Source organism: Oryza sativa, chromosome 2 (genome assembly GCF_034140825.1).
Source record: "Oryza sativa Japonica Group chromosome 2, ASM3414082v1".
Classification (NCBI taxonomy): Eukaryota; Viridiplantae; Streptophyta; class Magnoliopsida; order Poales; family Poaceae; genus Oryza; species Oryza sativa.
Genome location: NC_089036.1, coordinates 21304867 through 21374398, shown reverse-complemented (window position 1 = coordinate 21374398; position 69532 = coordinate 21304867). Strand labels below are relative to the sequence as shown.

General features: G+C 42.8%; 7 protein-coding genes and 3 long non-coding RNA genes across 14 annotated transcripts; 6 read left to right on the top strand and 4 right to left on the bottom strand.

Moving 5' to 3' along the window:
- Positions 1-9228: 9228 nt before the first annotated feature.
- LOC4329646 (RNA polymerase II transcriptional coactivator KIWI) lies at positions 9229-11362 on the bottom strand. The gene is made up of 4 exons (XM_015768217.3): positions 11193-11362; positions 10978-11083; positions 9998-10020; positions 9229-9551 (listed from the first exon to the last, which is right to left on the bottom strand). Exons 1-4 carry the CDS (start codon positions 11307-11309, stop codon positions 9492-9494), a joined length of 306 nt encoding a protein of 101 aa, XP_015623703.1. The 5' UTR covers positions 11310-11362; the 3' UTR covers positions 9229-9491.
- Positions 11363-12908: 1546 nt separating this feature from the next.
- Positions 12909-17598, bottom strand: LOC4329645 (uncharacterized). 3 transcript variants are annotated; one of them, XM_015768223.3, is made up of 7 exons: positions 17197-17376; positions 16288-16439; positions 14978-15188; positions 14190-14328; positions 13721-13752; positions 13505-13591; positions 12909-13342 (listed from the first exon to the last, which is right to left on the bottom strand). In XM_015768223.3, exons 2-7 carry the CDS (start codon positions 16428-16430, stop codon positions 13118-13120), a joined length of 837 nt encoding a protein of 278 aa, XP_015623709.1. In that variant the 5' UTR covers positions 16431-16439; positions 17197-17376; the 3' UTR covers positions 12909-13117. The 3 variants fall into 3 exon arrangements, with proteins under 3 accessions (XP_015623709.1, XP_015623710.1, XP_015623708.1); XM_015768224.3 differs by having other exon boundaries at positions 16288-16384; XM_015768222.3 differs by lacking the exon at positions 16288-16439 and having other exon boundaries at positions 17197-17598.
- Positions 17483-18618, top strand: LOC112937805 (uncharacterized). Its single transcript, XR_003240385.2, has 2 exons — positions 17483-17835; positions 18381-18618. It is a non-coding gene; the product is annotated as an uncharacterized lncRNA (long non-coding RNA).
- Positions 18619-23590: 4972 nt separating this feature from the next.
- Positions 23591-27405, top strand: LOC4329643 (probable L-ascorbate peroxidase 8, chloroplastic). Of its 2 annotated transcripts, none has more exons than NM_001401875.1 (12): positions 23591-23791; positions 23896-24054; positions 24149-24269; positions 24379-24479; positions 24579-24666; positions 24779-24846; positions 24939-25025; positions 25680-25754; positions 25837-25914; positions 25989-26093; positions 26593-26820; positions 26900-27405. In NM_001401875.1, the coding sequence occupies exons 1-12, from the start codon at positions 23621-23623 to the stop codon at positions 27050-27052; spliced, it is 1434 nt and encodes a 477-aa protein (NP_001388804.1). In that variant the 5' UTR covers positions 23591-23620; the 3' UTR covers positions 27053-27405. The 2 variants fall into 2 exon arrangements, with proteins under 2 accessions (NP_001388804.1, NP_001388803.1); NM_001401874.1 differs by having other exon boundaries at positions 23893-24054.
- Positions 27406-28992: 1587 nt separating this feature from the next.
- Positions 28993-30174, top strand: LOC136355405 (uncharacterized). Its single transcript, XR_010739657.1, has 3 exons — positions 28993-29132; positions 29346-29486; positions 29986-30174. It is a non-coding gene; the product is annotated as an uncharacterized lncRNA (long non-coding RNA).
- Positions 30175-30265: 91 nt separating this feature from the next.
- LOC4329642 (MDIS1-interacting receptor like kinase 2) lies at positions 30266-38624 on the top strand. Its single transcript, XM_066307963.1, has 4 exons — positions 30266-30687; positions 30763-30963; positions 35766-37682; positions 37920-38624. Exons 1-4 carry the CDS (start codon positions 30330-30332, stop codon positions 38267-38269), a joined length of 2826 nt encoding a protein of 941 aa, XP_066164060.1. The 5' UTR covers positions 30266-30329; the 3' UTR covers positions 38270-38624.
- A 5927-nt stretch (positions 38625-44551) lies between these two features.
- On the top strand, positions 44552-54919 carry LOC4329639 (MDIS1-interacting receptor like kinase 2). The gene is made up of 10 exons (XM_015771766.3): positions 44552-44926; positions 45191-45553; positions 46333-46422; positions 46711-47109; positions 49326-50699; positions 50920-51802; positions 52264-52474; positions 53039-53301; positions 54450-54572; positions 54659-54919. Exons 1-8 carry the CDS (start codon positions 44599-44601, stop codon positions 53267-53269), a joined length of 3879 nt encoding a protein of 1292 aa, XP_015627252.2. The 5' UTR covers positions 44552-44598; the 3' UTR covers positions 53270-53301; positions 54450-54572; positions 54659-54919.
- Positions 47188-49255, bottom strand: LOC4329640 (uncharacterized). The gene has a single exon (XM_015771765.3). The coding sequence runs from the start codon at positions 48773-48775 to the stop codon at positions 47861-47863; it is 915 nt and encodes a 304-aa protein (XP_015627251.1). The 5' UTR covers positions 48776-49255; the 3' UTR covers positions 47188-47860.
- A 2331-nt stretch (positions 54920-57250) lies between the features above and the next one.
- Positions 57251-59561, bottom strand: LOC107277736 (uncharacterized). Its single transcript, XR_010739025.1, has 3 exons — positions 59207-59561; positions 58570-58601; positions 57251-58447 (listed from the first exon to the last, which is right to left on the bottom strand). It is a non-coding gene; the product is annotated as an uncharacterized lncRNA (long non-coding RNA).
- Positions 59562-60231: 670 nt separating this feature from the next.
- On the top strand, positions 60232-62860 carry LOC107277178 (uncharacterized). 2 transcript variants are annotated; one of them, XM_015767858.3, is made up of 3 exons: positions 60232-60435; positions 60530-60671; positions 62525-62860. In XM_015767858.3, exons 1-3 carry the CDS (start codon positions 60318-60320, stop codon positions 62550-62552), a joined length of 288 nt encoding a protein of 95 aa, XP_015623344.1. In that variant the 5' UTR covers positions 60232-60317; the 3' UTR covers positions 62553-62860. The 2 variants fall into 2 exon arrangements, with proteins under 2 accessions (XP_015623344.1, XP_066163942.1); XM_066307845.1 differs by lacking the exon at positions 62525-62860 and adding an exon at positions 60787-60992.
- The last annotated feature ends 6672 nt before the right edge of the window (positions 62861-69532 follow it).

Genomic DNA, 69532 nt, shown 5'->3' with positions numbered 1-69532 from the left:
GATAACTTACAACATAGGCAATATCAAAGTGTCCAAAAAATATTAGAGGCGATAGCTTTATATGCATGAAATAGTTTCCTTCATAGAAGTACCGTCAACATGCACAACCCTACATAGACACGTGTGTGTATCATTTAAACATAATATGAGAAATTATATAGTCTTAAGCTCTTGTAAGGAAACACACAATTTCACCAAAACGTGTGCATACGTTTATTACTGAGATGGTGTGATTTAGTATAAATTAACCCTAGAGCAACGGTTTATTCCTCACTGTGAGATCTAATTGGTGTGAAATTTAAGTAATGCTTATGGAACACGGCAATGTGTTTTCTTATCGGATCATTTTGAACATAGGGAATATTTAAGAGTCTAAAAATTGTAACCACCGATACAGCTCCATAAGCATAAATTAGAAACAAGAGGCTGGTACATGACGCAACACATATGCTTACCTTAAAAAAAATTACACCTATAGCTACGTAAAATAGACAATTGTAGCATGCATTTAACCATGAATGGTTATGCAAGATAGCATTTTATTTCCTCATATGTTAAACTATAATATAGAAGTTTTCAAAATCGTTATCGAGGCTACAACTCCATAAACACGATTTTGTTTCTTAATAAAAGACCACCAACGTGCACAAATGCACGATTCTGATTTAAACGAATCCCGAGATACACTCATGCTCTTATAAGAAAACACACAAAGTTAATAAATGTATGTATCCATTGGAACCCATAGTATAATGCTATGATTTATCAACCCTAGAAAAAATGGAACTCCTTTGATATGAAATATAGTTGGTGTGAAAAAGAAGTTGGAAAGGAGTGCACACCCGTGGCAGTTGGTGGCTGGTGCCAAAGACTTTCACCGCCCTGTGAGGTTTTGACTTCAACCCATGACTGTAGGAGTGAACTCAGCTCCATGGCAGAATCTTTTTCACAGGGGCCTAAATGCTTAACGTGGCGCCAGAAGGAAAAATATCCAGGATCAACAGGAAAAAGGGGCTGAAAAGGCCAACTAACTAATCATAGGGACGCCACTATACTCGCATCACATCGGTCGACGTGCACAAAAAAAAATAATTGAGCAGGAGATGATTATATAATTCCACTCCAACCACAGTACTAGTGTACTACTACTACTCCTAACTTTAACTTGGGGAGGCCATATCGCAAATATGTGGATAACCGGAGGGGCCAAACCGCAAAAGAGCCAGCCAAGCCGCGCAGGCATCCTGATCCGCTCGCTCTGCTACGCGCACAAGTCACGCAGCGCGCGATCCCGATGACACGTGGGGCCCACATGTCGAGTGGGGTCGGGGAGTCAGGCACGGCCAAGCTGCGGGGGGGGGAAGGGAAACGCTGGGATGGCGTAAGCCTCGTGGGGCGGTCCACCCGGTGGTGGGGGCCCACCTGACAGCCTGCGTGAGGGGCGGCCCGTGCGGGCCCCACCTCGGTGCGTGCGTGGCTGCGTACCCCCGCTTCTTGTGATCTTTTGTCCGTCGCGTGGCGTGGCGTGGGCGTGCCGTGGCTGCGTGTGTTTCGGTGCGTCTCGCCGTTTTTTTTTGTTTTTTTGACGTGGGATTTTGTGTTTTTTTTTTCTCTTTTCGTTTCATAGACGAGGAGCGGTGGGGGGTAAACCGGTAAATGAACCCCAACCCAAGCTGCGGAGCTGGGACGCTGGTTCTGAAATCATTGAATTTTGTAGCCTTGTAGTAGTAGACAACGTCGCAACGATCCAACGACGGTGAGAGCTGAGGAGCCCAGATCAGTTATCAGATGTATAGCCAATTATTGGTTCTAAATCATCTGTAATCAATTCATATAATAGTTATTTATAATCATATACTTTCTCTGTCCCATAAAAAATAAATCTAGAATCAGATGTGACATATTCTCGTACAATAAATCTGGACGGATGTATATCCAGATTCGTAGTACTAGGATATATGTGTCACATCCAGTACTAGGTTAGTTTTTTATGGGACGGAGGGATTACTACACAATTAATACACAGTCCCATCTATCATATACACATGCATCTTGTAGTCCATGCTACAGCTGGCTATAAATCTGTAGTCCGTTACTCTTCTCTCTCATCTTTTATCTCCTTGAAATGTTGCAGTGACCTGAGTAGCACTCGAAGGTCCTGAGTTCAAATCTCCATTGGAGCAAATTTTAGATTGGGTTATTTGAGAGCTAAGTTCCCTGTTCGATAGGCTAAGTTCCTAATTTTAAAAAAGCTGCATATATCCACTTGGATGCAAAGGCCGGGTAAAAAAATACCCTTCTCTAAAAAAACTTCTTGAAATGTGTTTATAGCTGATTTATAGTCTGCTATTGTACCTGCTCTTAGTGACCAAAACAACGATGGTTTATTCGAAGGTTTGGGCTTATATTTTGTCTCGAAATTTGATTGTATTATTAGAGACGGTCACCGAGTCATGAGTACAATGAGATGTGGTACTTTTTTTTGAAAAAAAAAAACAGAGCTATGGTGGCTAGTAACAAGGATTGCGACGGAACTCTCTAAGGGCAAGTATAATAGACTACAAGACAGTTATTAGCTTGGGTACGTCATGCAGGGGATAGTAATTAGGAGAGAGAATGGAGCCAATTCGACCACATAGTCAACGGTCATGCACGGGGCACCGAAGCTCATGCATCCTGCACTTTGGATCATCATTGGACCCATCGAAAATATAGCGAATCGAATATAAAAGTTGAACTCAGATTGATAGATAAAATAATAGTATTTTAGAGTATAAATGATTATTATAAATGTTGCCTGCAGTGCTTGCTATAGTTGAGTTGCTAATGTTTAGAGCCCGCAACGGGCTGTGTTATTGCCCTTGCTCTAAGGGTTCGAGGTTGGTGTATCATGATCCTCTCTAATTTTGCATTTTTATTCTCACCCGTCTAAACTTTCTTGCGTTTTGCATGATGACACGTTTTCCTTCAAATGAACTAACGTTTCTTCTCTTTTAAGAAAATGGATTATAACCCCAATACAGTCTCTATATCTAAACCTACATTGTCAATAACTAACATTTCTTGAGATAGATAATGGGCAATCATCCCACTTTTTTTTTCATACAATAATTAACCCAAAAAAAGAACAAAATCAACCATGAACTCTGCCAACATACACAGTAGATACAAAAATAAAATTGGTGCACCGGAGTATATTGTGCTATATATATTATGCATTTACATTATAACCCTAATATTTTGCTTGGCGGTTTGTTAACCCACAAACCATATAACCATATTTAAAATCTAAGGCATTGTTTAGCATGTTTCCAGATACTCAATCCACGTTAGTTTTGGACTTTTATCCAATTAAATTGGTTGCAAATATTTCTTTTAAAATAGAAAAAAATACACTCATATGTTATCAATATGATCATATATTAACCTAGAATTAATCATCATTTATTTTTAGTCTTAGCTTCTAAACCACAAAATTAAAGTAGGAATATAAACCTATAATTTAAATTGCTTCGATCATGTGTCGCTGCTTATAAGCCCTACTGCTCTGTCCCTCCCCTCCCCCCCCCCAAAAAAAAAAAACTGGATTTGAATGTGGATACATATATGTCCAGATTCATACTCGGTAAAAAAAAATTAAACCTCGGGTTTGAATCTGAACACATTGTGTGTCCAGGTTCAACCCAAGGTTTTTTTTTTACGGAAGGGGGTAGAAAATAAAACTCAGCAAAATAGGTTCTAATTTTTCAGCTCAATAAAATCCAGAGACATGGGCTGTGCTCTTTGGACAACTTTCCTAACATCATTCTCGTTTTTCGCACACAAGCTTTTCAAACTATTAAACAATGCTTTTTTTTAAAAAAAATTCCATAGAAAAATTGTTTTAAAAATCATATCAATCCATTTTTATGTTTTTTTGCTAATACGCAATTAATCCTATGCTAATAAGGTATCTTGTTTTCCGTGTGAAAGGAATTACTCCATCCATTCTAAAATATAGGACACAACTACTTTTTAAAGGTGTTTCATAATATAATGTGTGCATGCATGCATGGTAATTAATTAGCATATCTTCTCTTCTAAATTATTATTTTTTAAATCATACACTCACATGATGTTTAATTCTATTGGGTGCATGTATTGTATTAATTGGATTGATTCAAACAAAGAGATGATAATAATTGTTTCTTGGTTATTAGATTATAGGTGGTTATGCCTTATATTTTGGAATGGAGGGAGTAGTTCCCAATACAAGGAAACGAACACAGCCTAAGTGGAGTAGGCAAGCAAGTTTTTTTTTTATGTCCGCTTATCATCATTCCTGTTAACTTTTTTTTATAATTTTGTAGTAATATTTACTAATCAGATTTATTATCCACTTACATGAGTATTCATACGGCCAAAAAAGAGCAACTGAAAACTAAGTCCTTGTTTAGTTCCCAAATAATTTTGCCCAAAAAGGTTACATCGAATCTTTGGACACATGTATGGAGTATTAAATATAGATAAAAAAAACTAATTGCACAGTTTGCATGGAAATCGCGAGACGAATATTTTGAGCCTAATTAGTTTATGATTAGTCATAAGTACTACAGTAACCCACATGCGCTAATAATAGATTAATTATGCTCAAAAGATTCATCTCGCGGTTCACAGGCGAGTTATGAAATTAGTTTTTTCGTTCGTGTCCGAAAACCTCTTCCGATATCTGGTTAAACATCCGATGTAACACCTAAAAATTTTCATTTCGTGAACTAAACAGGCCCTTAGTGCGATGCGCTTATCTGAGACAGAGGGAATATTACAATTTTACGTACTCCCTCCGTCCCATAATATAGCAACCTAGTACCAGACGAGACACTTCATACTACAATAAATCCGGACATACTTCCTGTCCAGATTCATTGTAATATAAAATGTTCCATCCAGTTCTAGGTTACTATAATATGAGACACAGAGGGAGTACTTGCTTACAGTAACATATCAAGAGCCATACTACTCCACAGTTTACACTCGCTGTCATGCGATGAAGGGGGTTCCACCTAAGCCTGCCAATGGGTCTAAATCCAATCCAAAACCAATCCAACCCAACACCTGCCGAGGCAGCCCACCAAACCAATCCACACCATTTTCCCATTTATAAGATCCAACCCAAACCAACCCCCAAGCACTTCCAGGCCAAACTAACCCAAACCATTCCAGCCTAATGGGTTCAACCCATTTTATATCCATGGGTTCAGTCCACGTACAGTCCAATCTTCATCAATCGTCACCACTCACCATCGGGAGGAAAGGTCCAGGACGCCGCCGCGTTCGTAAAGATCGAGCAGCTCGTTCCCCTTTCCCTCCCTCTCCCTTCGCTTTCTCTCTTCCTTCCTAGGGCTTCCCCTCCTCGGCGGCGCTTCAATCGAGGAGGAGTTGGTCGTCCACGACGTGGTGGTCGGTGTCGGGCTGAGCGGCAGCAGCAGCGGCGGCGGTGACGGGACGGCGGCGGGGAGGCGGCGGAGGCGCGGCTTGGCCTCGTCGTCGTCGTCAACAACGGCGACGGCGGCGTGGTGGTGTAGCGGCATTGGGCAGTTCTAGAAGGTTTTAGAAGGGGGAGGGCGCTGCTACGACTACGAGCTCTGATATGAATCTGCGTCTCTTAAGTGTGCTTTCTAGCTTGTGTGTGTGTGTCTAAGCTTGCTTTGGGCTTAAGCTTTGGTTAAGCCTCACACACACTTCGCTGGTTGCTGCTGCTGGGTTTGGCTTTGTACTGATCACTATATTCAGAGGCCATTAGTGCAATCCACTCGTATCCATGGGTTGAATCCATGGTTACAATCCATTTTGGACCCGAAAGAATTTTAACCACATCCAAACCAACCCACACCGTTTTTCAATGAATCCAAACCGCTCCAGTCCATTCTGAGTATTGCCCCATTTGAATCCAACCAAAGCCAGTCCATTTAGAAATCCAACCCATTCCACCCATTTACATCCAGTCCATTAGCAGGCTTAGTTCCACCCCCAGTCAAAACCAGGTGGGCCAGCCCAGTCAAAACCAGGTGGGCCAGCCAGCGAAGTCACCCTCATTGTAGATCGTTGACCCAAGTGTCAGTCAGTCAATTCACCCGACGGGTGAAAGAACACTTCCTCTTTTCCCCCCCGGGATGTGACGTGCACTCCTCCTCCTACTAGTAGTAGAAGTGGTACTAGCAGTAGGTTCTGAAATGGTCAAAGCGAAGGACCGAGTAATAAAAGAGAAAAGCGAACAGGAATCATCCCCCGGTTGACCACGCCACCCACGGCGCCACGCACGGCCAGCATGAAAGCCCCAGTCAGGGGTCAAGTCCCCACCAACCTCACCTCATTTTCCATTTTCCATTTTCCTTTGTGTTTGGACGGTTTTTTGTTTATTAAGGGAAAACTACTCCTAACATGGGCATTTGTGATTCTAATATTTTCTGCTAAACTAGTACGGAGTAGTACGCATATGCATTTCAATGGACCTTTGATTCATGGGTTCATGGGCTTATACGACTGGGAATGGGCTTCAAGTTTGACAGTGGGGAATTATATTTTGGAATAAGTTCACTGGAGGTCCCTCAACTTAACAACGAGATTTTTTGTGGTCCCTTAACCACAAAACCAAGAATGTGTACCCATAAACTATACAAAACCGTTTAAAAGAGGTCCCAAGGCAGTATAACAGCATGGTTTCGCTGACGTGGCATCCTAGTCAGCAAAAATAACTAAAATAAATATGTGGGGCCCACATGTAAGCGATAAAATGACGTGGGTCCCGCTTTTTGTCTCTTCTTCTCTCGCGCGGGAGGAGGCAGGCGGAGCGGCGGTGTCGGTGAGTGAGCGAGGCTGTGGCGGCAAGCGGTAGGCGAGCGACAGCTCCAGGCGTGGGCGAAGCAGGGGACGCGGAGGGGCGAGCGGCGGTGGGCGAGCATATGGGGGAGAGAAGGCCGGTGGCGGGAGAGGGGGAGAGAGGCCACCGACGCGACGGTGGCGACGGGAGAGGAGGCGGTTGGCACTATGGCGAGCTCCGCCGGCGCGACGGGGCGAGTGGCGACGGGGGAGGGGGAGAGAGGCCACCGACGCGACGGTGGTGACGGGAGAGGAGGCGGTCGGCCGGCACGACGGAGGCGACGAGAGAGGAGGAGCGGATGCAGTCGGCGCGACGGCGAGCTCGCAACAGAGAGAAGCAGCTCATGGGGGAAAGGAACGGCGCGGCGCGGCGGCGAAGGAAAGGAGTGGCGACAGCAGCCACTGCCGGCCACATCCCTCGCTTGTCTGTGCCCGTCGCCGAGCCCGTTGCCGCCCCCGCTGCCACACCGCGGGCTGCTCCTCTCCCCCGCCGGTGCGCCACAACGCGGCTCCTCTTCGCCGCCGAGCTCGCCGTCACGCCGCTCCTCTCCCCCGCCGGTGCGCCATGTGCGGTTCCTTTCCACCACCGAGGTCGCCGTCGGGCCGGCCGCCTCCTCTCCCACCGCCCCGTCGCGCCAGCCGCCTCTTTCCCCCTATGTCGCTCGAGAGAAGAGAGGAGAGGAGAAAAAGAAAAGAAAGGAGATATGTGGGGCACACATCATTTTCTCTCACTTACATGTGGGCCCCACATATTTATTTTAACTAGTTTTGCTGACTAGGATGCCACATCAGTGAAATCAGGCCTCTATACTGCCTTGGGACCTCTTTTGAACGGTTTTGTATAGTTTAAGGGTACACATTTCTGATTTTGTGGTTAAGGGACCTTAAAAAATCTCGCTGTTAAGTTGAGGGACCTCCGGTGAACTTATTCCTTATATTTTAGGCTCTATCTGATTCGCATGATAGAATAAAACATATAAAAAAAATACTTGAAACGATAATATGAGCTCTTCTGATGGTGTTATAGGAAAAATAAAGGTAAGTTTACAGGTCATATCTTTTGGTAATTTTCCTATATATTATTTTGTATAAATCAAAGGAAAATTTAGGGGAAAAAGTCTATAGGATTTAAATCCTATTAATCAAAGGGGCTCTTACTCATTATGTTTTTCTATTTTCCAGAGGTTTTCGAGGTTAGACAGTGAGAAAACACGTTACCTAGGTTTTGTTTAGAAGAATTTTTAGCAGTGGTAACTTCTCATAGAATCAGAAACTCCCCCAAATAAACTAGCTTTTTTTTTATCTAGGTTATAAGTTGTAGTTACAGAATCCAAAAATGAATTCGAAGTCAAAAGTTGAGTGATTACCATCCAGCTGCTTATTAGATAAGCTATATCTTAGTTATTTTTCTATAGGTGTTTACAGGAAGGATGGTCCCAATCTAGTACTTGGATGTGATATAATCCTGTCCAGATTTATTGTACTATATTATATCTCATTTAAGCAATCCATTTGTTTCACAATGTAAGACTTTCTAGCATTGTCCACATATATATAGATATTAATGAATTTAAACACACACACACACATATATATATATATATATATATATATATATATATATATATATATATATATATATATATATATATATATATATATATATATATATATATATATATATATATATATATATATATATATATATATATTAATGAATTTAAACACATATATATATCTAGATTCATTAATATCTACTAGAAAGTCTTACATTGTAAAACGAATGACAACGAATGAAGTATTAGATATGTCTAGATTTATTATACTAAATTATGTCCCATCTAAATACTGAGTTTTTTTTTTGGCAGAGAGAGTAGGGTGTATGGAGCGTGCTCCGTGCAACGAGGGTGGGGAAGCGAGTGGACAAATGCCTATGCTATTATAAATAAAGATGCATTAATAGATTCCCCTCTCCTTCTCCCGTAGCTCAACACGTCCCTATACTCTGGGTAAATAACAGTCAAATCCAATATTTTATCCTCGGTTACTCTTGTAGGCCATCTCTAATAATATAGATATATGTTCCGTAATAATGTACGAGTATATTAATAGTATAACAAATAATTTAGTCATTTGTATCCTCTTCACAAATGGAAAGGAAGCCACTGGAAAAAAAAGGTTGGTTAGGGCTTTGAGCGTGTCCACACACTAGGCTAGGCTATGCAGTCTGAATATCACCTTACGCATTACCTTCTTCAAGGCCCGTTCGAACCTGACGCATTCCACTAAAAATAGTGAAATTCCCACCGACATGGCAAAATTTCACAAGCAAATACAAAGCGGCATTAGAGATTTAAAGTAAAACATAAGTACACGCAGAAACCAACCAACCATTAACAGATGGACCTCCTTACCCAACGTACAAAATGAGGAGAGCACATTAGGCACATAGCTGCTTCTTTGGCACAATACCAGACAAGGCCACATTTTCCGCGCATGACCAAACTAAAACATTACTTGATATTACTAGACAGGGTAATGAAGATTACCATACCAAAAGTGCAATATTCCTCGGAGTCATAAAAGACAGACGTAGGCTTAGTCTACTTGCATCACAAGAGAATGGGCTCCGATCACGCATTCTCCTTGATGGCCTCATCTATAGCTTTGATATTGTCCCTCAGTATCTTCCACTGCACATGTTAAAAAGAAGGTGAGTGTTTATTGGGAGGAACTGATAACTTGCTAGTACAGTAACCAAGATCACAATGGTTACCACAGTAGTTATGAACTAGATTGCGATGTAAAAAGTTATGGCTAGCAATAAGAATTGTTACAGGTATAAGTTATTTGTGTTTCAGTGCAGCTAGAGGCCAGAATTTAACAGTATGCATATCATATCTGGCATATAATATACTTGAGATCATTCTCGTAAATTAGATAGGTAGTTCTCACCAATCTTGCATAGCACTATCTCCTGATGAGTTCAGGATATCTAAGCATGTGAAGCTTGTTAGGAAATTTTTCATAAGCGGTACTTGCTATCCACAATGCAGCATTCAAACAGATAATGATATAGGAGTATCTTTTAAGGGAATCAAGTTTCGTGAGCGTGTATAGGACAAATAAAAACACTGACCTGATCCATCGGGAGCTGTATACCTGAAAAGAAGGGAAAAGGCACAATATTAGTAATCAGGGAAACTATTGCTTATCTTGAGCACATTACCGCTGGTGCTGGAGATATGGAATTAAATTACACAACCACTGTTTTTTACTATGCATCCACACTTTTATGTTATACCATGCCATCTGTGTTATCTACCATATGGAATCAATTTTAGAATTGGAACCCATGTTCTGGGCTTAGAAAAAGCATATGAAAGCCCCGGAATATTTGTTTGCAAACTTATCATTACACTCTTTGGAATCTAATACCAGACTAAAACTCATTCATAGCTATCAACTTGGGTGACTGTGAATAGGAGTATTATCGATAACCCCCCAAAGTAGATGGTCTCAAATTACAGGTGATGAGATGAGAGAAACCCATATTGTTGAGGGCATATGCAATTGAACAGGGTAAATTCTCCCTCAACAATTTTCTACCTAAAATTGTGAATCAGTGATGGGTTCTTCAGACTTTCACGTTCATTTATACTTGCAAATGACCACCAGCTCAAGCTTCGAACTTCGAACACAATACATTAAGGAATCATTATGTCGACAAACACAAAAATGGAAAGCAACCATTTCGCCGATAATCATACACGGTCCTAAAGGCCAGCGGGCATGGGGTATCTAAGCTAACGAAGCCGCTCGTCTCACCAGCGTCCCGCATTTAGTTCAAGAAACGAACCTCACCCTTTTTTTCTTGCAGCCTAGATTATCTCCCATGTAAATCATTCGTTCAAACAGGACACCAACAATTCAACATCATCATTCACAAGACATGAACACATGGTGTGGTACTATCTAGTATCTACTCAAAAAGCTAGAGGTGGCATGCCTCTAGCAACATTTAACGAATCTTGGCCAATCCAATCCCGTGCTATTCACATCCATAGGGGACCAACCAACGGGAAGACAGAGAAGAGGAAGATTTCACTGTGATATTACCTTTGCGGCCGGGGAGGGTCTTGCCGTCCTTCTCGTAGAACTCGCGGATGTCGACGACGACCTTGCCGTTCCAGGTCCGCACCGCCACCCTCCTGTTCTTCGATATCTCTGGCCAAACCAACCCCCCCCCCCCCCCCCAAAAAAAAAAATGAAAATGAAGATCCCCGCCGCGCTAGGGTTTTAGTGAGGTTTGAGTGCGGGGATTAGGGAAGCACCTGGGCGACGACGATATCGTCGTCGGCGCTCTCGGAGGGCCCGTCGTCCCCGGCGGCACGGCGCTTGGCCGCCGGCTCGCCGCCGCCGCCGAACCGCTTGTTCCCCTTCCGCCACATTCTTCTCACACTTTCTCCCTCTGGACTTGTGGAGTCTTGGAGGAGGAATGTTCGAATGGAATCGACCTAAATTGGAGGTTTTAATTCCCAAATCAGAATAGTAGTAGTAGTAGTACTGAATTAGTGATGGTTCAGTTGGGCCTTCCAGGCCATTTTAGTGTGTGGAAAAGATGTCCAAGGCCATTTTAGGCCCAGTATCAGTAATCCTCCTCAGCATAACGGGAAGGAATTAAGGGTGAAAACGGTACGGAAATTTTCCGGTCATTACCGATACTGTTTTCATAAAATTAATATAATAGTAATTTGCAGATAACTGCAAATGTAGTCACTAAATTATTTATTTGCTACAACATTAGCGACCTAACAGTTTGATGTAATGATAACGGAGAAAATTATCACAAAACCATAACTTTGAAGGCATCCCAATGTTACTGACATTTGGGGCCCACATGTCATAGAGGTGGTACCCAGCATAGGCGAGGGACGGAGGGACATGTCAGCATGATACGTCGGCTTGTGCATTGCAGCGACACCGCTGTGTCGGCAGACTGCTAAGTCCGCCACTTTGATTTGGACGCCTTGTAATGATCTAATCCGATTGAAATGCCACTCGTACTTAATCAGTGCACCAAGTCAAAACCCGTCAAGCTTCAAAAGAGTAGAGTGTAAGACAAAAGTACCATTGCCGTAACCTAGAATGGGTTTTGACCCGATTACGTCGACCTAGCGGATTCCTCTGCCGACATGGCATGATGCTACAACGTACTGCTCCGTCCCATAAAAAACTAACTCCTAACTACAAATCTGGACACATGTATGTCTAGATTCATAGCTAAGATTAAACTCTTTTTGGAACGGAGGGGGTATGTGCTAATGTGCTATGCTAACAAGTCGTCTGGGCTCTATGTGTCACTAGCTTATGGTGCTCTTGGACTTGGAGCAAACTATAAAATATATTAGTAATGTTGTAGCAAGCTGATATTTTAGTCATTAAATTTACGGTTATCTAAAATTTATTCTTAATATAATAATAATAATATCTCTACCGCCTGTTACCGTTTCTAAAATTTAGTTTTTCTATTTTTTATCATCGTTGCATTAAAGTTGACAATAAATACCTAAGTTCAAAATTTTACTACCATTTCTGTAATAATAAAAGATAATAATAATAAAATGACCGAACATTTCCATCCCTACCAGTAATAGAAAGCGGCAAACAGACCCCCACTCCCTAGTAAAATCAGTAATTCTAGCCGTCCATCTTTACTTTACCCTCTCCCCTGTTATTTTCTACTTATGGATGAATGCGCACAATTTCCAAACTTCTAAACCATTCGATTTGTGCAGAACTTTGAATTTCTTAAAAACTGCTTTTAATCCATTTTTCAACTTTATAATGGTTAGTTCATTCATTTGTACTCTCAAATAATTATCACAAATTAGTACTACCTCCGTCTCAAAATATAATAACTTTTAGCTATAAATCTGATTAAGCACCTTTTCATATTCATAACTAGAAATGATAAATTTTGAGACAGGAGTAACATATAGCTATTTAGTCATTAGCACAATAAAACGCAAACATCGAGTCTCCATCCATATCTCAATGCATATGACATTTTTATCCCAAAACCCAAAGAACTGGATTAAACTGGAGGATCAGCACATTTTCATTGTTTCTGTCCGTCTACATATATATACATCTAGACCTGTCTTAATGTAGGAATTTAAAGTTTTCCTACGAAATTTCTACTTCAGACAATGCCTCGATCTAACAAATTAGGCCGAGAGCCCCGATCTGACTTAAATCACTTCTCTACATTCTCCAGTTGTGAATCATCTCTCTCCTTTTCTTCATCCTCTTTACACTTCTCTACATCCTCCATCTGTGAATCGTCTTTCTCCTTTTCGCTATCCTCTCCAACTGTGAATCGTCTTTTGTTGGCACTCAGACCTGATGAATGTAGCTGCCCTCGTTTCTTAACAAGACGTGCTGCAGTTTCACGATCAGACTTTGCTTCATTGTTGTCAGGCTGTGGAAACAAATAGGAAAAGTAAGATACTTATATAATTTTTTTTGAGGGGAATAAGATACTTATATATGATAGCTTGTTGTTTTAGAAATATATATCGCAGCTAACGGATGCATGGATGGTAATCAGAACAGGCAGTTGGTTGCAAAGCAAAATGGATACCTCGATTGCTAACGCCTTGTCAAAAGATAATATAGCTGAATCTGGCTCCCCAAAATTTAACTGTGCTCTGCCAAGTGTAACCCAACCCTGCAAGTCAATATATATGAACATATCTCATTCATGCCGCTGATAAATATAAGGGCTGAGAACTGATAGGATTCACGCATTAAGTAATACTCCAGGAGTAGTGTTTCTGCCCTGGGGATGCCTACTAACCTCAGGCCATAATGGATCCAATTCTGTTGCCCCTGCATACCCGACATAGAGTAATTAATATACCAGAAGTGGAGAAATGGAAATGACACAAATATGCTGCTGGGATCATATACTAATATAGACTTCACATGTGACCAAAATAGGCAACTGCGCAGTAATTCATTCACAAATTAAAATTATTCTTCATTTTTATGTATGGAATGCAGTAATTCTTCTTTGTTCTTGATTGAGGCCCTACTATTTATAGATGTTTTATGCATTTTGCAATGACCTGTTAAAAGTACCACCAAAACACACTTTTGACGGGAAAAAAGAACATGGATTGAGTAAATCCTAGATACCGCAAATCGGTGCTAAAATGATAATCCAATTAGGAAGGATGGTACTGTTCCCAACTCATGGCATCCTAGTAGGTCGTTATCATTAGAATCCTTAAAAGGGCAAGTAAACTGAACAAGAGCATACATACTGGTTGCTGCTGTCAGTGCACGCCATGCATCTCCCAGCTCAAGTAGAATCTGAGCTTTCTGTTCATGAAGTATTGCATTATTGGGCATCAAGGTAAGTGCAGCCTCCCACTTACCAAGTGCTTCATGGTACTTCCCTTCCTAAAACAATAACAATAAGATAACCATTATCTGCCTTTTAAATTATCGTTTAGCGTGTGCTGAATGTTAGGTAACCCTGCAGGTGCAGGCCCCAACTGCAAATAAAATCTAGTACATACTGTCAAAAGGAATTTGATGTAAAAAATGAAATACAGCCAGCTGTCCCTTTCAAGTGTAAATTGTGCATCCAAGATAACTGATTGCATATTCTATAAGAATAGAAGTATGGACTACGGAGATCCATTATTCTTCATATTTCTCTACAAAGAAAAGGAGTATTTCTTCATAGAATCCTAGTAACCAAAGTATATGGATTGAAAAAGGTATGAGGCTTCAAGGACTATCTTGTGTATACCTGGGACGGCCCAGTTCATTTTTTTGCTTTACTATGTGTTTCTAAAATGAAAGGGCATCAATAACTGCCAATATAATATCCATGAACTATGAGTCTATGACATATTGACTAATGACCTAGAGAGCTTGGTTTGGTTGTAGGGACAGTGAAAACAATGAATACTTGAGTCCTTCAATATTAAGTAAATAAATAAGTTTGTCCATGTAACATAGATAAGGAGAGTAGAGGATACCTTGGCTGATTATTAAAAGAAAAGAAAAGAAAATAAAAGAAAATAAAAGAAAAGAAAGATACCTCAGCTAGCCTGTTCCCCTGGTGCTTGAGGGACTCAGCATTATCAGATGGCTTTGTTCCAGGACAGTCCGTGGTAACCACTCTTGTTTCCTCCTTTTCTGTCTCATCATTGTCACTGTCCACCCCAAAAGGTAGGCCTGGCTTAGATGGTGCCACTGAGGGCTGCCTATTCGTCTTAGCATTCTTACCCCAAGTTATTTTCATCTTGGAACTGTTACATGAGATGGGCTGACAGGAGTCAGTTTCTTTAACTAGAAAAGCAACATTCCTTTCACGTACTCAACCATTGAAGGAAAAAAAACACCCATATTTCTACAAAAACATAGCAAATTAAGTAGGGAAACATAAAAACACCAGAAAAAACAGTCCTACAGATTCCATGTAGTGCTCATACTAAAGTGACACACTACCATACTGATCTATAAATAATATACACATCAATACTTTCAACATCTCCGACCAGTGGGCATCTGTTGAAGCATTGGACTTAGGTTCTTGATATTAGTAGAAAACAAGTTTGAATAGAACACCTGTCTTATCTGTAGGCTGCAGCACAACCAAAAAAGGACTGCTAAAGACCTGAGACAAGCTCAAGCAGTCAAGCTGATTATAAAATTCGTCCCATTTGCGTATGGATATCGCATAGGCCTCCATTCATGAAGACAACTTCAAACTACTAACTTCTAAAGTCAGAAGATGAACCAGTGTTAGCCTCTTAGAGCATCTCCAACAGGTACCCAAACCAAATTCCCTATAGTCAATTTTTTGGGAATTCATTTAGATTGGCAAGTGATCAATTCTTTCAGATTGCTATATATTTGTTCTCATACGTCGTGAAAAAGAAATATATGCATGTGATCTTTGTGGAAAAACATTGGCAGCAATGGTTAATCTTTGTAGAAAAACACATGAAGCACAGAAGGAAAATGTGATTTTTGCCGTTAGCTGATAGGTGTGAAAAAGAATATGCCTGCAATCTGTTAGCTCTGGGATACAGTCATACGTAATTTGATTTTCGCACGAGCTGTTAGCTTTTGTTTAGAGAATGTAATTTTTCCTTTTAAAAAGGGGATAAGTTTAAGAACCTGCAATTTTCTGTGAAATGTGTTCAAGAGGAGTGATTGGAAGTTGCTATGTTGTGTGCCATTGTGAAGGCTTGTGGAACCAGTGATTTTTGGTACTATGTTATAAGGTATCTATATACATGTATGCAGAGAACAAGTCATTTTAAACTTGCCAATAGAAGAAGAATGAACCAATGGAAACGAGCAACAACAAATGCGAATAAAACAAATGTCCTGAACACAAACCTGCGTACAGAACCACCACGGCGCCGTGGTGCATTGTCAATGTCATATTGATGTTGTGCTATGAGTGCTGCTGCCAGAATGAGTTCATCATCATCATCTGATGATGACGAATCCAAGAGTTGATGCATAAGAAAGCCTCTCATTGTGATGTGCTAGAGGAAGAAAACCATCATGAAGAGCAAATATGTAGAGATAAGAAAAATAGCCACTCGGAATAAATAATTTGAAGAGTAGATTGCAGAGAACCCCATTTTTTGTGGTTAAAGTTCCGGAAAACCGCACATACTTGCACACAACCACGGATTTTTTTAATGGTACAAAGGTTTCATGAAAAACCCAAATTTATTCAAATCACAATTACTACTCCATTAGCATATCTGAAACAATTATATTGAAAGGAGTGAAGAATTAAACCAAACACACATAGGCCCCGTTCGAACCAAGATGAACTTAAGGGCACACAAAACAAGAAAACCATTAGTGTATAATTAATTAAGTTTTAATTATTACAAACTTGAGAAATATATATATTTAATATTTTAGAGCAACTTGAAACTGCATCTTAATTAGAAAAAGAACGGGTTATAGAGGCAAGCACGACCAATGAGGACATAGGGAATGGTTCTCTTTTTGGGAATCTGTTGATTGGAGATGCTCTTGTGCATGCAAGCATATCATCAAACAAGTTGTGCGCGGTGCGGCCACCGACTCACTCAAGCCTACAGAGGCGAGCAGCACTGCACTGACCAAAGATCGCTAGGCAAAACAGCGGGACAAGCCGCGCGCGCGCCTGGAACAACAAGAATCCGCTCGCCGGCCGAGAGACAGACCGGCCTCGCGGCGGCTGCAACATCATATCACAACATGGGGTTGAGGGAGGGTGCCGCGGGTGGCTGGCGGAGGACTCACCGATCAAGCCTGGAAGCGCTGCTCGCTGCTGCTGCAGGAGGAGGAGGGCTGGAGCTTCCGGCGAGGAGGAGGAGGAGGCAAGCGGCGAGCAGAGAGACGACGACGGCGGCGGGGTTGTTTCCGCTGCTCCGGGAGAAGTGGAGGAGATTCCGGCGGAGTGGCTGGGCTGACGTCTCCAATGGGCCTTTTGGAAGAAGTATTCGGGCCCAGATATTGGGCCATCCGGGCATCACTGCGGCCCATCCAAGATAAGCATAAGAGGGTTTACCTTTTTTCGATTTTTTTTGCTATGCATATCCATTGACAAATTTCTCAAAAAATACTCTCTACTACTTAATCCGTAGGTGAGGAATGCGCGATCCCATCGCGCTCCTCCTCCGGATCGCGACCCGCAGTTAGCGAGAAAATAACGGCGCCCCCCAATCCCCGGTTGTTGCGTCCCCTTCCTCCGCATCCAACCTCGCGCCGCCCCCACATCGCCGCGCCCCATCCTCCTCGCCGCACCATGCCTCCACTGCCGGCGCCCCCTTCCTCCGCATTCAACCTCGCGCGCTCCCCATCTCGTGCGCACTCCCAGAGATTAAAGGAGTGTAGGAGGATCTGATAAAAAGTGGAGCTATTTTCATTGCGACGAAGTTGGTCAGCTCCAATTATTTATCTTTCTATATCTCTCTATTTTTTTTACAAAGTTAGGAAGGAGAAGGATGCACTGCAGTATCAGTTATCGTATGATGTAACTCTCTGTTTGTACTGCTATGCTTATTTAGTACTTCCTCCGTTTCACGATGCAAGGCTTTCTAGCATTGCTTATATTCATTTAGATGATAATGAATCTAAACATATAAATGTGTTATATTAACATCTGGGCAATGTTAGAAAGTCTTATATTATGAAACGGAGGGAGTAGTAACATTTATCAGATATCGTCTCTATTTAGTTCTGCCTTCTCAATCTAAAATAATAAGATACGCTATTAATATCTAGGCTGAATTTGATCATCGTGTGTTACGAATGGAATGTGGTAGACCTGTTTGCGAAGTTACAGTGTCAACAGCCAGTTTACTTGCATATTAGATTGTCCTAAATACATACATTTCTTTACTAAATGTAGTTCTTGTCACAACTAAAATATGTGATGTTTGCAATCATATGTAAGTTGTCTGATGAATTTCAAGAAGATGCAGGTAAAAGGAAGCCTGGCAAGATCAAATCAAATGGGAAAGGACGAAGGGCGAAGGCTGTCGCAATTTCCCCCAAGCTCGCAAACTTGAGCTGGTCAGAAACCAGTACTGAGAATTCAGCTTTTCATTTATCACTATTTACATATGCTAGTAAGGTGCCCATGCGTTGAAATGGGAAATGCTATATATCAATTTCAAATTATGTTAAGTGAATAGATATCAAATATTCATTGAGTGAAAATTTGTTGAACACATATGCAGATTAATTTCAAAACAGAAATATGTTTTCATTACATAAGCATAATGAAAGCTTTCTGCGGCATGAAACAATCTCATGGTGTTTATTAAATTATAAAAAGACAACATAGATAGAAGACTGCTATGAAAATTTAAGAGAGAATCCCTTATATGCCACTGAAAATTTGTCTGATCCCTTGGATGCCACTGAAAATAAGCTCTTCACTTATATGCCATTGGTTCAAATTTTCGCTCCCTCTCATGCCACTGCCATCCGTTGACTGGTAGTTGACTGTTAACTGTAGAGTGAAATGACGTATTTGCCCTTCTTGAGTTGATAGGCATGCAGTAGGTGTTAGTATGTCAGTTATATACTACATTTTAGCTAGGCATCACATATATTTGGAATAAATGAATATATGAATGTATAGCATTAATCTATATATTGAATATATGAATATTTTTCAGTCACATAATTTTGAGGCACATATTTCTCTGTTTTTCATAGTAGAACAAAGCAATCTGTTATGGCATTAATGTATTTTTCACATACATTAACCATGTACTTCTCGAACAAAAGCTTCAACAATATTTACTAGGGAGCACAACATTTCTCTGTTTTTCACAGTATCGACAAAACATTCAAGTAATATAATAGATTGCTTCTGACAGACATTTAAGATAATGTGTAATTGCACATTGTTTGTAATGCACGGCTAAACAGCTAAAATAACAAACAGATTGTTTGCTAGAGGAAGGAGATATACACAGTAGCACAGAATATGCAACAAATATTATAGGGAGCTGTTTAAATGACCAGAGAGTACCAAAATGCATACTGACACAGTACCAAAATACATGTTCAGGCTTACTGACATGGTGCATCAGAGGGATGTTGGGCTTGGCCCACTTGGACAATTGGGCCATATTCTCATGTTTGGGCCAAAGGGTATTTTTGTCATTTCAGTAAAAAAACTGACAAGTGATTACATCCTATCAACAGTCAACTACCAGTCAACGGACGGCAATGGCATGAGAGGGAGCGAAAATTTGAACCAATGGCATATAAGGGAAGAGCCAATTTTCAGTGGCATTCAAGGGATCAGACAAATTTTCAGTGGCATATAAGGGATTTTCCCAAAATTTAATGATGTCATACAAATTAAAGCACAAACAAAAAATCTAGAACAACAAGTATTTCCAGATATTGTATTTTTCATTGATAACAATTATGATTTGTAGTTTCTTTGGATTGCCAGAATTGTTTTCCCTGTGTTCAACAAATTTTCATTCACTTAGTATAATTTGAAATTGATATATAGCATTTCCCATTGCAACACACGGGCACCTTACTAGTCAAATGTAAAATACTATATAATTATAGTGTAACCTAAATTTAACTACTATATCCGTTCCCAAATACAAACCATAGTTATTAGAATAGGACCATCACGTGAAGTTGGAGAAAAAATACGGAAAAAGCTGCAGAACTTGGATACGAACCCAAAACCTCCATGCTTCCACGGAAAGCCTCAACCACTAAGCTATACGGCTTATTGTGAAACCAATATAACAAACATCTAATTGAACCTGTTTAAACCGGCGGTTTGACTCCGACCAATAAACCAATGACCCGAGTGCCTTACCGGTTTGATCACCGGTCCGGTCTTAATAACTATGGCTGCAGCTTCCACAGCTTCTGAGAATCTGTAGTTACATATCCTGAAAAATGAACTAAGAAGCCAGAAGCTGGAGAAGCTGGGTTTCAGAGCTTTTCCAGATTCTCAGAAGCTGGCTACCAAACAACTGCTTCTCAGAATCTAAAGCTCCCCAAATAGGCCCATAATATAACTTGTATGTAAATTTTACATAATTTTAGACCATCAATTTACTCTAAGATTTGTGCAAATGGGGAAGGAGAAAATTACAACATGCACATAGGTAAGGGATTCGATCCCATAACCTCTCGTGAATAGTTTTTAAAAGTTGCATACAACCGTATATTATAGCCACGTGCAAATTACAATGTAATTATACTACAATTATATCCTATTTATATTTGGAAAAAATCTGGGAGAAAAGTTATCGACAAATATGTTGCAATGTAGATGTTTTCTACTTTTTACCTACAGTCTTATTCAATTTGGAGATGATTAAAGGTGATTAGAGGGATTGAGAATGAATAATTCCATACCGCAGTGGTTGTGAAATAAATTATCTCTAATCCCTCTCTCATGAGGATTAACCGAATATGGCCTAATAGAAGAAATCATTCCAAATCACTATTTATACAGATGACCGGACTAAAACTTCTATATAGGCAGGAATATCTTTGCTCCTTTTGTCTGTTGTGATGGTTTTCTCATCTTGGTTTTACTATCCTAGAGACATTGTTAGCAAAGTGGTGGACATGGCATAGTATAGCACGGTGGCGATCATTTAGACATCACATTTCTTTTCTATGCATAGGGAAAAGGACATAGATGTAACTAACTGACTATAATTCATATCAAATTTGGTAAAGTGCATTGCTAGTTACATAGAACAGACAACTCTCGCATTGCCCTCCTCTAGGGGCGGCTTGGGAGGCGACGACCCGGTTGCCCCCTCTCCCCCACCTTCCTCCTCCGCCTCGCTGCCACCTGAGTGGCCGTCGGCAAAGCTGCGCGGCCACAAGGACGGCGGTGGCGGGGCTTCTCGCTTCTCGCGCTCGGGCGGCCAAGGGAGCCGCCTAGGGTAGTGGCGGTGGTGACCGCCAGATCCGCGTCGCTATGGCTGGATTTGGTGGGGTGGTGGCTGGCGGCGGGGACAGCGATGATGGTGGGTATGGCGAAGGCGACAGGAGGGGCGAGCTGCGCTAGGCATCGGTGGCTAACGGCGGCCGGGATGGCAATGACGGGGCGGATCCGGTCGCGCTGGAGGTGGATCTAGCGCCCTCAGAGGAGGATCTGGCCCCCCGGCGATCAGATCGGGCGAGGGCGAGCACGCAGCGGGAGAGCCCGTCGGGGCGGTGACTACGCGACCTTTTAGTGCGGCTCGGCCAAGCCTCGCAGTGGCGCGGTCGGGCACGACATCGACGGTGATGGGGCGGCACGGTGCACGTGCGGAGGGGCGGCTGATGGCGGAGGAGACTGGTGAGGCGCTAGGAGGCGCAACCGGTATGGAGGCTGGCGAGGCGTGTCTGGCTCGTGGCCGCGACGCTAGGAGGCGCAGGGAGGCTCGGGTGCCAGTGGCGGAGGCCGGCATGTCGCATGGAGATGTGGCCGGCACAGCAGGAGGCGAGGCTGGCAGAGGTGGAGGCCGGCGAGGTGCATGCTAGTGCGACACGATGAGGCACGGCCGGTGGCGGCATCGGGAGGCTGGCCGGCGGGGGCGCCGGTGTAGTGGTGCCCACACGCCAACGGAGGTTTAGATGGTGGTGGAGCAATGGTGTGTCAGCTGTGGATATGCAGGCGACGGACAACGTGTGAAAACCCAGCCCGGCCTTGGTCGGGTTGGCGTTTCGAGCATCACTCCCCTCTTGAGGGCGTTGTTGTGCCGTCTCAACCCCTCTAGCGGCACGGCCAGGTGAAAGCCTAGTCTCAGTTCTCTTTGAGACCTTGACGGATGTCGGCGGCGGCGGAGCTTCCGTCGCTTCTCTCCTTGGAGACATTGTCTTTGGCATCCCCTTGCCGAAACCTTCGAAATAGCCGGCGCAAGCTCGCTCTAGATTAACGTCTTCTTATGTCGGCGCTTTAGCTTCTGCAAGTTGTCCACATCGGAGGGTCTAGGGGGAGAGCGGTTCCATTCTCTCTCTCACCCTATCTCCCTCAACCCCAAAGATGTGGATAGAGCGGGATTTTGTGTCGGTTATAAGGGCTGGGTTTTGGGCAATCTCGGTTGTAGTTCCTTTGTTGGTCTAGCGGCGGCCGGTACAGTGCTAGCCTTCTCTAGGGTTTATGTGTTGGAGTTGTCGGTGGGTGGGTGGTGGTATTTTTTTTTGTTTTTCTGGTTATGACCTCCCAGTGTTGTAATCTTGTATTTTTTTTGTTCTATCAATATGAACTTCATTAAAAAATAATAAAATGTAAGTTTATTCGATGTCGATCTACAGGAGTTGCAAAGAAAAAAAATAGCAATTCCTACGAGAAAAGCCGTATGAACCCAAATTTCTAACATGAGTTGTTGTGTTACTTTTGCCTTTAATTAATTCATAGCTTTTATGTGCATGGCTAATCTTGTGTAACAGTTACATACACTTATTTTCGACATTGTATTCTATAATTATAGCATTCATTTAATGATAAAATAGTAGCATTCTATGTGAAAACTTAATTTATGTCGTACTTTCTTGGGTTTCTATTTTTAAATTTTAGAACTTAATTTTAATTTTGAGAATCAATTTAGAAGTTTTTATTTCTTAGCTTTTGATCTACTATAAATCCCTCTATTCCAAAATATAACACCTAATTAGATGAGCCATATCTCTAACCAAATTCGTCGTACTAGTCTCATCTAATTCTAAGTTGCTATATTTTAGGACATAGTCCATTATCGTAAAATCATTTTTTTTCATCACCACGTGTCTTCCGCGTATTAAGATGTAACCCCACGAAATATATATCCAAGCACGACATTTTTGAAACAAGGACACTTTGGACACTAGAACCATTCTACCGCTACAACCATGAAAAATACGAGGGAGAGAAAACCCAAAATACAGTAAATTGTTTCTATCCAAACTTGAATCGAGCCGATATTCAAGCGACATCTCGAAGGTAGAGAAAAAGAAAGACAATCATCTCGAACTCACCCTCCCACGCGTCCACCCACTATTGGCCCCCGCAGATTAGACTCCGCTCCCGCCGCGCCACACACGCCTCTCCCCACCAACGGCAACCCATCGCGTCGCATCGCATCGCACCCCTCGCCGCCGACTCGGCCGTGCCAAATCAAATTCCAAAAAAGTAGGCAAAAAAAAAAAAAAGAAAAGAAGAAAAAACTCACTCGACTCGAGCGCGCGCGCCATGGCGGAGCGCATCGCCGCCTCCCTCCTCCCGGCTGCCTCGCCCTCGCCTGCTCCGTCCCCTCCCCCCCCGCGCCCCCGCGTCTCCGCCGCGGCCGCCGCCTCCTTCCCATGCTGCTCCACCAGCGCCGGCGGCCTCCGCCTCCGCTCCCGCCCGTCTCGCTTCCCGCAGGTTCGCAATAGTTTTAGCTCGGCTCGTGTTTTTTTTTTTTTGGGGGTGGGGGGGGGGTTGAATCGAGGTGTTCTGAGTTGACTGATGCGTGGCACCTGCAGAAGGCTGCGACGACGAGGAGCGGGCGCGCCGGCGCGGGGGCGCGGGCGGTGGTCCGGTGCATGGCGGCGGCGGCGGTGGCGGCGTCCGACGCGGCGCAGCTCAAGAGCGCCCGGGAGGACATCAGGGAGATCCTCAAGACCACCTACTGCCACCCCATCATGGTACGGAACGCCCGCGCCATCTCAGCTCTCGCATCCATATGAACAGAGAAGAGTCAGAGATGATGAAATCCTGCGATCCTGCTACCATGTACAGGTCCGTCTTGGGTGGCACGATTCTGGCACGTACGACAAGAACATCGAGGAGTGGCCGCAGAGGGGCGGAGCCGACGGGAGCTTGAGATTTGACGCCGAATTGAGCCACGGAGCCAATGCTGGTACTTAATTTCTCGTGTCTCGGCAGTGCAATTTCGAATTCAGGAAATTCGTGGAGTAATCGTGCTGATTTCCTTCATAATCGTATGGTTTTGGTTGGAATTTTGATAGGTCTGATTAATGCTTTGAAGCTTATCCAACCAATCAAGGACAAATACCCGGGTATAACTTATGCTGATTTGTTCCAGTTGGCAAGTGCTACAGCAATTGAGGTCTCAGACTTCTTCTCTCTGCTCTAGTGACTTTGCTAGATATTTTTTGGATGATCGGTAGTCTATGTGCTTGAATCTTTTGAGAAAAATTTCTTGCAGGAAGCTGGTGGGCCGAAAATTCCAATGAAATATGGACGAGTTGATGTCACAGCAGCTGAGCAGTGCCCACCAGAGGGGAGGCTTCCTGGTCAGTGTTTCCATTAAGTTCTTCATTCTGTTTCTGATCAACGTTTGCATTTATGAATTGTGAGAGGAACTTATCAAAGAGTGACCTTCTGGTGTTGATAAATGCCCCCCAGATGCCGGTCCACGTGTGCCCGCTGATCATCTTAGGGAGGTATTCTACAGGATGGGCCTTGATGACAAGGTGTGGATGATGCAAAAAAGAAATTAGTTGCCTATCTGCTATTTGTTCTTCATGTATGTTGTATAACCATTTCTTTTGGACTATTTATGCAGGAAATTGTTGCATTATCTGGAGCACACACACTTGGAAGATCAAGACCTGACAGGAGTGGCTGGGGAAAGCCAGAAACAAAATATACTGTATGTTTTCTTGTCCACTTTGGAAACTCAACAGGAAAAATAAGTTATTTTCAGCAGTAGGAAGTTCTAGGCATGGCCAGACCTTCAATGTTCTACACTCTGGGTATAGAATATTACATTTTTGGGGCATTTGCAAATTTGCCACCGGTTTTTTCAATATTGCAAGGATGCTACTCGAATGACAGTTCTAGTGATATTTTTGCAATTTTCTAGTGGCAGTTTTGCAATAACGATTCAAAGTAGTGGTAAATTTGCAATTGCCCCTACATTTTTTGAGACATTCAGGCAGAGGTGAAAACAATGCATGTACTTTTTTGTGTTATCTTGTAAGTAAGCACCATATTATGCTTTTAAAATCCGTGAATACTTTGTCCTTATGCTGTAAATAAATAATGTTTTAATTCAGGATTTTACAAAATGGGTTATCCTTACGTTTCTTTTGTATGCATATAATGGTAAAATAGAATTAGGATGCTAAGAACTTCATAGCTAACAACTTTGTCATTCTCTAAGCCCTGATACTTCTCTGTGGGGAAATGAAGATTAACTTTTCGATGCAATCTTACCTTAATCACACCAGCACAATAGCAAATCAGATTAGTTTCAGTTTTCAGACTGACATTTAAAGGTGGCTTCTATTATTGTGGTCTACAGAAGGATGGGCCTGGTGAACCTGGAGGGCAATCATGGACAGTTGAATGGTTGAAGTTTGATAACAGTTACTTCAAGGTGTGTTAGCATTTTGTCATGGTTTACAAAATTATTTTTTTCATTTGAATATGTGATGATTCAGCTGATGATAATGTTTCAGGACATAAAAGAGCAAAGGGACCAGGATCTTCTAGTGCTACCCACAGATGCTGCATTATTTGAGGATCCGTCCTTCAAGGTTATTTGGTTGTGCTCAATTTGTGGCTTGAATAGCTCATAGGTCACTGTCTGAAATATCTGCAACATATGCAGGTATATGCCGAAAAATATGCAGAGGATCAGGAGGCATTCTTTAAAGACTACGCTGAAGCTCATGCTAAACTGAGCGACCTTGGTGCAAAGTTCGATCCACCTGAGGTGAGGACTACCATCTTTTTTTTTCATTTTGATCTCCTGGCAACCAATTGTGCCTAAACAATCATAAACAATACGAAAGACACTTAAGCTCTTAAGTTCTTTTATTAGAACATGCCAGATTTTCTTCCTCTTGTTTGCAAGTTCAAAACATGACTCCCTGATTCCTCGTCCACATCGAGTAGATATCTTTTGTAATGTATTTTTTTTCTAGAGAATTCAGTAATGTACTTATGTGACAGTAAGATGGAGTACTGGACCTTCAGGACAGAAATATAGTTCAGATAGTTTTTCTTTTTACCGAATGTAATCCAAACACTGGGAGTTTGAGGTAGTCCATCATATCAATCTTTCTTCTGCAATGCAACGAAATGGGGTTTACTATGGCAGCTTTTCTTAGCTGTTCTTCATGTAAAAACCAGTGCAATTGTAGGTTGGATATTTACAGAGTCCAACTTTACCAGCCTTCGATCAGGAAGTGATGGATGTGATTTTCCTGCAGGGATTTTCACTGGACGATGAACCAGCCGTCGAAGAGAAGGATCCTGAACCAGCACCAGCGCCAGCAGCAGCACCACCACCTCCACCAGTCGAGGAGAAGAAGGAAGCTGAACCAACTCCAGTACCAGTAACGGTAGGAGCAGCAGTGGCATCATCGCCAGCGGATGACAACAACGGTGCAGCACCGCAACCAGAGCCCTTCGTCGCTGCGAAATACTCCTACGGAAAGGTATGCACTCTCCACGAAGCCTAGCTTCTAGCCCTAGATTTGATGGACAATGCATGGTATCTTGCAATGGCTTTTGCAGAAGGAGCTGTCGGACTCGATGAAGCAGAAGATCAGGGCGGAGTACGAGGGATTCGGAGGCAGCCCGGACAAGCCTCTGCAGTCCAACTACTTCCTCAACATCATGCTCTTGATCGGAGGGCTGGCCTTCTTGACGTCTCTGCTCGGGAGCTGAGAGCGATGGTCTGATGACCTCCTCTGACGAGTGTTTTGAGTTGTTCTGCCTGTGCTAAGATTTGCGTGTTTCTCTTTCCATGTTTTGAGTCGTTATTCCGTAAATAAATTGAGGTAAAAGGATGGGCATGTGAATGGATTCCAGTACTTTCTGAACTTCTTGAGTAATTCCTCTAGAGAAATATTTGTCGGAGAGAAATGTCACATTATCTAGTTGTCATGGCTCATGACTACATTCTCTATACTGAGGGAAATTATGACATTCTCTAAACTAAGGAGGGAAATAATGAGGACACCCCATATATCACTCTTTCTTATGGCATGTTCAGTATAAAAGGAAAGTGCATTTTCCTCTCCAAGAACATTGTATATATATTTACTTCTTAAAAATAGGGAGATGGATTTTTATCCCTGGAGGGGATATTCTCTTGTATTTTTTATGCCATCTAAATAGTTAGAAAAAAATGATTTTTTAAGACATAGATCATCATGAGATATATCACTCTATAAGTTCAAATTCGAATTCTACAGTTCTCCGACTGTGGTGGCAGTCCTCTCCTCTCCTCTTTCCTAGAGGATTTGGTGGCAGCTGATCGGGGTGGCAACAAGCAGATGGGTCAGCGCCAGTCAGCGATAGCATGCAACGCAAGATCAAGGCCGGGACAAGCTCCTCCCTCTTTGGCCGCCACCGCCATCTCTCCCTTCTTAGGCTGACGCCATCAAGGCTCGTGGCGAGGAGGTACGTCTAAGAAGGTAGCATATTGCTAGGCGGCGCAAATCTAGTTGATGAGGCCACATGAGGTTCATGGTGGCACAAATCGAGGTTGGACCAACGAGCTCTACGGTGATGGGATCAAATCTGTAGCGACGGTAAAAGGCCCTTCTTCTCCTCCCAGCATCTATGTCATTCCCCAATCCCGTTCACGGCATTGTCGTCTTTCCTCAAGTCTAGTAGATCTGGGTTCCACTGCTTTGAGCTCCGTGCGAGGAGTGGCTCAGGAAATAGGGGACCACACGCATCATGTGGGTACGGCTTGCCCAACGGGGCTTGTAGGCCATGCCCCCACAGGCGCCCTCACCTTGATAAGGCCCCGTGCCCTCTGTACGACCTGAGTGGCTTTGCGAAGAACACATCTTAAGCCAATGTGGAGCTACGACATCGACGTGGAGGGCTAGAACTAATCACTAGGCCCCTACGCTACGTACCCTTATAGGCCAAAATTACTCCTACTTGTGTATTGAAATCATAGGTGGCACATCCTTTTTAGGCATGGCTCGTCAAGTGGCTCGTGCCGTGGTGGCTCTCGTGCTGAGGATAGAGCACAAGCACAACTTAGTAAGAAGACGGGTAGGCTGGGCCAACACGAGCCCATATGGCACATGTTCCTCGGCCTCGCTGTTCCGCCAACGAAGCTTGCTGGCGATGCCTCCGTGCCTCTCTGCTCAGCTCGGCCCTGTCTCGGCTGTCACAAGTTGTACAGTGCACCACCGCTCCCAAACACCTTGGCCCAAGCCACTGCCACCGTCAGCTCGCCCTCAACGTGTAGGTGCTAGTGAGGCCTTTTTTTTTTCCTTCTATGAGACTTACATGTGGGTTCTATGTTGGATAAAGACTAGTAAACTTGCCACATCAGCCAAAACCACTTTCCAAACCACCAAGGGGTATATTTTGTATCGGTTTTAATAGTTAAGGGAGTCAATATATACGATTTTACGGTTGAAGGGTACGAATTGGATTCGGTCAATAGTTGAGGGACTCAAACTATACTTTTCCCTAGTTGAAATTGTGCCAAATGAAGGCCGGCCTAAATGACGACTAATTAGGGCCCAAAATGTTTATGGGCCGAGTTCATGCGCATTTATGGGCCGAATCCATGGTCAACGACTATATGGGCCTAATTCATTACTCATTATAGAGTCCGAGTCACACCGTCACTCCTCGGCTGCGCGGCCGTCAATGAACGCTCGCCGCGCCGCCCCCGACCACTCCATCCAACCTCCCCGCCAACGACCTTGAAAATCGACTCCAGATCCGGCGTAGCTGCTGCCGCGATGCTGAGCGCGCGAGGAACGGGGTTAAAGTTCAGTTTTCTCTCTATTTTTTTTTAAGAAGGGTATTTTTTACCGGCCTCTATATATAACCGGATATATGCGGTCATTTAAATTAGGAACTTAGCTCCGCAAACAATCTAATCTAAAATTCGTTACTATGGAGATTTAAACTCATAATCTTGGTTACTAATTATCTCTCTACTAGGACCCATATGGAACTTTAATTATGCTCTCCATTGCAGCGAGGTGGAGCCTGGAGGAGATTGATTCTAGCTATTCAGGACGACGTCGAGCTGCTGCTGCTGTCGCTGCTGCTTGTTCTTGTTGGTGGAATCCCCGGTCCTCATTTGGTGCGAAAACGAGGAACATGTCAGAGAATGCAGGTAATAATTTCTCTGCCGTCACTTTCTAATACTCCCTCCATTTTAAAATGTTTGACACCGTTAACTTTTTATACGTGTTTGACCATTCGTTTTATTTAAAAAATTTAAATAATTATTTATTCTTTTCATATCATTTAATTTATTGTTAAATATACTTTTATGTATACATATAGTTTTACATATTTTACAATTTTTTTGAATATAAGACAAACGGTTAAACATGTGCTAAAAAGTCAACGGTGTCAAACATTTTGAAATGGAGGGAGTACTGTTTCCTTGGGGATAGCATTGAGCTACAGGGGATGAATTTGCCACCACATTGATGTGAAATCACCTTGGTTGGACTGAGGGTCTATGAGGTTATCTGATCTGGTAATCCTAAGTAGAGTAGTTAGGGTTGCTTAATTGATCCTGTAGCCAATGGGATATAAATTATGAATAGCTCGAAAATATCATTTATTTTCCTGTAACAAGTACTCACTACTTTATTTTTTAGCAGTAAGCAACATCATTTCAGTAATAACATGCCGGGGAGGAAAGCTGCTTGACTTGGCAATCTGAACTCTCAAGTTTTAAGTCTTCCCCATTTGCATGTCTTCTAGAATACGTTGATTCAGCAAGGCAATGTGATACGACATTGAAGTTGGTTGCTATCGTTCGTTCAATGCATTGTTCTTTTTCCAATTAATTTCTCTATCGCTGATCTTTCGCTGGGCTGATTTATTCAGAAATAACAACTGCGCAACTATACCTTGTAGTGCCTTACAGTAGCAGTCAATACTGTCCAGGGAAAGAACATTACAAAACAACCTTGAGCCATATCCCCTCTACTCTAGCCAAGCCATGGAACACTTATCTCCCCAGAAATTGATCCTGCCATTAGGTATACTACTATCCTCACTTGTTCTCCTTCATGCCATTGCCGTGCCATCCATCGATGAGCAAGCTGCAGCGCTTATTGCCTGGAAGACCACCCTGCAAACCCAGCAACCCCTGCAGTCGTGGGATAGCAAGGCATGGCCATGCAACAACTGGCGTGGCATCAGGTGTGGCACACTACAAGGGCAAAGGGTGATCACCAAGATCACTCTGCACGGAGTGAGGCTTAGAGGCTCACTGGAGGCCCTCAACTTCTCGGCCCTGACGACCCTGACAAGCATCAACCTTTCACACAACAGGCTTACAGGGATGATCCCTCAGAGTATCATGTCTCTCAAAGAGCTCAGAGCCTTGATCCTGCACAAAAATCAGATAAGGGGCTCCTTATTCCAACTAGGTTTAACATCTTTAACAAAGCTGAGGTTCTTAGTGCTAAGCAATAATTTTCTTTCGAGTTCAATACCAAAGGAAATATGTAGTCTAAAAAGGCTTGTGAGCCTAAACTTGTCAAGCAATCAACTGGGTGGTCATATACCTTCTGAAATTGGGTTCCTCAGTAAGTTGATTAGATTGGATTTGTCCAACAACAACATTATTGGTCGTCTAGACAGCTTGTTCATGACAAACAAGCCAGGTAAATATAACAATAAATCATCTTTGTCAAATCTAAAGGTTTTAGCACTATCCAGTAACCAATTAACTGGTCCAATTCCCCATGAGTTGGGAGATTTAGTGTTACGCCCCGAACTAATCCCGACCGGAACTAGCCCGTGACGCTCCAAATTAACCTGTTAATCGATACCAGTCCCAGGAAACAGTGCTGGTATCACAGGGAGACAGAATATCACAGCAACAGAGGTCTCTTTATTATAGAGTAGAGGTACAGTCATGTTGGGCTGCGGACAGATCCCGAGCTCACAACTGCATTACAAAAGGGAAACGGAAGCCAGGACTTGGACCAAACAACACAGGCGCGACTTGGGAACTAGACCGAAACCCTAAAACTCATCGTAGCCGGCTTGCTCCTGGAAGAACTCCTCATCAGCAGGTTCCGCTTCATCTTCTTCAGCAACTGGGGGGGGGGTTATTTATATAGAGCAAGGGTGAGTACGGGAGTACTCAACAAGCCATGGGAAATAAGTGTTTAATGCAGGCTTCAAGGAAAGGCTGTTGTTTTTGCAATTGATTTTATTTGAACTCTTTTCTAAAAACAACTAAGTGAGTGCTTCTCAAACGACACGGATGAGACAGTGCGTCTCGTCCGGTCGGAGTATGTGCAATGTATCAGTCTTTAGAATTGAAACAAGGTTGGCACCCGGCCGATAGCTTTTCAAACGGCCACCCGGGCCAACAACTTTCAAACGGCCACCCGGGCCTAGCTGATCCCATCAGCTGCAGATTTTTCAAACATCGAACCCCTTTCCACAACAGCAATTTCACAAGCAGTAGTCAAACAAAACTACGCTAGGAATCACCTCACATCCGCCCATGACCGTGGGCACGGCTGTTCGAACAGTTTGTTAACCTCTGCAGAGGGGGTACACTTTACCCACACGACATTACTAACCCGGATCACCCAGCCCGTGGGGGATCAGCCACGTCGGGAGACCTCCAAGCTTTCATGACAAGGCATTTCCAAAGCCGACACAGGTTTACCATATGCCGACGAGAGGGGTCCCAGACCAACAACAGGTTAGGTCCCAGACCATACTGTGCCAGGAAGCCCAGGGGTCCTCCCCGACACCACCCCGGCGAATCCACATGTCTCTCGGCATCAAGGCTCCCTGATAAGCTAGTTACTCAGCCAGGGGTGTCCCATTCCACCCATGTGGTCGTACTTGTCTTATGTTTGGATGAAATTCCAAGGAAACGGTCCTTAGGTGCAAGAGCGGGAAACCGTACACCCGGTACGTTCCCCGGTCCGCGGTTTTGGAAATTCATTTAGTTCGCAAGCACCGACCCAGTGTCGGGTTTTCCAAGTCTTTTGTAAAACCCAAGTTTTACCCAAGAAATTACTCAGATTTTAAGTTTGAAGGCGACCGTCGATACTCGCACAGGGTGCACGAATATCGAGGCGCAACTAGATGGTTACAAGGGGACATGATATAACAATTAACAAAGGAAGGGTCAAATGCAACGAATTAGGTAGGTCTGCCAATCTGCCTTGCAGACGGGACAACAGATTAAGTGCGATCCTATCAATGCATAATATTTTTCAAGCAACATAATTAAATTCAAATATAGGCTCAAGATGTTCAAAGGTGGCTTGCCTTGCTCGAGATCTGGAGCTTGATCCTCGAAATCCTCGCACTGCGGGTCTTCGGGCTCCGAAACTACACGCGAAATGGGACAACTCAACAAACGGCGAAAATAAAGCCCTATTAATAACCTCTAAGCGTGCCATTAGATAGATCTCGAGATTTGAGGAATTTTGGAAGTTGAACGGAGTCAATCGGATTTACGGTTGGGAAGATATTGAATTTCTAAGATTATTGGATTTTTGGTCTAAAGGAAAAGGATTTAATTAAATCCTTTTTGAAAAAGAAAAGAAAAGAAAAGAAAAGAGGGAGGGAAATTAGACTTTCCTCGGGCGGCTAGGGCGCGGCCCGAGAGAAATGGGGCGGCTCGGCCGAGCTAAATGGGCCGGCCGGCCCAAGGCGGCCCAAGGCGGCCCAAGGCACGCGGGAGGGGAGGAGAGAGAGAGCCGGTGGATCGGGCTCACCACGCGTGGTCCCGGGTGGGACCCGCTTGTCGGTGACACGGTTCACCGTGCGGAGCGAGCACGCGGCGCACGCGCGCGGGCGGGGGAGGGACGCGGTGCACGCGCGCGGTTCGTGGTGGACGCGGATGCGGCGGGCCCACGCGCAGCCTCACGGCTCGCGGTGGAACGCGCGCACGGGGAGGGGCTGACCGGGGTCGGCTCGACCCGGTCTTGGCCGAGCTGGCGCCGACGTGGCGCCTACGTGGCTGCCACGCGGGCCGGCGGGAGGTAGACGACGACGCCGGCCGGAACGGACGGCGGTCGACAGCGGCGAGCGGCGGAGCGAACCACGGCGATACAGGCGAAAGCGAGCACACCGGGTGGTTGCTCAGGTCGAGGGGAGACGAGCCAACGGCTCGGATTCGTCGGAGGGAGCTTGACGGCGACGAATTGCGGCGGCGGCAAGCGGCGGCGGGAGAAGGGGGAAGCGGCGACGAGGTCACGAGGGGCCAATTCCCGGCGGTGAGAGCATCTACGCGGCTACGGGAATCCGTTGCTAGCGTCGGATTGGGCGGAGCTACGCCGAGCGAGGCCGGCGACGAGCGAGTGCTACGGAGCACGGGCGGCGACGGCGGCGAGCACATGGCGAGCGGCGGCAACGGTCGGGGCGGCGCCGGCTAGCTACGGGGAGGCTACACATGCTACTACCGAAAACTAAGGGGGAGAGATGGAGCGAGGAGGAAGAACGGAGGGAGGCACTACCGTGCGGGCGGGCGCAGTGACGAGAGGCCGACGGCGCGGGAGTAATCTCTCCGGCCTCGGGCCGGGGAAGAGGAAGGAGAGGGCGCGCCCGGAGTCCCCTTCCGCGTCCACGAACGCACCGGCTCTCCCGGTGCTTGGCGATGAACGGCGGAGGCGAGACAGAGCACGGAAGGCGGCGGCAATGGCGCGGTGGCGGCGAGCGAAACGGGAGGGGGAATCGATGGGAGGGCGCCTTGGTTTATAGGACGACGATGTCGGTTTGGGAACCGACCTTGGGCGGTCAAGGCGCGAGCTGGCGCCGGCGCTCGCGGCCAAAACGGTGACGGAGGCGGATGACGCCGGCGGGGAGGGGAAAAGGAAAAGAGGGAGAGAAAAGGGGGCTTGCCCCCTTGCCTCTTCGGGAAAAGGAGGAGGGAGGGGAAGCGACGCGGCAGAGGGAGGAGGAGCTCTGCCTCCGTCCCTTGGAGGCTAGCGCGGGAGTGGCGGGGCCGAGGCGATGACGGCGGGGCGGTTTGGAGCGGCGCGACGACACGGGCGGCAGGCGCGGCAGAGGCTGACGGCGGCGGCGACCAGGCGGTCGGCCACCACGGCACGCGCGCGCGGAAAACAACGGGCGGCGCGGCTCGGGCACGCGCGCTGGCTGCGGGGCCGAGCGGCTGCAGGCGCGGCAGGGCAGCGGGGCCGGGCGGCGCAGACGGCGCAGGCGCGACGCGGGCGACGACCACGCGGGCGCGCGCGCGAACGACGCGCGGGGAGCGGCAGCGAGGGAGCGGAAAGGAGGGCTCGGCTCGGCGCGGGCGGTCACGCGCACGCGCGCGGGCAGAGCAGAGGGGGAGGGGCGCTCGGCGCGGCTCCCGCGCTCGCGTGCGCAGCGCGCAGGCGGAGCGGAGGGGGGAGGGAGAGAGAGCGAGAGAGAGAGGGCGCCGGGGAGGGAGGGGGAGATGGGCCGGAAGAGATTCGGCCCATCGACCCCGGGGGAGGCAAAATAGACTTTTGCGGAGGAATTTGATTAGGAAGGATTTGGATTCGGAAATGAGCTCGACGATAGATCGGGGTTTTGAGATCTGAGATGGCACGGACACTAGACAACAAGCAAAGAAACAAATTTCGCAATTTAGGTTTTTAAGAGATAATTTTCCCGCTAGGCGCCACGACGGAACGGGCGCTACATTTAGTGAGCCTAGAATACCTTAATCTTAGTCAAAACAGTCTTGTTGATTCCATTCCAACCAAGATCATTAACTTAAAGGAGCTCAAGTCCTTGGATCTTTCAGATAATAACCTCTCTGGACATATTCCGGAGCAAATTGGTAATTTAGTGAGGTTGAGGTCCTTAAAACTTAATTCTAATCAACTTTCCGGGCACATTCCAAACAACTTAGGGAATTTGGCTAAACTCTGTTTCTTGTATCTTCAAAGCAACAAACTTTCTTGGCACATTCCTCAAGAACTAGGTTCCCTGTTGAACTTAAAGGACCTACAACTTTACGATAACAAGCTCATAGGTTCCATCCCAAACAGCTTAGGGAATTTGACCGAACTTAGTGTCTTGAGCCTTTCTGGAAACACCTTGACGGGTTCTATCCCAAATAACATTTGTAATTTGACTAAATTCTCCATCTTATCTCTTTGGAGAAACCAACTATCTGGGTACATTTCTCAAGAACTAGGTAAAATGTTGAATTTAGAGAGCTTATATCTGAGTGAAAACATGCTCACAGGTTCCATCCCGAATAGCTTAGGGAATTTGACTAAACTCTCTTTCTTGGATCTTTCTAGAAATCAACTTTCCGGGCACATTCCTCAAGAACTAGGTTACTTGGTGGACTTAAAGAATTTATCACTTTATGACAACGTGCTCACAGGTTTCATCCCAAACAACATAGGGAATTTCACTAAACTCAGTATCTTGAGCCTTTCTGGAAACATGCTCACAGGTTCCATCCCAAACAGCTTAGGGAATTTGCCTAGACTCTCCACCTTATCTGTTTGGAGAAACCAACTTTCTGGGTGTATTTCTCAAGAACTAGGTAACTTGGTAAATTTAGAGAACTTATACCTTAGTGAAAACATGTTCACAGGTTCCATCCCGAACAGCTTAGGGAATTTGACTAAACTCACTGCCTTACATATTCGTTCTAACCAACTTTCTGGATCCATTCCTAAAGAAATTAGCAGCTTAATGAATCTAAATATTTTGCATATCGATCAAAACAACCTTTCTGGTGAATTACCATTGGGTCTGTGCGCTGGAGGCCAGCTACAGAATTTCACTGCTCAGGATAACAACCTGGTTGGGCCATTGCCAACAAGCTTGCTAAACTGCAAAACCCTGGTTAGAGTTCGTCTTGAGCGAAATCAACTTGAAGGAGATATCTCCGAGATGGGCCTTCATCCAAACCTTGTCTATATTGACATGAGCTCAAATAAACTATATGGACAATTATCTCATCGCTGGGGTGAGTGCGCCAAACTTACCACTCTACGTGCATCAAATAATCGTATTACTGGAGTCATACCATCGAGCATGGGGAAATTGTCTCAGTTAGGGAGACTTGATGTTTCATCGAATGAAATTGAAGGACACATTCCACCAGAAATTGGTAACGTAGTGTCTCTATTCAATTTGAGCCTTGCAAACAACATGCTCCAGGGAACCATACCAAAGGAAGTAGGTTCTCTACAAAATTTGGAGTATTTAGACTTGTCATCAAACAACCTAAGTGGACAGATACATGGATCGATTGAGAACTGTTTGAAACTTAGATTACTAAGGCTAGGCCATAATCGCCTCGATGGAAGCATTCCTGTTAAACTAGGGATGTTGGTAAGCCTCCAAGAATTGTTGGATCTAAGTGACAATTCATTTTCTGGGATCATACCAAGTCAGCTGGGTGCTTTGAGCATGCTCGAAGCTCTGAATCTTTCACACAACACACTGAACGGCAGCATACCATCATCATTTCAGGGTATGATCAGTCTCTCATCCCTGGATGTATCATATAATAATTTGGAAGGGCCAGTGCCACATATTAACTTCTTGGAAGAAGCTCCGATTGAGTGGTTCATGCACAATAAAAAGTTGTGTGGTACAGTCAAAGCTTTACCCCCTTGCGACCTTAATCAGAAAGGTGGCCAGGGAAAGAAATTCAAATCCATTTTACTTGGTATAGTTGGTGCTGCTGGCATGTCTATTGTGTTTATCATGTCACTAGTGGCATGGCAATGCAAAAGGAAGAAATATGGGGAACAAAGCGAAAATGGAGTTGGAGACGCAAAAGTGTTTTCAGTCTGGAACTTTGAGGGAGGAGAAGCATGCAGGCAGATTTTTGAAACAACAAAATATTTCAACGAAACTCACTGCATTGGAACTGGGGGAAATGGATCTGTCTACAGAGCTCAGTTACCAACAGGTGAGATATTTGCAGTAAAGAAAATTCATATGATGGAATATGACGAGCTAATATTTAAGCGAGAAATAGATGCTTTGACGAGAATTCGGCATCGAAATATTGTGAAGCTCTTTGGGTACTGTTCTGCAGTCCACGGCAAATTTCTTGTCTACGAATACATGGATAGAGGAAGCTTGTCAAGATATTTGGAGAACCATAACATTGCGATTGAATTGGATTGGATGCGAAGGATAAGTATTGTCAAAGATGTTGCTAATGCTTTGTCTTACATACATCATGATTGCTTTGCACCCATAGTCCATCGAGATATAACAAGCAACAACATTTTGCTCGATCAGGAATTCAGAGCTTGCATATCTGATTTTGGTATAGCCAAAGTTCTAGATGTGGAGGCATCGAACTGCACGAAGCTTGCTGGGACCAAAGGTTACCTTGCCCCAGGTAAATTTGTACTAAATCAGTTGCTCTGTCCTTTTGTATATTAGTTTGTAACTCTGACAAATATTCGAGCTAACTGTTAAAGTATTCGTCTTACTAGTATATCTTTGATTCATAGTAGTATATTAGATACAATTAGGCAAATTTGCATCTCATTTTGTAAAAATAGCATCGAATGCCTTCTATACTATTTACATATGCAAATTTGTTGAAACAAAGTCTTAAATTTTTACATGGCAGAGCTTGCATACACAACAAGGGTGACAGAGAAATGCGATGTTTATAGCTTCGGAGTGCTTGTCTTTGAGCTGTTCATGGGGCATCATCCTGGTGATTTCCTTTTGTCCTTCTCCATGGCCAAGGAAAGTACAACATTGAAGGATTTGTTGGACGCCCGGATCCCACTTCCTAAAGCTGAGACAGCAAGTGAAATATTTAGAGTGATCATGGCTGCTGTCCAGTGCTTGGACCCCAACCCATCACGTCGTCCAACAATGCAACATGTAACTCGGATGTTTTCTACAGCTGAAGGACCTAGCAATCCTGACCATCTACATGTTGACATAATCATCCCTGCGTACTACCAGTGAATGTTGTCAGAAAATTGCTGTTTCTCATGTTGCTCAGGGTTTTTTCCCCACAAGAATGTGGCAATTCACACCATAGGTAGGTCAGTCTATTGCACCTGTTAATGTCAACTTGTCAAGTATTATAAAGCATCACTTGTATGATGATTTGTGTTCTCTCTACTTCGTTGGTGTTAATTGCGTGGTTGTCAAACATACCTGCATTTTGTACACGACCCTAATACGTGTTGCTGGTGATGTTCTTGTGCTTACTATGCTACCTTGTTTGATCAATCTGCTTTGTTGTAAATTGTAATACGAATCTCTAAGATTTATGATGGATGGTATACATGGCTACCATTTTCTCTGACTACATGGCAATGAGGCTTCTTGTTCTCCTATTCTAGCAAATACTGTATAATTGTATGTTTAGTATCAAAGTTTTCAGATGCATCTTTTGTCTCTGCTCTCCTTGTGTTGGTATGTTTCAGTGATGATAAGTAGTAGCTGCTTAAAACGGTTTGGTTTTATCATTTTTGAAATTGTTCATGAGATAAGCTGAGAATTGCTTACTGTTTGCCTGACATTCAAAACGGAGCCTGATAAATTGCAGAATTTTCAGGTCATCTCAGTTCTCAGAGCTTCAGTAGACTTGAGAGAATGTGTAATATCGCTTTTTCCGCCTCCGTGCCTCATGCGGCATGTCACTCTTCTCCCATGATCACCTCCCATTCCAACCGTTGTCGTCACCACCGCTGTGTTTGGCCATCACTCCCACCCTCTCCACTTATAGTGTTAGAATAGGTGTCGAATATCCTTGTCTTATGAAGCCATAGGACTGGGATATCCAACATACAGAAGAATTTCTTTCTACAAAGCAAAATTAATGGACAATCTGACCGAACAACTCATCAATGTTGAAACTGATGCAACTCATATCATCCATCTCAATGAAGTTGATGTTGCAAACTGCAAAGGTCATCCATGCTCTCTAGAACTCCAAAAATCCGTGAGCACTGGCACCTCCATGACGCCCAATGAAGGAGTGCTTCTTCTGGTTATTAGGCGACGATGTCACATCTTCTACTGGAGAGTCGTCCATCACACCGGATGGATGAATCGGTGAACTGAGAGATGATCAAACCACACCAATTACACCTCTCATCACCATAAACTCCAGACAAATATCATACCATGAGCTATACAAATTCTTTAGGACCAGTAACTGATTTGGCAAGACGGGTCATCTGAGGGTTCGCTGCGGTTCATTTCTTATAAATGTATCGATTAGTTGTGTTGATAAGGATCATGATGAAATTGCAAGTACAAATGGATTGAGACCTGATCAGTTCTGATCCTTTGGCATGGGAAATTCTTCCTTTTACTCTCTCTTTTGAATGAGTCGTAGTGCGCTCATCAAGAAGGGGAAAGATGGATGGGAAATGCTTGTCAAGCTCGGTTCTTTAAAGAATAGCATCCTCATCTTCCTAGTAAAAAGCACATTGGGATTCTCTACTTGTGGTGGTGGTGAGCCGTGTGATGGGAAACCATCCCGCACAGTTCGGAGAGTACCGAAGGTGAATGAGAGGTTCACCACCACCCATATACTGGATCAAATAAAAACACTGGGCTTCCATCAAGCCACTACTACATCAATTGCATTAGGAATCGAGGATCTTTTAACAATACCCTCTAAGGGATGACAATGCAACGGTTATCATTGGTCAAAAAAGAAATCCAAAAGGAACTCGCGTTTTTGGCACGATCGCCGAGGAAGCAGCTCTGATCGGTGCCATTAGAGCAAGTTTAATAGTATAGACAGCTGTAAGCTGTAATCTATAAATAGTTTATACATGTCATCTATAGATAGTTTTAGAGGTGCTTCAACCCCGCCGCCATGAGCGCCGTCGCCCCAGTGTGCCACACCCGCCGCTGTGCATCGCGCAGCCACGGAGCCATTCCAACCGTCATGCACCGCCTCAATTACCGCGTGCCGCCCCAGCCGAGAGAGGGAGGGAGTTGCTTCTGCCGCCGTCGTTGTGAGAGAAGGGTGAGGAAGGGAGCTGCAGCCGTGCGCCGCCACTACCGACGTGCGCAGCCGCTACCGCCGTGCGACGATTTCTCTTCCACCGTCGCGAGAGAAGGGCGAGGAAGGGGTTGGGAATGCGTCGCTCGCCCAATGCGGGAGGGAATCGAAGGGGGTAGAGTGGTGGCATTTTCCTATAACTTCAGTGAAAAGGAATGGGTAGTGCTGTAATTATTTTCGGAGTGGAGCCGTGGAGCTACATTTTCGCCGCTCCACCTCAATACAATATTTTGGAGCGATCCACCCCGTTCCGATCCAGTTTTTGGCGAATCTGAACCGTTTGGTTGAGCTCCAGCTCCAGGTAAAATGAATCTAGGAGCTGGAGTTGTACCAAACAGACCCGTAATTTCTATAATACTCCCTCCGTGCCATAATATAAGGGATTTTGATATTTTGCTTGCACTGTTTGACCACTCGTCTTATTCAAAAAATTTGTGCAAATATAAAAAATGAAAAGTTGTGCTTAAAGTACTTTGGATAATAAAGTAAGTCAAAAAAAATAATTCTAAATTTTTTGAATAAGACGAATGATCAAACAGTCCAAGCAAAATGTCAAAATCCCTTATATTAAGAGATGAAGGGAGTAGATAGATCTAGGGCCCTGTTTCTTTCAGCTTGAGATTATTATAATCCAGATTATTGGGAGTAAGCTGAAAGAAACAGACAACTTATTGAAGTAGCATATTATAATCTGGAGCCCAGCTTATTATAATCTGATAAGCTCATTTAGGTGAGCTTTTTCCAGATTATTGGGTGAAAAATTACCCACCATGCCACCCCACTCCCTCTTTAGACTTGCAAACCAATAATCTGCTCTAATAATCTAGGAAAGAAACAACTAACCGCTTATTCTACTATAGATTATAACAATCTAGCTTATAATAATCTGACTCAATAATCTAGATTATAATAATCCCAAGCTGAAAGAAACATGGCCCTAATCTCTTGACTATAAAAATAATTTACTATAAAGTGGGTCTAACCTCCTCTCTCCTTCCTACCTTTTCTCTCTCCCCTCCTATCCTGTGCGCAGGCTAGCACGGTTTCACCAATCACGAAGAGCTGAGCATGGAATGAGGCTCACCAGGTGTGGAGGAATGTGTTGTAGTTGGCGCTTATTTTGTGGCCTGCATTCCTTCTCTCTCTTCTCTCTTTGAAAGCACCAAACAATCTAACATGGTATTTTTGCATCTAATAAAACAATTCTATTGTACCTGCTCCTAGAGTAATCGGGAAGGTCCACCGCCGATGCAAGAAGAACAACGAGTAATCGGGAATGTATGGGCTCCCAATCTATTGCTAATTATACTAGCCGACAACCCATGCGTTGCACGGGCTATTGCTATTAATTTTATAAGCATTATGTTTTTCTTTGTATTCTGATTTTAATTCACGCTAAAGCCTTACTGTTGTTTTTTTTGGAGTTTTTTTATTAATTTAGTTTAGAAATTATGAATTACTAAGTATCAAGAGAGAGTCTTAATTATATTTTTTTCACCATTTAATAATTTTTAATTCGACAACAAATCAATAGCGAGAATAGTGAGTTGTGTTTGATATTGGCATGGAGTCACAATCCAATAAAAAATTCGACGATAAAAATTTCTTATTGATGGCTTTGGGCACATATTTGCACGTGTTATCAACATATTGTTCATATAAATTTTTTAATATGTGCCGACCAATATGTGATTCCACATAAAAATATAATTAGCAATATAATTTGTAAATCTTTAAGCTTGTAAAAGTTGAAGGAATAATACAATTAATGTTAATATCTACGATAGTAGCTATGTAATATTTTAATGTTTATGTTAAGTAAAAGAGTAAACTACAGACCCGGTCTCTAAACTTGAATCGTTGTGTCATCTAGGTCCCCGAACCCTAAAAATGCATATTCAAACCCTGGAACTTGCCAAAGTGTGACATTCCGGTCCAACATAGCCATCACCGTTCCGGCATCTTACATGGTGCTGACGTGGTATGTCACATAGACGCTGATGTGGTATTATCAATACCTCTACTTTGGCTGACAAATGGGACCCACATTAAAAAAAAACTCTCTTTTTTTCTCTTTTTGCCCTTTCCTCTTTTTTTTTTTTTTTCACTTTGTCTTCTCCAATTTTCTATCTTGTTCCGTCGTACAAGCGGCGATGGCGTGCGAAGCAGCGGCGCTCCGTCAGAACTTCCGACTGAGCACAGCTGCCTAGGAGCATCAGGGCGTCGACTTGGTGGTCGCGGTGTTCTCGGCTTGGGCGGGAACGTCACTGCCCACGCGATGGCGCGCCTTCTGTCGACGCGGCTGCCGCGCCGTTGCCTTCTTGCCTGTGGACGCTGCGCTGTTCGTGTCACCGAGGTGACAGCTCGACCAGAGGGCATGGTTACGGTCGATGCAGTGGGAAGAACAGAGGAAAAAGAAGAGAAACGGAGAAATGAGAGGATGGGAAAAAAAAGGAAAGAAGGGCCCACTTGCCAGTTGGTGTAGGATTTGTGATGCTGCCACATCATCATCCGGTGTGGCATGCCAGGTAAGATCCTGGAGATGGCATGGCAGTTTGGGATCGGATTGACACAATTTAATAAGTTTTGAGATCTGGATATGTATTTTTATAGTTTGAGACCTAAATGACATAATCGTACAAGTTTAGGGACCGGCTATATACTTTACAAGTAAAACATACCGTTGGAAATATCATGGATTTTGTAGGTTTAGATTTGTAATATCTAATAATTACTAAATTTAAATATGAAGTCGTATCCATCTTAGACTTTTCAATATTTATTTTATTATTAGCTTAGGCCGTGTTTAGTTGTTTTGGTAAAAAAAAAATTTCGTATACGGACACCTATTTGACTATTAAACGTAGACTAATAACAAAATAAATTATTGATTCCGCCTGTAAACTACGAGACGAATCTATTAAGCCTAATTAATCCGTCATTAGTAAATGCTTACTGTAGCACCACATTGTCAAATCATGCATAATTAGGCTCAAAAGATCCGTCTCACAATTTACATGCAAACTGTTTAATTGGTTTTTTTTCCACATTTAATGCTCCATGCATGTGTCCAAATATTTGATGGGACGGAAAAGTTGGAAGTTTAAAGGGAACTAAACACAGCCTCACAACTAATTTTTTGCTGAAGTATACGAACACACATTTGAAGTATTAAACATAGACTAATAACAAAACAAATTATAGATTCCGCCTGTAAACTGTGAGACGAATTTATTAAGCCTAATTAATCCGTCATAGCAAATATTTACTGTACCACCACATTGTCAAATCATGACGTAATTAGACTCAAAAGATTCGTCTCGCAATTTACATGCAAACTGTGTAATTGGTTATTTTCGTCCACATTTAATACTCCATGGATGTGTCCAAACATATGATGTGACAGAATTTTTGAAAATTTGAAGGGAACTAAACACACACAGCCTTAATTGAAAAACTTAAGACAACCCACGAATAATGATTAATTTGGATTATTCTTTTCATGTAAGCCATAGTAAGAAAACACATTCAACATATAACTAAATTAATTGATGTTCATGACACGTGTCGATAAATAGCCGTGCAACGTACCGGTGACGGCTAGTCAAGATAATTAATCACTAATTAGTGGCAAGGGTGTGTGTGCTGTCGGTCTCGCTGGTTGAGCAAGCTAGACCGACCGCTCGGTCTCCCAGCTATTTACACAAATAAGATTAAATCCCCGATATTTCTGAGAAAAAGAAAAATAAATAATATATTTTCAATTTTTTTCTCCAACAACTAGTCAACCAGTAAGGGAGGAAGGCTACTTGACTTGAGAATCTGAACAAGGCTCCATTCTTCCATATCTACTTGCCCCCTGGGTACGTTGATTTAGAAAGGTGATGACTTCCATATTTGCTTAATTGACTTGAGAATCTCATGTTTCGAGTCTCGACTCCAACCTTGTTTGGATTAGACCAGAGAACTAATCATGTAAGTGTTCCATCCATGTTGCTTTCACTTATCTTACGATCGTTGAATTTTTTTTTCCAAGTCCAATGTGCAACTAAATGTGGTACGGTAGTAAGCACTGTACCATATAGACTTACAAGCTGATCATGGACAGTAGCAGTCAACACTGTCCAGTATAAGAACAACACAGACCAACCTTAGCTTGAGCAAAGTCCTCTACTCTACCCAAGCCATGGATCCCTTATCTCCCCTAAATTTGGTCCTGCCATTAGCTATACTACTGTCCTCACTCCTTGCCCCTCCTGCCATTGCCATGCCATCCATCGAAGAGCAAGCTGGAGCGCTGATCGCCTGGAAGGCCACCCTGCAAACCCAGGAACCCCTGCAGTCCTGGGATCGCAAGGCATGGCCATGCCACAGCTGGCGTGGCATTGGGTGCGGTGCTCGACAAGGGAAATTTGTGATCACCAAGATTTCTCTGCGTGGAATGAGGCTGAGAGGCTCACTTGAGGTCCTCAACTTCTCTGCACTGACGATGCTGACAAGCGTCGATCTCTCACACAATAAGCTTACGGGGAGGATCCCTTGGAGTGGTGCGTCCCTCAAAGAGCTCAGATCCCTGCTCCTGCAGAACGATCAATATCAATATGTTAACAGAGCTCAAGTCCTTGGATCTTTCAGATAATAACCTCTCTGGATATATTCCTGAGCAGATTGGAAATTTGGTGAAGTTGAGGTCCATGAAACTTAATTCCAATAGATTATTAGGTACCATTCCAAATAATTTAGGGAACCTGACTAAAATCACTACCTTATACCTCTATATAATACACTTTCTGGGTGCATTCCTCAAGAAGTTGGGAACTTAGCGATCTTAGAAGACTTGAGGCTTGGCATAAACAAACTTTCAAGTTCCATTTCAAACAGTATTGGGAACTTGGCTAAGCTCTCTGTGTTGATTCTTTGGGGCAATCAACTTTCCGGGCACATTCCAAACAACTTAGGGAATTTGACTAAACTCTCGCTCTTGGATCTTTGTCACAACCAACTTTCTGAGCACATTCCTCAAGAACTAGGTTACCTGGTGAACTTAAAGGGCCTAAGGCTTTGTGACAACATGCTCTCAAGTTCCATTCCAAACAACTTAGAGAATTTGACTAAACTCACTGTCTTATCACTTTATAAAAACCAACTTTCTGGACACATTCCTCAAGAACTAGGTTACCTTGTGAACTTAAAGAACTTATCGCTTTATTCAAACAACTTCACAGGTTTGATCCCACGTAGCTTAGGGAATCTGTCTAAACTCTCCCACTTGTTTCTTTGGCACAAACAACTTTCTGGGCATATTTCTCAAAAACTATGTAAGCTAGTGAATTTAGAGAAATTAGATCTTTCCTTTAACATGCTCACAGGTTCCATTCCAAACTGCTTAGGGAATTTGACTAAACTCACTGACTTAGCACTTTTTGAAAACCAATTTTCTGGTCATATTTCTCAAGAACTAGGTAAGCTAGTGAATTTAGAGAATTTAGAACTTTTCAAAAACATGCTCACAGGTTCTATTCCAAACAACTTAGGGAATTTGACTAAACTCATTGACTTGTCACTTTTTGAAAACCAACTTTATGGACACATTCCTCAAGAACTAGGTTACCTGGTGAACTTAAAGAACTTTTTCGCTTTATTCAAACAACCTCACAAGTTTGATCCCGAGTAGCTTAGGGAATTTGTCTAAACTCTCCCACTTGTTTCTTTGGCACAATCAACTTTCAGGGCATATTTCTCAAGAACTATGTAAGTTGGTGAATTTAGAGAAATTAGATCTTTCCTTTAACATGCTCACAGGTTCCATTCCAAACTGCTTAGGGAATTTGACTAAACTTATTGACTTAGCACTTTTTGAAAACCAATTTTCTAGGCATATTTCTCAAGAACTAGGTAAGCTTGTGAATTTAGAGAATTTAGAACTTTCCAAAAACATGCTCACAGGTTCCATTCCAACCAGCTTAGGGAATTTGACTAAACTCATTGAGTTGTCACTTTTTTGAAAACCAACTTTCTGGACACATTCCTCAAGAACTAGGTTACCTGGTGAACTTAAAGAACTTATCGCTTTATTTAAACAACCTCATAGGTTTGATCCCGAGTAGCTTAGGGAATCTGTCTAAACTCTCCCACTTGTTTCTTTGGCACAATCAACTTTCTGGGCATATTTCTCAAGAACTAGGTAAGCTTGTGAATTTAGAGAATTTAAATCTTTCCAAAAACATGCTCATTGGTTCCATTCCAAACAGCTTAGGGAATTTGACTAAACTCTCCAACTTGTTGCTTTGGAGCAATAAACTTTCTAGACACATTCCTAAAGAACTAGGTAACCTGGTGAACCTAAATAACTTATCACTTGCTGATAACAATCTCACAGGTTCCATCCCGAACAGCTTAGGGAATTTGAATAAACTCTATTCCATAAATCTTGTATCTAACCAACTTTTTGGATTTATTCCTCAAGAACTTGGCAACTTAGTGAATCTAGAGTTTTTGGAAATCAGTCTTAATAATCTCTCTGGTGAGTTACCATCAGGACTATGCGCAGCAAGTCGGCTACAAAATTTCACTGCTGATCACAACAGCCTTGTTGGACCATTGCCAACAAGCTTACTAAACTGCAAAACCCTAGTTAGAGTTCGTCTTGAGCGAAATCAACTTGAAGGAGATATCTCCGAGTTGGGCCTTCATCCAAACCTTGTCTATATTGACATGAGCTCAAATAAACTGTTTGGACAATTATCTCCTCGGTGGGGTGAGTGCACCAAACTTACCTATCTACTCTTACAGTGATAGATAAATTTGGGGAATTTACTATGTACTATTGACTTAGGGTCAAGGACCACATATAATGTATACAAGAGATGAAAAGACACATATACCCTTTAACATATCGAGTCAATATTGTTGCTAAACATCAGAGTGAACCTCTTCAAGGATGACAGAGAGGGCAAGCTTGATGGGAGTATGTCAAAGCAAATAAGAACCAGCTCCTGTAGAGATGAAAAGACACATATACCCTTTAACACCCCCACTCAAATGCAATGTGTATACAACAATGCATTTGGAAGGTACAACTAAACTAAAACCAAAATATAAGCTTAAAGATATTGTCGAAGCATGTAAGTCTTGATGATTAAGTAGGAAAGATGCATCCCCTCCTCAATGAAGTGGACCTCGAGGCTTTCACAAATTGTTCTTCAGCCCTTGGTACCATGAAGCCTTCACAAATTGTTCTTCGGCTCTTCAAAGATTTGGAGTAGGTTGAGACAATCCAGCTCCGGTGGGAGCTGTTGTTGTTGTTGGTGATGATATAAAAGACTCATACACTTAGACGAATTGAAGATATGAAATTGACTTAGATAGATTTAATGGATAACAGAAGACTTGAACTGAACTGAAGGACAGATATATACTATAGCAGCAACAACCTTTTTCTCCAAACAGCAAGCAAAAGCAACAAGTAGGAGATGGCAACAAAAGTGGTAGGCGAAGATGACCTCACACTTAGAGGCCTTGGGGACCAACTATGGTGATGGCCATGACCAATCACTGGCTTGATAAGACGGTCTTGCAACCAATGACTGAGGAGCACATGAGACGGCGCTAGAGGCACTGCCACCAGCACTAGTACTAGAAGGACCAGCAGCAGTGATATCCAAGAAAACAGGAGCACTAGCCGTCGCACGAGGACGGGGGACCGCTGCACGCCTAGCTTGATAATCAGCCAACTTCTCTGGATGAAGATAGAAGCAATCATCGGAAATATGTCCAACCTTCTTGCAATGAGAGCAAATACGATCACTTTTGGCGATGGAACTGAATTCAGGGATCCCGCCCATAGGAGCTCCAACACGCTGAGGTGCTGCCATGACATTGTGAGTAACCACAGGAGTAGGAGTAGTGTCCAAGGAACAAAGACGTGTCTCCTCAGCGATTAGATCTGCAAGAGCCTCCGCCATAGTAGGACGTGTAGGACGTCCAAGCAACTGAACTCGAATGGACTCAAATTGAGAGGAAAGTCTCATGACAAATTGATACACTAGATTTTCTTGATCATGCTTCTCTCTCGCCTTGCATTGTGCACAACCTGAAGCACCTTTTGGAGTCTGTGCCTCAAGCTGTCCAGACAACCGAGTAAAGGCATTATAAAATTCTTCAATGGACTGATCTTGTTGTTGTAAGTTGTGCAAATTCTGCAGCAAGGAAAAACGCAAAGCTCCGCTTTCTTGAGTGTACCTCTGTTTGAGGTAGTCCCACATCTCTTTAGCGGTAGTGTGATCCCTGAAACTCATCCGAATAGGCACCTCTACACTCATGAATATGAATCCCATAACACGATCATCTGCTGTTTTCCACGCCTTAATTTTAGTTGCATCCGTTTTCTCATCAGGAGGATCATCTGTGAGGTGAGATGCTTGACCAATCGACCTCAAAAGCATACGAGCTGAAAGTTCTCATTCTTGATAATTTTGACCATTTAGCTTAATGTCCGTGGAGAGCAGAGCTCCACCTCCAAGAAAGGGGTCGGATGTTGCCATCAAGACCAGCAGAAGAAAATTTGACAAATTGACTGGACAGAGACTTGCTTACAGGACTTGATGTATTGTCTCCTGAATTAGCACCAGCAGCACACAGCGGCAGCAGTAGTGGAAGAGCAGCAACAACGGCTGAGCGGAGCAACCGCGTGACGAGCGGCTGCAATGAGCGATGCACTCACGCTTGACGGACGAATCACACTGACTTGCTGTGAATCCCGCTGCTGATCCGGACGAGGAGGACGTGAAGAAGATTTGCCCGATAGGGAGCCGCCGCCGGCAAGCCGGAGCGCCGGCGGACAACGGGGATCGAGGGCTAGGGTTCAGCCCATGAGCTCTGATACCATCTTACAGTGATAGATAAATTTGGGGAATTTACTATGTACTATTGACTTAGGGTCAAGGACCACATATAATGTATACAAGAGATGAAAAGACACATATACCCTTTAACATCTACATGTATCAAACAATCGCATAACCGGAGTCCTACCGTCAAGCTTGGGGAAATTGTCTTGGTTAGGGAGTTTTGATATTTCATCAAATAAAATTGAAGGGCACATTCCACCAGAAATTGGTAGTATGGTGTCTCTATTCAATTTGAGCCTCGCGAACAACTTGCTCCATGGAAACATACCAGAGGAACTAGGTTCTCTACAGAATCTCGAGTATTTGGATTTATCATTGAACAACCTAAGCGGACCAATACAGGGATCAATTGAGAACTGTTTGAAACTTCAATCACTAAGGCTGGGACATAATCACCTCGGAGGAAGCATACCTATTAAACTAGGGATGCTGACATACCTTCAAGAATTGTTGGATTTAAGTGACAATTCATTTGCCGGGATCATACCAAGTCAGCTGAGTGGTTTGAACATGCTTGAAGCCCTCAATCTTTCACACAACACATTAAATGGCAGCATACCACCATCATTTAAGGGTATGATCAGCCTCTCATCCATGGATGTGTCTTACAATAATTTGGAAGGGCCAGTGCCACACATTAAGTTCTTGGAAGAAGCTCCAGTTGAGTGGTTCGTGCATAATAAACACTTGTGTGGTACAGTCAAAGCTTTACCACCTTGCAACCTTATTCAGAAAGGTGGCAAAGGAAAGAAATTCAGACCCATTTTACTTGGTGTTGCTGCTGCTGCTGGCATATCTGTTCTGTTCATCACAGCACTTGTGACATGGCAACGCAGAAAGATGAAATCTGTGGAGCAAAGTGAAAATGGAGCTGGAAACACAAAAGTGTTTTCAGTCTGGAACTTTGATGGAGGAGATGTGTGCAAGCAGAGTTTTGAAGCCACAGAGAATTTCAATGGAACTCATTGCATTGGTATGGGAGGAAACGGATCTGTCTACAGAGCTCAATTGCCAACAGGCGAGATATTTGCAGTAAAGAAAATTCATATGACGGAAGATGACGAGCTAATATTTAAGCGGGAAGTAGATGCTTTGATGAGTATTCGGCATCGAAATATTGTGAAACTCTTTGGGTACTGTTCTGCAGTTCACGTCAAATTTCTTGTCTATGAATACATGGATAGAGGAAGCTTGTCAAGATATTTGGAGAACCATAACACTGCAATTGAGTTGGATTGGATGCGAAGGATAAATATTGTAAAGGATGTTGATAATGCTTTGTCTTACATACATCATGATTGCTTTGCACCCATAGTCCATCGAGATATAACAAGCAACAACATTTTGCTTGATCTGGAATTCAGAGCTTGCATATCTGATTTTGGTATCGCCAAAATTCTAGATGTAGAGGCATCGAACTGCACAAAGCTTGCTGGGACAAAAGGTTATCTTGCTCCAGGTAAAATTTTATAATGTATCAGTTACTTTATCCTCTTGTATTTTTTGTTAACATTTTGACAAGTATTTGAGCTAACAGCTTAGGCATTCATCTCATTAGTATTTTCTGATAATAGTTATTATAGTCAACCTCGCAAAGATGCATCTTAGATTGTACAAAATAGAATAGAATTCCTTCTATACAAATTTATTGAAACAAGGTCTTAATATTGATGTGGCAGAGCTAGCATATACAACAAGGGTGACGGAGAAGTGCGATGTTTACAGCTTTGGAGTGCTCGTCTTTGAGCTGTTCATGGGGTGTCATCCTCCCCTTCCGACCGTTGCCGCCGCCGCCGCCGCCGGGATGCCACCTCGCCGCCGCCGCCGAGTCCGGCCGCCGCTCCCACCCTCCCCTCCCCTCCTCTCTTCCACCACCGCAACACCACCGCCAACCCCGCCCGTGGGCACCCCCAAATCCGAGGCCGCCGACCGCCGCCCTCCTCCCGCCCGCCGCCGCCTCCCCCTCGTCTCCGCCGCCGCCGTCGAGGAGGAGGACGGAGAGTGGCACCCCCTGCCGCTCTCCGCCGCCGACCTGTCCCTCCCGCTCACCCTCCCCACGGGGCAGACCTTCCTGTGGCGCCGCACGTCTCTCTCCCCGCTCCGCTTCACCGGCGCCGTGGGGCCTCACCTCGTCTCCCTCTCCCACCTCCCGTCCTCCGACGGCCGCCTCGCCTTCCTCCTCCACAACAACGGCGGCTCCTCCTCCTCCTCCGTCCCCGCGGCGGCCCGCGCCGCGCTCTCCGACTACCTCAACGCCGCCGTGCCGCTCGCCGACCTCTGGCGCCGGTTCGCCGCCGCGGACGCGCGGTTCGCGGAGGTCTCCGCGCGGCTCGGGGGCGGCGGCGCCCGGGTGCTCAGGCAGGACCCCGTCGAGTGCGTGTTCCAGTTCCTCTGCTCCTCCAACAACAACATCGCGCGGATCGAGAAGATGGTGTGGGCGCTGGCCGGCTACGGGGAGCGGCTCGGCGAGGTTGGAGGATACCAATTCCACCAATTCCCCACGATCGAGCGGCTCGCGCGCGTGTCGGAGCAAGAGCTCCGGGATGCCGGGTTCGGGTACAGGTCAGTTCACAAAGGATTTTCATCTATAGTCATTGTTACTTATGTTGGAGTAGTATTGGTTGAAGCATCTATAGGTTCATTTTGATGCTTACTTTGTATTTTCCAATTAACCCATTTGGCATTGGTAGGATCTAGATCTTGTGTTAATTATAATTCAGACATAATGGGTGACTAAATTCGCGTGCTATATCAATGTGCTGATAATAGCAGAGCTCGTAGACGATAAAACGATGATCCTACCATTACTGTTTATACGATGAATATGTAGAGAATCTCAACTTCACATTTGTGTGGTGAGGTTTCAGCTTTGGGGAAATAACATTTTGAATCAGGCGTAACACTTGTTTGGATTGCTTGAATCATAACTCAGTTCTATCATATTATGTATACTACATTTGATTTGAGATACTAGTCAATAGCACACTGATTTGAGCAAATGCTGTGTTCTAATAAATGAACAGGGCAAAGTACATCGTCGGCACTGCTAAAATATTACAGGCCAAGCCTGGTGGAGGCGAGAAATGGCTTGCCTCATTGCGTACAAGGGAACTCCCGGAGGTGATTGAGGCTCTTTGCACCCTTCCAGGTGTTGGGCCAAAAGTTGCAGCCTGTGTTGCTTTGTTCTCACTCGATCAGAACCATGCTATTCCTGTTGACACACATGTCTGGAAGGTATGAAAATGAGTACTGCTACACATAATAAAATTTTCTTACAAAACTCTTATACTAACAAATGTCTCAACCGTTTGATTTAACTAGATGGAAGTTGCAACAAATCTAGATTTACTCACGGCTTACCACATTAGAGTTTGTAAGAATTTTGTAAGAAAATTTTAGTATGCATAGACTTTTCCATGAAAAATTGTTGATAAAATTAATTAATTCACATCCATGTCAGTTCCCTCACTATCATTTTACACATTCTTACTATTTGAATGGGAACCTGTTTTGCACATTCTACCCTGATCATATTTACTTCCAATTTTTGTTGAACCATAAGCTCTGCATAACAAGGTTTGCCCTTTTTCATTTTTTTTAGTTGGGTGAGGGTGGGACTTTCATCATTTGAATGGGAAATAGTATTCAATGTATTCACAATTGACTTCACTCTCTAGACATAAAAACAATTAAAGTTGATGGGAAGTCTTGTGAAGGAGGTTTTTTCACATGAGTTTTATATGACCTACAAACAATTGTATTTTGTTTTTAAGCCCTTCCTATATGGATTTAATGCAGGTTGCTACACAATATCTGATGCCGGAGCTAGCTGGCAAGAGCTTAACCCCAAAACTTAGTGTTGCTGTTGCCGATGCATTTGTTGCTAAATTTGGGAACTATGCTGGTTGGGCACAGAATGTTCTCTTTATTGGCCAGCTGTCTGCTCAAAAACTCATGGTTGCTGAAACTACAAACACTTCCACGAAACCTACTAAAAGGAAGCGTAGTGGAAACAATGTCAAAACATGACAAGAAATATCACATGTAGAGACAATGCCAAGGTTGACTTTACACGCGGTTTTGTTTCAGTAACCATAACATGTTTGACATTCACTAACTAAAGTTGTGTTATTTATTGCGGGGATATCAAATTATTTAACCAGTTTGCACTACATTCTGCTCTACGTTACATCGAGTAAAATATTTGATTTGACGATGGATCATTAACATATATGGTCCTGGGATTTCTATAATCTCAGTGGCACAAAGTTCTGATAAATGTTTCCACATTTCAGAATTGTTCTTAGAACACAATGGCAACTCTCGTGGTAGTAGGATCCAATTCAAGGTATATTGAATATTGATTACATTAAAAATGCTTGTTAGCAACTTCTGGGTTATAGCCTTAGCAACTTCTGGGTTATGGCCTAGTGACATAGGAATGTCGAGTCATTTATTCTGACTTTTTTGAAACATTGATAGCTTTTTTCCTGAGACTTTGTTGACTTGGCCTGCTTGTCAAAGATATTGTTCAAAATCTTCAATTTTAATTTTGTCTTGTTATATGCATGAATGCCCACTGATTTTGACATAGCAAAGTTTAAAGTTGTTGGCAACAAATTAGTGATCTCATCTGTATAATTGCCAATAAATAGATATTGTTATGTTGCACGAGACATGCTTGGTAGATGTTGTATCCCTATAATGGTGCTGTCGTGTAGCTAAGGCTGTTGGCATGAGAATAAATCACACTGGCCCTGTGTGGTGTGGATTGGAATTGTTTTCATTTTTTTTTATGAACTTATAGAAGTTGCCTCTTTTGTGGGCTTGATGTTAAGAGTCTCAAGGGCACATCTGTTGATGTTAAGAGTCTCAAGGGCTTAATGATCAATTTGGGAAGGAGGGAGTAGTATTTTGCATTGCGCTTACTGTCTTCATTTATATAAAACGGCTTGCATGGCCTGTTTACAAAGCGATTATAAACCAAAGATTGGTTATTGATGCAAATGAAAATAAGTTTCTGAAACAATTTAGGTAACACTACTCAAGAGTTGAGAGCAATGTTAATTCAAATGAAGGATTTTGAAAAGCAGTGATAGGATCTGAATAATTTTTCAATTTCACTGGATTCTTTTATAATAATCATTTTCTTCCTAGCATCTACAACACAACAGTTCTTTTTTCTTAACTTCTTTTTAACATCATGTAGCTTGGTGTTCCATACCTTTATGATGCTTTGGTGGTTAGTACCTTACAACGAGGCGTTCAAATGCCGAGTAGGTACGGACTGCTGTGGGCACATCCACGATAGAGGAGCACATTCAGAAAACTGGTATTTTGTTGAGAAGCTGATAAAAAAGAAAAAGTTCAAGTTGTTCTTTAGCGCTCATATCTGTTTCATTTTTTTGTGGTTTGCAGGCTGTGATTTCGTATTCTATCCTGTACCAGCTACCTACCATGGTTTTGAGAAGTGCCCAAATTTAATTCTTGCCGACAGACTTTCTGGTCTCTAGGTTGTTTTGCATTGGAAGATTATTATGGTAAATGAGTCTCCTGAACATTGCAGGATATCTTACCATTGTTAGAACTCATCCCTACGCTATTAATTTGTGCGCTGTTTATTTGAATTAACCATCTGCTTATATCTAAGGGAAATAGCAGGAATCCCCTATGAGTTCATCCCTTTTCTACCAGCACCATTTCTCTCTTGTTTTTAAAGTTATTTTAACTAGTAATATGCACGTGCTTTTCTACCAGCACCATTTCTCTCTTGTTTTTAAAGTTATTTTAACTAGTAATATGCACGTGCTAACGCTACGACTATATTGATGTCAAAAGATAATACATGTTTTGACAACTAAGCATAGAATAATGTAAAATCAACAAACTTTAGAAAACTTTAATATGTGGCGAGGAAGGTAAGTACGTGTTTTTTTTCTCATTTTGATTTGGAGTGTTTAATTTATCCAAATTCTCTATAGTGTTTATACTGAGTGATCAATTTATCCAAGTTCTCTATAGTGTTTAGTGTTTAATTTAAGTTCCAAACGACCATGAAACCTTATATTACTTAGGTGGTGTTTGGATCCAGGGACTTAACTTTAGTCCCTGTATTTAGACACTAATTTAGAGTATTAAAAATATAGATTATTTACAAAACTAATTACATAAATGAAAGCTAATTTGTGAGATAAATTTTTTAAGCCTAATTAACCCATAATTAGAGAATGTTTACTGTAGCATCACATAGGCTAATCATGGATTAATTAGACTTAATAGATTCGTCTCGTGAATTAGTCCAAAATTATGGATGGGTTTTATTAATAATCTATGTTTAATATTTATAATTAATATCCAAACATCTGATGTGATAGGGACTTAAAAGTTTTAGTCCCATCTGAACAGGGTCTTAGGCCGTGTTCTTCCCCCTTCTTTCTCAACTCACTTCTCTCGTTTTTCGTGCGCACGCTTCCCAAGCTATTAAACGATTAGTTTTTTCAAAAATTTACTATACGAAAGTTGTTTAAAAAAAGTCATATTAATCCATTTTCGAAAAAGGCTAATACTTAATTAATCAAGCGCTAACGAATCATTCTGTTTTGCAGGTTGGAGGGATTAGTTCCCTAACACAGCCTTATATGACACAAATACACGCTATGGTTTATGTCTGAAGACCTCAAACTTGTACAGAGAGTTATACATACATTTGCATATATATACAATTCGAAAGTGAATGCTAAAGCAGATTGCTTGTTTTCAGTAGGGGTCAAGTAATACCAGCGTAACAAATAGATAAATGTTTCCTCACAAAATAGTACACAAGTGATACTATTTTACAGTACATCGAGAAATCAGGGAATACTTTTATAGTAAAATAATCCACGATCCTCATTGGCAAGACAGGGAATGAAGAGGTTCCCATTATCTGACATATAATCTAAGTATAACAAATACAGCTAATCAAGGCCTTAGGCAGTGTGCATCAAAAACAACAAGAACAAAGATGAATGATTGATGCTAGAGCTCACAATGGCAAAAGTAGTTGAGTTGTTGATAGCCATCAGAAAGGACAATACATATAGCTTAATCTCATCACATCAGTCAGAAACAAACCATGAATTACTCAAAGCCCTTGTGCAATATTCCCATCATCACAGCGTAACAACATGGAGCATCCTCTTATTTTGGAAGGTCAGTTACCTTCCTGTCCTTGAAGGTTTAAGGTTTTCAGAGGCCATTGAATGCAGCTTGAGGTGCCCGTTAAGACATTAGGGCAGACTCCCCTTGTTGATACATCGGCTGATGACCTGTAGACTGCGGTTATGCACCCATCCACAAAAAAGTTAATTAGTATATGCGGGGCATACTATCAGCTATATACAAATGACAATCAAATAGTGTGTCTGTGTTCCCAAATCAGATAAGATGTACCCATTTCATCAGTGAAGGTCAATAAGTATGACATAATCTGAGAGCATATTTTGAGAGTTTATGAACTCCCGCATAGAATATTCATGTCTTTGATGCACAAAAAATAATTAAGCCTTCTAAGAAAAGAAGTAACGAAATATCATAAATAATATTTAGGCAAGTACGTATATTTTAATTCATAGTGAAATTACAGCCTATTATTAAAATATAGCAACGATTGATATGCACTACCTAATATCGACGAGGAAGCGCATGTCCAAGATTGCATGGTTTTAGTCAGCGGGGGGAGGATTTGAGCAGAGGCATTTCAAAAGGAGAAGATCAGTGTAAATCCTAGCAAAATCTCCATAACATATCAATAGATTCAAATAGAAAGCCAAATCTCTTATCACATTTCACCAGATTCAAAGGAAAAACCAAATACTCGCAAGAACCAGCTTCTCCAAATCCTAGCCAAATCCCCTAATGCATTATCAGTAGTTCTTTACACATTACACATTACACAAATGGTAGTATGCCCTCCATAGAAAAAATAAAAAATCAAAACTTTTAAGATTCATAGTCTCCACTCTCCACACATTATTTTTTTAGCCGGGCCGGCCTAAGATAGGCGGACCAAATTTACTTAAGAAAGGGGTATGTACATATTTACAAGGTTCCAACTTCGACAAGAGGCTGTCGAAGTAAAAGGATGTTGTCACAAGGGCAACTTCCCGAAAGAAAAAACAATTACATCATGCTGTTGTTACTCTCCTAAAACTTTGAAAACCCCGGCTTCTTTCCAGACCACAACCTCCTCTTTAATCAAAGCAAAGAGGCTACCCGCTGTCCGGCTCTGACTCTGGAAAACACGTGCGTTTCTCTCCTTCCAAACCATCCAACAGACAAGCAAAACTAGCGTGTCAAAAGCGCCCCTGCAGCTAGTCTGAACTCCTTGCCACGCCAAGAGCCACCATTCCCCTAGTTCCAACCCTGCTTCAGCCGGCAGTTGGATGCCAATTCCAGCCCAACCCTTGATCATCCTCCATACTCTGGTGGTGTATGGGCAGGAAACAAAGAGATGCTCACAGTCCTCGTCGCTGCTGGTGCATAGTGAGAATGTTTGATGGTGTGGCCATCCGCGCTTGCTCAGGTTGTCGGCCGTTAGGCAACGGCCTTTTTCTGCCAACCACATAAAGAACTTAACCTTTGTCGGTGTTCTCGTGTGCCAAACTAGATTGCCACAACGCGCCTCTGTGTTTGCCATAAAAAACATGTCATAGGCAGAGGAAGGGGTAAATCTTCCATTCGAGGCCCACTTCCATATTGTCTCATCCTCTTCCCCTCCTCGCAGCTGCACCTTCTGGATCGCATCCCAAATTTGAAAGTACTCCCCAATGGCTCGGTTGGATGGAGCTCCTTTGATGTCGCGCACCCACCTATGGTTCTGTAGTCCTCTCGCCACTGTCAAACCCTTGCGCTCCACATGACTGAAGATTAACGGAAATCTCGCCTTTATGCTCCCAATTGGCAGCCAATCCGCAAGCCAAAACTTTGTGTTTTCCCCCATCTCCCAACACTTGCCGTGTGGCTGAGAAGAACAGGTCCTGTAACTCCTTCGGCTGCTTAGTCTCAATGGTTGTCCAAGGTCTGTCGCGATGCTCTCCTCTCTTTGCCAACCATTTAAGCCGTAACGCCATGCCGAAGAAGTTTTGCATACAAAGAAATCGCTGGTGGCCGCAGCCTGCCTCCCATCCCGCACATGGCGCCAGCTGAGATTGCCTTGTTTACCAGGGCCTGCAGGACGTCCATCACCAATACAGTATTGTAGTGCTTCTATCCCATTAGACTGACTCAGTTAATGGAGAGATGTGGACAGGGTTCAGTTGTAAATTCAGGAAGCCACTTAGAGACCATACCTTGTCATATATCTTGGCATCATTCAGTGAGCCTGTAAAATTTACAGAAGATAGAATGAGCTCTTTCTTAGCCTTAAAAAAGACATCAACTTTCAGCAATGAAAAGAGACAGACAAGGGTAAGCAAAAGTAGCTTAATGAATTATAGACGGCACTGAAATACAGAGGTCAAACCTGAGATAAAAAAAAATGGGGGTAAATATTAGAGCAGGGCATCACTCTGAAAATTATTAGGTAGAATCCTTTTATAGATGCTATTTGACTCACGACTCATCACCACAAAACCAAGGACTGACCGATAATTATTGTCAACCGTGCTACCAAGACTAAAAAGAAAATGATATTAAATAGATTTTCAACTGAATGGACTGAAAGCATACATTCACGTTAGGTGATAAGATTTCAGCAAAATCACAAGATTCAACCAGAAATAAAAACGGTACAAACAGCAGGTTAATGCCATAGTACCAACAAGTAGATTTCATTCGCTTAATTGTTCCAACATAGCAAAAATAAACCACATTGATCTTCCAAACAAAAGAGAGGATTTGAGCAGATAAAATGATTAAGAGGCTTAAAATGGTTCTAAACTCCTCAGCAGGATTCGTACCATAAGGAAATCTCAAAGAGGATCTTACCTAGTGCGGGCACCGGTGTAGTGCAAGCGTACGGGCCGATATGTGCGCCAAGCAGCAGCGGCTGCTTCATTGCACGCCCTTCTAGGGCTGAGATCGCGGTTGATTCATGCCGGCGGACGGGCAGGCCGCGTGGTGACGGAAGCAGAGGCTTCGAAGCGTGTTGGAAGCCAGAGGCCGTCGCATCGGCGGCGGCTGAGGGGGAGGGGAGGAGCTCGCGGCCCGCAGACGGCGGCGAAGGGGATTCTCGGCGATGGTGTAGCGGCGGCGACGGGGATACGGCGACGATGGTGGCGTGGGAGAGATGGCCAGGAGAGCAGTGGAAGCCGGCGGTGCGGGATTGGGGAGGGGGAGGGATGGTCGGGGGGGGGGGGGGGGGGGGGCGTGGTGGAAACCGGCGGCGGCGCGATGGGCGGGTGAAACGGGAGAGGAGGAACGCGGGCAGGCATGGGTGCGGAGTCGAGCCGTTGAATTCGACGATTCTGGACCGTCGGATTTGATGAATGAGGTTTGCATGAGTGTAGTTGGTGAATTATAGGGTAGAAGATGTTATGTTACCCTGGGGACTCTGAAGATTAATTGCTAGTATGTGTTGATTGGCAATCGTCTCTGTACCCTTAAAACTGATCGTAAACATTCAGGCCGAATTTGACCATAGATGGGATGAAATTATAAAACGCGCAAGTGGGCCAAATTTACATGCACTCGGCCAATTGTGCGCACACCTGGGCCAAATTCAGGCAGGGAACTTACAAATCGGGCGCTCTACCAGATAAAATGTTTTACTGTTAAAAAAATATTTCACCTTGTTAAAATATTAAAACACATTCAAATCACGACTGAGACATTTCATTCACACTGATGAAACATCGAATTTCATTTGGTGAAACATAACAAATCCGTTTGCATTAAAGGGCAAGTTATGAAACACCTCTCGAATTCCAGATCCGTCTACCCCTGCCACAAGGCACAAGCTAGTAACACAAACTTCTACGCAACGATTTAGCTTTGCTCCTCTAAGCTTTCGTGGGCCCCACATGTCATGGACTAACCCGCCGATTCCCCACGTCTCCTTACCTTCCCCCTTCTGCCGACGAAGCGTCGCCGCGGCGCCATGGCCGGAGGAGGAGGAGGAGGAGCCGCGCTGGCGGCGGCGGCGTGGGAGATCGCCGTCGTCTTCGTCCTCCGGCCCCTCCTCGCCTTCGCCTTCGTCCTCTCCATCATCGCCCTCAGTACGGCCGCCCTCTCCTCCTCTCGCTTCGGCTTTTGGCTCGAGGGGTTTCCCTGATTCTTTCGTTCGCTGCTCGCGGCGGCGGCGGGTCGCAGGCTGGTACGTGGCGTGGAGGACGGTGCTGGTGCACGTCCCGCTGGTGCAGGAGATCGCCGGGCTCCGCCGGAAGAAGCCCGTCAAGCCCAAGCCCAAGGAGCGCGGCCGCTTCGCCAGGTTCTACCGGTCCCTGGGCGAGAGGTGAAACCTCCATTGCCACAAATCTCCTCCTCCTCCATCTGGATGTCCAGAATTACCTGATTATTTCATCCGGTTAAGAATTAATTCTTACGTGTGCTTGTGCACTTAATTGTAGATATTAAGCTACTGAACGGCCAGCAGATTGTCTGATTTGGTTAGTTGTATGTTGATTGTTGATGTTCGTGGTTCTATTTTATTTATTTTGTTTTTAGAGAATGCGCATTTGAATTAAGGGCAATGAACGAGGCTCAAAGTACGCAGATGTATATCAAAGCCAAAAATATTAAATTGAAGAAAAGAAACAATAAAGACTTTTACTCAGTACAAAATTTCATGACCAAGACATTGTTTCGAACTTAAAGCTCCATTTGTGCTCCTGCAAAGCTTCCAGACTGCAGACTCCTCTGTTATCGCTGCAGCGAGTTGGCATGGTGACCTTGATTTACCCAGACTGCAGGCTCCTCTGTTATCCCTGCAGCGAGTTGGCATGGTGACCTTGATTTACCCATTGTTCTTTATGAGGAATGGGATAATATCTATGCTTTGGTTGTAGTTGAATCGTGATGGGACTAATTAAGCTTAAGCTATCTGCTTTCCACTTCCGTCAATTGTGTGTGTAAGTTAGCAGAATGCTCTGCTCAAGCAGTGCTCCTTAGGGTGGCCTGAAGTCTAAACTTGTGTTGCTAATACAGAAGCACAAAATTTCTATGTACTTTTGTTTATTACCCAAACTTCACAAGTGAATAGGAAGCACTATGTTATATTTGTGCATCCAAAATAAATTTGCTTTACACCTTGGGAATCACTAGGGGGGAGCAGGGGAGCAGAATACAATGTTTCCTGGTTATTTGTGTCCTCATGTATCGCATTCAATGGCACTGTGATTCCGGAATTCCTGCATCTAACATTCCGTGCTGAGCCCAATGTGGATGGTGAAGTCTGTCTACCCCCAATGCAATGAATCACCAGAAAGTTGGACTGTCTAATATAAATGTGTTGTGTCATGTTTCCACTATTTTATTTGCAGAAATTAGAGTTATGCAAGCGTCTCTGAGTCCTCGTTATTTTTCTTGTCATTCTAATGAGTGTTACAATCCTTTGAAAAAAATCAAAGTTTTTAGCACCTGAAAGTGCAAATACATGTGTTCTCTAAGCAGGTGTTATGGACTTCCTTAGGCACCATTCTAGACAGGTTAAGGATTGGGAAACCAGTATCATTTTGAAACTTTGTTATCATTTGAAAGTTAGATCCTATGTCCTGATTAAAATGACATTATTACTGTGTTCTTTCTGGTATATTCAAAAGTTTTGTTTATTTAAATTAATTCGGACAAGATAGCTAAAATGGAGTTTTTCTGGGTGCTTTTAGAAACCCTTAGTTTGTTCTGTGTATGACACTCGATTTTCATATGTACCCAAATAAGTTTACATCTTATTGTGCGATATCTGTATATTATACATGGAATTCAGCTCAAGTTTCTCATGCAACGAGAATAATTACTAGTGCATCAGAACTTTTCTGCATATCACATAGACATAGTAACACCAGTTATCAAATTTAAGGTTTGTTCACTTTATTACCATTTTCAACCCTACCAAATTTTGGTAGGGCAACATACCAAACAAATTCTTGCCATTGCTACCATACCACATTTTGGAAAATTTGGAAGCTTCCACTCTTAAAAACACTACCCATATTTGGTAAATCTTTAAACTAAACGCTTCGGACACTACCAAAATTTAGTAACATTAAAATATGCCAAAATTTGGTACTACCAAATGTTGGTAAGGTCGAAAATGGTAATAACAAAGTGAACAAGCTCTTAACCTGGCTGTTTATTACTGGTTGACAGGAACAATAAATCAGAAGGGACATCTTAAGTCAAGATCTTCAGCCCTTCTTTGCAAGAAGTATGTGGACTGTAGCATTTGAATCTAGCATTCGGATGTTTCAGTATTGCAGAGAAATAGCAGGAATTTTTGGGAGATAATGGGTGCTGGCATCTGATGGAAACTGCCCCCTTGCAACTGTGTGTGCATCAAGCTTCTGCAACAAAAAGACCCTAATGTACATTGCACGTTGTAAAGCTGCTGATCATGTAATTCTAGTTTGTACATACATACACCTGTACAAGAATAAAGAGAACCACTTGTCCTTTGGAATATGAGTGTACCATTTGTTCTACAAAGTTTTCTTTGTTAAGTTGAGATCTAATCATGGGCTCATAATGGCATTCATAAAAAAGATCAAGATTGCTTTATATGATGCCAATCCGATGGGATTGTGCCCCTCATTCTTTCTGCTTTGCCTATCAATGATCATTCTGTCAATCATTGGGTGATTCCCCTTGGGGAGGAGTGAGTATCTACACTCACCTGGCAAGAAATAAACCATACATCCATCTTTTGAAAATCCATGACCAAACCATTTGCTCAAAGAGACTCCCTTTTTCGCCTTTTCTTTCGCTCGGTTTTCTTCTATCTTTTCTTAGAAACAACTGATCTATTCATCCATCCTTAAAACAGTGCAGGAAGGCGCGATTACGCAACAGGAGGGTTGACATAAACAAAGGTGAATTTCCTCCTCCCCTCTCCTTTCTCCTCCTTTTTCCACCCAAAAGCTCAAAAGAGTGATGCAAAATGCTCCCAACTTAAGAAAAATTGAGGATGGAATGATGGCTGATTAGACCCCAGGGTGCCATGCCTCCTCCAGCGACACAAAGTGAAGCTGCCACTTTTGTAGCACAATCTTCTCCAATCTCCCCCCTGATCATCACCTTATCACCCAACCGAAAAAATAAAAAGGGTGCGAAGACGATGACGACCATGGTGGTCCGGAGACCGTACCGGTCACCGTCACTGAAAACCCGTCTTCACGCTGTTTTCAGGGGCCCCTCTTAAGGGTAGAAGGGTAGAGGGGTTCATGCTGGGTGTGGACGCCATGATTAGGGCTTTGGAGAATTATTGTACAATGCTAGCTTAAGCTTGCAGATTCCAAACTAATCAGTGGTGATGGTGGTGGATTCGGCCGCTCTAGATTTCGGTAAGATCTCCTGGCTCGTGTCCAAAGCAAGATCAAAAGCAAAGAGAAAAGCTAGTTTAATTTAGTTGATCTCCATTAAACTAATAATTTAGTTGAGCTTTGGTGTGAACAATGAGAGTGACCTATCATGCAAAAGCATCAGAAAAGGGCACAGTTCAAATGTGTGGAGCCAATCTTTTCTTCAGGTGGCCAATTGAAGAAAAAAGAAAGAAAGGAAAGAAAAAAGGAACACTCTTGAGATCACATATAACACATCATTTGGGTTGGCTGCTACATATGCATAAAAAAGGAATTGTGTATGATTAGGAAGTATTCAGTAAGAATTAATTCCTAAAAGCATTTTGTTGGCCTATCCTGTCCTAGATTTTGCACATGTAAAACCATAACCATCATGGTAGTCCTCTTCAACTCTGTGGATTAGAAGCTAGAAAAATTCTCTCTGCGAAACGAAAATGCCCGTGAACAGTCACCGACAAGCGGGGCCACGATGAACTGTGCCGATCAGGGGGATATATTATTCATGCGAGTTCATCTATGAAGATTTGCAATGGGAATCACTCACACGCGTATCGCCACTCGCCTCATCTTTCTTGAGTAATCTGATGCAAGAAAAAAGTAGGACACAACAGGGAGAGATGCTTCGGCAGTACGACTAGAATCCTGCTCAGTATTGCTGAGCAAGGTTCATCTTAGATATCATATTCTCATGGAAGAAATTGGATACATACTCTAATGTCATACATATTTTTCCGCATAAGTGATTATACCATATTTTGCAGTGTGCACAATGTTACCAATGTTCTTTTTTCCAAAGAAACCAATTTTCAGGATCTGCAAAAAGGTGTAAATTACCATCTGTGTTTATGTGGAAGCTAATAAAAGGCTAAGGCCTCCATCAGAATTGATGCCAATGAAAATCCTGTAAAATTTGGAATTCCCCCTTTTCATCTACAATTAGCTAGAAAATAAGAGCCATAAATGTATCATCAACATTATATTTATCTATCACTGTTTTTTCCTCGACAAGAAGATGAGATGAGGTTTGATGAAGATGACCAGCTACCAATTTCGGCTGAAAACTGAAAACCAAAATGGCCAAGGCAGTGGCTTCAGAAGTCGTAAAGAAAATATGTTTTTTTGCCAAGTAAAAGGGAATATGACCTATATGCATCAGGAACTCCACATAGAATTGTTTGGGCCCCATTTTGTTAAAGCTCAGAATATGTAGGTCTTGTTTGAGCCTTTCCAGACAAACAATCCAAGCAAGGCATGCTATATTGTCTGCTCTTAAATGTTGACAAATAATTGATGCAATTGGAAATGAACACTGAATGAAGAAAAGGAAAAAAGAAGAATAGTTGACAACCCTATCCTATAAACCTTTTCATTGCCGTCAACCATATGGCTAATTTGCTATTATTACAGCATTGAGATAACTGATTATCTATTATCCATAGGATTTGGAACTTAATAGAGGGAAGTGGTCCGGGGGGCATGACTTGAGGTTTAAGGTATAGATTAAGAGATCAAGATTCATAATCATATTGGTGAGAAACTAAGAATGGGGACTTTAACCCCCTTATTTTTCTATAGTTAAGACAAGCCAACACCTTACAATAGGATACTTTGATTAAGATGGCATATAAAATGAGAAGTGGTCACATGGCGTAACTTGAAATCAAATCAAGAGTCATGAGAAGAGCAGAGAAAAAGCAAACCTAGAACTAGAGCACAGAAATAAAATACTCTCAGTGTTAAAGTTTTCCTTGCTGGTACAGGTTTTTTTTTAATGGTCTTTCGAGAGGTATTGATAGGTACATATACCTCCTAATTAACGCTAAAAATACATATGCAACTTCAACGACCATAGAAAACCTCTGATACAAAAGATATTTTCTTTCTTTAATTTCCACTTGGAAGAACATAGACAGAAGATAATCGAGTCTTGAGCCAGCTGAAAAGTGTTCTGAAAGTGAGCTGAAGGCAAGGCTTTTTAATTAGCCAACGAGATCTGCATGGAGAAGCAGGACCAACATACCTTCCTCCGAGTCCAAGAGCATCACATTCTCCAACAACCCACGAACACCAACCCATAAATATATATAAATTCTGCAATTAGCATGGCTACAAATTTTCACTGAACTAGTGCAGCACAAACAAAAAAACATCATAAAATAAGTAGTAGTAAGTACAAAAGCAAATAAATCAATTCCTCTGAATTTCTCACTAACAACATGCTCTATTTCCTACAAAGAAAAAGAAAAAAAAAGCTTACCTCATGTTTTCAGTGGCGAATTTTTACAATCTTTTTTGGAGTGAATATCATAAAATCCTGGGTATTATGCTCTATGTTGCACAAAACCACAAGTAGTTTGGCATGCAGCGCGTAACCCTAGAAATTATGGTAATATAGTTTCACGAATTTTGTTACATAATGTTTTCAGTGGAAACTTTTTACAATTCTTTTAATTACACTCTGAAATTAAAAGAAAAATCGAATCCCAAAGCAAAAGGCGCTATATATATAAAAAGGAGGAGGATTAATTCCAGCAAGATGCAGCCGAGGAAAAAACAAAAGGGAGAATTAAAGCTTGGGCCAAGTGAGAGAATCTGAAAAGAAGATCTCTGCATTACCAACATAGACATATAGTGGGGGTTCGAGATATGGATTTGATGCAAACATATATGCAGGATGATGCATCATCATCCCCATTCCCCCCCCCCCTCCCCTAGGAATTAACCAAACCCCATGAAATTAGAGTTTTTCTTTTCTTTTCTGAGCAACCAAAGCAATGCCATTGGAGCAAATTAACCAAAGGAACCCTAGCTACAAGCTAAGCTACTCGATGGATTCGATTCGAGGTCATCTGCAGCATGATGAATTTCTCTGATATCTACAGATGGCTCGAGGAAAGGAAGAGGGCAGCAGCAAGGTCAGTCACATGGTGAATCATTCATTCCAATGCAGAGAGCCTTGGAACAAGGAGGAGATGATTAGCCCTCTTCTCGGTAACAGGAGGGAGGCTGGGAGCTAGGAAACCCACCGTCGATGGCACGACGGGTTCAGCATATTATTGCCATCGATGATGGTGGCATATGCAATGCATGGGCAAGAATGGATTGTGAAGTGAAGCCATGGATGCAAGTGAGTGGAATGGAGCTGCGCACCGTGCAGGGGTGGAGCTAGAACGAAACGGGGAGGGGTGTCATTTGCTTAATTTACTCTACTTTAGATTGAGTTTAAGCTGATGCGGGCGGGTGCCTAAGTTTATATTGAGTTTGCTTAATAAAAAGTTGTCTTGACCGCTAATATACTTTGCCTCCGCCCCTGGCACCGTGTACAGTACTCACTTGACTTCGATCACATATTAGCCCGACATACTGCCGTCACATTTAAATGTGTAGCACTATTGACTTTATTCGGTCTCTGATGTGCATTATTTTACTATTAGAATATAAGGATAATATCTAACGGAATTATAATATCACAAAGAACTTATAAAGAAAAACCAATCTATATGATTTATATGTTTTCAAACTAAATATTTTGAGGAGAGCTATCGATGGTCAAAGTTTTGAAAGTTTAATTTGATCAAATAAAGATAATAGTGTCATATATATTGAAAATACAGAGATAGCATATGTTTAGTAGACTTTTATTATTAGAACACTTTTTATTGTATGCCAAGTGGCAGAGAACATTATTGTGATCTTAAAAATATACTATGTTTTAGTGGTACAAAAGTTGTACAATTATACGATATTGGGTAAATAAAATGTTATTGTAAGAGAAATTAATGGTCAAAGTTTGATTTGATTCGATATTTCACGGTGAAACAAAACCGTGCTATATAAAATAGTAGGAGGGCATAGATACATTGTAATCATTTGCATATATTGCTTATGAAATGGGGTCCTGTAAGCACATGAGTCAATCAATGGCCTTTCTAGCCTACCACCACTACTACCACCATCACCATCACTTCACAAGATTAAGAAATCTTGGTCCAGTTTCCCCCAAAACAAAAGCAAGCTCACCTAGCTTCAATGTAGCAATACTAGTACCACATATATTCACAAGGGCAAGGAGATCTCTCAATTACAGCTTCCTACTCCTAGTGGCACCAAGTGTCCACCCAAGATGGAAAGCTCATGATAAAAGGAGAAGAAAAAAAAATAATATTTCTTCTTGCCATATCTTGCATTGTCACATATGAGGTAATAATTAGCACAGCATAATAAAGATATAATAACAACTTTATGCAGATGTCCATGCCCCATCACAAGGGGAAAAAAGACATTTTATTCGAAATGAAAAAGGAGAGGAATCGAATGTATAGTACTAGTTCGGCGACGTCTAAATAAAGAACATTATATCCAACTAAATACGATCACCTTACTCTACTAATATTCAGGAATGGAAGGATTTACTTTTGTAGAGAAAGGTACTAGTTTATAGTACTAATTAGTAGCTAATAGTAATTATTAAGTTTTTGAAACTAATACTAGTAGCAATTAAGTAGCCTTGGTGATTTTTTTTTCTTACTTTCATGGCAATGAGGGGGCCCAAACCCCACTGTGATGACCGTTTTGGAGGAAAGATTCGGGTCAAGTCATCAGTCAAATTTTCAGATTCGGATTAGTCTCACCTGTAATCTTTGCTCACATCGGATCTTCTGCAGTTAGCTAGTCACCCCTACACAAGTGGAGGATCTGATCGCATCACAAATCAGACCCTAATAAGTGCATTAGAACACAAATTTGAGGACCAAAGTATATCTCTATAGAGAACTAAAAAAAAGGTAGCTACTGCAAACATTAACGGTGAATCCTAGGGGATAAAAAGGTTACTATGGGAACAAGGTTTGCACATGGAGTATTTTGGTTAAATGTTATTGGCCATGAAAATGTATTGAATCATGACTACCTCTGTATTGGATATTATGATAGAGAGAGCAAGAAGGCATAAATCGTGATTGTGTATAGTCGACAATTATGCTCCACCATTGCCCAAGCCCACCAATAAAAACAAAACTAACTTCCAAAGTATATATATTTCTTGTATTCTCCACTCTAATTTGACACCTTCAACCCTTATGGTGCTCGTCGGTTTTCCTCATCAATCGCTAGCTCGTTTCCCCTCCATCCTTTTCACTTCTCTCTAGTGATTCCATCCGATATCCATACCACACCACTCATCCTCCGACTCTCATCGCCATCCTTTAGTTGGTTGCATCCTCGCTTTCTAGGGTGGGGTTGTCATGGCCACATAGACCACAACCTTACAAAAGCCCAATTGCCAAAAGAAAAATTGGGAACTATATCTTTTTTGGATATTGGTGTAGAGCATTAATATGCACAATCACAAGAATAAGTAGAGCTAGGCTGTGTTTAGTTCCTACCAAAATTGGAAGTTTGGTTGAAATTAGAATGATGTGATGGAAAAGTTGAAAGTTTGTGTGTGCAGGAAAGTTTTGATGTTATGGAAAAGTTGAAATTTTGAAGAAAAACTTTGTAACTAAACACGGTGCCAATGTATTTGTGATGGGTAAAACCCACAAAACAAAGGGAATTCCCTACCTTCCTAATTTGTCTATTGATTTCTCTACTTGGATCCAATACCCCTAAAACATTGTGCTCATCATGTCAAAAAAAAAAGTGTGCTCATAGTTTAGAGTTTTTGTTTGATGATAACTAATTTCAGTCAAGAGTAGAATGACACACGATGGTAAAAAAAAACAAAAAAAAAGGAGATTGAGTAGAATGACATGAGAACATGCATACAAATGATTTGTGCATACATATAAGTTGTCTCCTT

Bases quoted from the DNA above. Each gene is read 5' to 3' on its own strand.
- LOC4329639 (XM_015771766.3), top strand. From the start codon at position 44,599: ATGCCATCCATCGAAGAGCAAGCTGGAGCGCTGATCGCCTGGAAGGCC. The intron at 44,927-45,190 runs ATCAATATGTTA...GCATAAACAAAC, and splicing joins GCTCCTGCAGAACGATCAAT to TTTCAAGTTCCATTTCAAAC. The intron at 52,475-53,038 runs GTATGAAAATGA...GATTTAATGCAG, and splicing joins TTGACACACATGTCTGGAAG to GTTGCTACACAATATCTGAT.
- LOC4329646 (XM_015768217.3), bottom strand. From the start codon at position 11,309: ATGTGGCGGAAGGGGAACAAGCGGTTCGGCGGCGGCGGCGAGCCGGCG. The intron at 11,084-11,192 runs GTGCTTCCCTAA...GTTTGGCCAGAG, and splicing joins ACGATATCGTCGTCGCCCAG to ATATCGAAGAACAGGAGGGT. The intron at 9,552-9,997 runs GTCAGTGTTTTT...TAACATGTGCAG, and splicing joins TACAGCTCCCGATGGATCAG to TGGAAGATACTGAGGGACAA.
- LOC107277178 (XM_015767858.3), top strand. From the start codon at position 60,318: ATGGCCGGAGGAGGAGGAGGAGGAGCCGCGCTGGCGGCGGCGGCGTGG. The intron at 60,436-60,529 runs GTACGGCCGCCC...GGCGGGTCGCAG, and splicing joins CCTCTCCATCATCGCCCTCA to GCTGGTACGTGGCGTGGAGG. The intron at 60,672-62,524 runs GTGAAACCTCCA...ACTGGTTGACAG, and splicing joins TACCGGTCCCTGGGCGAGAG to GAACAATAAATCAGAAGGGA.
- LOC4329640 (XM_015771765.3), bottom strand. From the start codon at position 48,775: ATGCTTTTGAGGTCGATTGGTCAAGCATCTCACCTCACAGATGATCCT.
- LOC4329642 (XM_066307963.1), top strand. From the start codon at position 30,330: ATGGAACACTTATCTCCCCAGAAATTGATCCTGCCATTAGGTATACTA. The intron at 30,688-30,762 runs GTATCATGTCTC...TATTCCAACTAG, and splicing joins TACAGGGATGATCCCTCAGA to GTTTAACATCTTTAACAAAG. The intron at 30,964-35,765 runs GTCGTCTAGACA...ACATGCTCACAG, and splicing joins GTCCAACAACAACATTATTG to GTTCCATCCCAAACAGCTTA.
- LOC4329645 (XM_015768222.3), bottom strand. From the start codon at position 17,426: ATGCCCGGATGGCCCAATATCTGGGCCCGAATACTTCTTCCAAAAGGC. The intron at 15,189-17,196 runs GTGAGTCCTCCG...CTCATGTAACAG, and splicing joins AGCGCTTCCAGGCTTGATCG to TTCCAAGATGAAAATAACTT. The intron at 13,592-13,720 runs GTTAGTAGGCAT...ATTGACTTGCAG, and splicing joins TGGATCCATTATGGCCTGAG to GGTTGGGTTACACTTGGCAG.
- LOC4329643 (NM_001401874.1), top strand. From the start codon at position 23,621: ATGGCGGAGCGCATCGCCGCCTCCCTCCTCCCGGCTGCCTCGCCCTCG. The intron at 24,480-24,578 runs GTCTCAGACTTC...AATTTCTTGCAG, and splicing joins CAAGTGCTACAGCAATTGAG to GAAGCTGGTGGGCCGAAAAT. The intron at 24,667-24,778 runs GTCAGTGTTTCC...AATGCCCCCCAG, and splicing joins ACCAGAGGGGAGGCTTCCTG to ATGCCGGTCCACGTGTGCCC.